The following is a 72,089-nucleotide window of genomic DNA, read 5'->3' on the forward strand; positions in this document are numbered from 1 at the left end:
CCTCTGGCCCAGATCATGCCTCAGAGGAGGAGTCAGTCTGTCTGTCTACCTGGAGATCTTGAGGGTTGACTCAACTTGAAGGGTAATACGGAGAAATGGGACTGAAAGCCGGGGATGGCCGATAGGTCTGTATGGGGGACAGTTGTACACCTACTCCTACCCTTTCCCCCAGAGCACAGGTGGTAGACCATTCTAAGGTACCCATTGCCTCACTTGGCCCAGGACTGTCCTGGTTTTCCCACTGAAAGAGTCACATCCTGGGAAATCCCTCCCAGATGTGACAAGTCCTGGTGTTCCACCATGAGTGCAGGAGATTGGGGGGAAAAGACAAATCCTATAGAAGTCCCCCAAAATAGGGGCTAAAAGCAACACTATCTTTAGTGTCAAATAGATACGGCATAGATTATTTGCCTTCCACAGATGCTCTCATTGTCATTTCTCCTGATTGCTGCTGTTGGTAACCACGGTTTGTGGTTCACAGTAATGGATCATCATTGTATCAACATTGTGAGTGATGAGACTTAGGTGTGCAAATTCAGTGCATGTAACCTTGACTTTGCCTGCGGAGTAAGTGCTGTGCTTTGTATTGAACAGTGCTATTTTAGTTTTTCACGTTGTGAATATTGTGATCATGTTTTCTAAGAGTTGATGTAATCAAAATGAGAACAACTACAACGCTCACACCGCATGACCCAGACATCGCTGAACAACAGGCTAAATGGCTGTGTTATTTTAATGACAGACAGGAGGACACATCCAACTGGATCAGGGAGGGAAGAAACCAAAACAGGGCATATTGCACAATATGCCAGAAAGAATTTGGAAACGGTGGAGAAATCGATGCGAAAGCACATATGGAGACTGAATCTGAAATGTCTGGGACGAGACAGGCAAGTACTTCTAAATGAATCAAAAGTTTTTTATTTTCCAAAAAGACACCAGTGCTCAGTCAAAAGCAGTGGCTGCTGAATTATCTTGAGTATACCATGCAAACAAACACGCATTATTTTATCCTTCCCTTGATTGCTTGATGAAATAGAGTAAAGTAGTAAAACTCCGTATTCTCATTTAGAAGATGCAATTGAAATGCTCTTGTGGGCGAACAAAAGGGAAAATTTTGGTAAATTTTGCCTTGGTCCCTTACACAGTGGCACTCATACTGTAAGATCCTACCGGAGATGATGGTTTCTACTGTGTATCAAATGAAGCCTTGAATCGCAGCAACTAAAAAATTCTTCCCCTAGCTCTTAGATACTTTGATTTTTAAAATGGAATTTCAAGTCATCTTAACCAACAATCTTGTCCAAATAAAACTAGGCTTTGCTTATCTACCTGCATATTTGGCACACTGCACAAATATAAATTTTGGCATATTCTATTCGGTTTGTAAACTTCTTACCAGAGAAAATGAAAAGATCTTACCTGTTAAACGTCCACCACACCCTGCATGGAACACTGCCAAAAAAGGGATGTGATTTGCTTACCTATGATATTGAGGCTTTCATAATGAATGTTTTTGATTACTTTTCATTTTCTTCAAACTGTACAGAGGAGATTTTTGACATTATAAAAGTAGAAGGAGGTCTCTTCTTGCCTACAAGATGGCTGTCCTGTTGCCAGCCGTAGAAAGTAAGTTAAAAGGTTGGCCTGCCATAAAATCATATTTTCTGAATGTAGGACAAGATGAATCTCCTTCTTTATTTGTAAATACGCAGAGGATGAGAATGAAGAAAAGGATTATAGTAAAACAGAGATTTATGTGCTGTTTCTCCAAAACGGTTTGATGATTTGTGAGGAGGCCATAAGGATCCCGGAAAAGGATAAACTGAATGCACCTGAGTTGTTTCATGTTATATGTAGGTTGCAATAAAATGTCAAACAGCCAAAAAATAATTCATTTTTTGGAAATAAGACTACTTGGGAACCAAAAAAATTGTTACCAGAAATGACCAGCCAAGTTAAACAGGACTTTCTCAATTGGTTTACTAAAACTGTAACTTATTTGGAATCCAGCTTTGATTTCACAAGTTCAAATTACTTCTGTGTTTTAAAAACCATTTCCCCCAAGAAAGAGTGAATGAATTTACGAGAGCACCCAATGTGCTTCAGAGTGTTTAAAAATGATGGATATTTCCAGTATGGATAGCCCAGATGAGGAATGTATAGATGCACAGGACCTGATTGACAAAGAGCTGGTCGTCCGGAACAAGCCTGTAGATACAAAGCAAATGAACATTTTTGGAGAACTGGGAACTAATTCCTACAGGTCTAAATTCCTGCTATGGCTAGTAAATAGAATCCTAACTATCCTACAGTCAAATGCCTTGTTGAGAGCATATTTAGCTTGATGCCATCACATTGGCCTGATACCAGAAACCAGTATAATGCAGACTAGATAAGAGCAGAGCTGTATTCAGTTTCACTACTACATAAAAGAAATGAAAGCTGTCCTGAAAGCTGCAAGCAGTCCTAGGAGGCATTATTGGAAAAGGAAGCAGCAAGAGTAAAAACATCCAATTATATCATGGGACAGAAAAAAATATGGCATTGTTATTTTTTATTAAATAAAAGTAATAACTATTTACTTATTCTGATTATATTTCCCTTTTAAAAAATCTTACATTTATATATCTTAGGAATACACAGTAATGTAACCTAAAAAATTAAAATATACAATAAATAGTTCCAAAAGAGGTTAAGATAAATTGTTGTATCAAAGGATAGAAAGAAACATTATAAAAATATTATTATATTTTCTCACATACAATATTTGTTTCATTACTATCAATTAGTTTTCTTTTTTTTTTTTGGTGAGGAAGATTCACCCTGAGCTAACATTTGTTGCCAATCTTCCTCTTTTTTTTTTATGAGCCACCACCACAGCATGGCCACTGACAAACAAGTGGTGTGGTTCTGTGCCCAGGAACTGAACCCAGGCCACTGAAGCAGAGCACTGCAAACTTTAACCACTAGGCCATCAGGGCTGGCCTACTATTACTTTTAATTTTTACTATTAATTATTTTACTATTAATTACTACTAATTGCCACTGTTAACTAGTCCTACTGTTATTTTGTTTAAATAATAGCATGTATGCAACAGAAACGTGAATATTACAGAATAACATATAGTTGCAATTAAATAACATACAGAGTGTTACATACAAATATTACAGAACAACAATAGTTTCCACTAAAAAATATGGAATCAGAGCCAGCCCTGACGGCCTAGTGGTTAAACTTGGGTGTTCTCCCCTCTGGCGCCTGGGTTCAGTTCCTGGGTGTGGAAGCGCACCGCTCATCTGTCGGTAGCCGTGCTGTGGTGGCTGCTCACATAAGGAGAACTAGAAGGACTCACAACTAGAATATACAACTATGTTCTGGAGCTTTGGGGATGAAAAAAGGAAAAGAGGAAGATTGGCAACAGATGTTAGCTCAGGGAGAATGTTTCCCAGAAAAAATAAATAAATAAATACAGAATCAGAGAATAAGACTTTATAGCTGGAAATAACAGATAGTTGCAAGTAAACACCTGTTATTCATATTTTGTTGTTAAATATAATACTTATAGGTATAATTATTTATTTTATATTATACTATTATGGGTTTTTCGGTTTTAATTTTTGTTCTTTGGTTTTGTTTTTTGTCTAGTACGACTGTGGTCCAAGTTGGGTCTCTAAAAAAATTGATCACCCTACCTTTACCACCAATACTGCACTATCTAGATCTCCTCTAAATAAATCAGATACATTTGGGGGGAAAGTCAGTTTTCTAGTGTGATTATTGGTGACCAGGATTAAGGCCTTCTTTCAAGCATGGAGGTTGAGGAGGCCTTCAAGCTGACAGCTGCTCCTCTCTCACTCGGCTAAAGTAACATCTGCTGGTTAACAGGTCCTGCTTTGCCTCATACAAAGCTCCTGGTAAGAATCCCTCCTGGAGGGAGGGGCCTCACCAAGACCCGGGCTACTCACACGGTACCAGAGGACGCCCACTGGGCTACACAGTCCTGTTAGAGTAAATGTGAACAGAAAGCCAGAGATCACCAGGAACGTGAAGAGAATCAAATATCTTCATTCTGAACAAAATGTAAACAGAGATTTAAATAAAGAACCAGAAGAAACAGAAACAACTCAGGGAACAGAGAAGCTTTAAAAACATCCTATTCAAAAAGATATTTTATATCCCAAAACAATAGAAACATGCAATTAAAAAATACATCATTGGGGCCAGCCCAGTGGCATAGTGGTTAAGTTTGCACTCTCTGCTTCGGCAGCCCGGGGCTCACAGTTTCGGACCCCGGGTGTGGACCTATGCACTGCTCATCAAGCCATGTTGTGGCGGCATCCCACATACAAAATAGAGGAAGATGGGCACAGATGTTAGCTCAGGGCTAATCTTCCTCAGCAAAAAGAGGAGGATTGCAACAGATGTTAGCTCAGTGCTGATCTTCCTCACCAAAAAAAAAAAAAATAATACATCATCAGAGAATAAGAGACTAAATTTAAAGTATGACTGATGAAAGTTGGGAAAATTCAATAGAAGTGCCAGAGAGCAAAGCAGAAGAGACCTCTCAAAAATCTCAAAATGTGGTGGGAAAAATATAAAATATGAATGAAGAGACATCAGGATTAATCCAGAAAGTTTATATAATAAATGTCCCAGAAAGAGAGCAAGAATCTAAGAAATGATCAAAGAAATAATAAGAAATAGAATTTTCTCCAGATGAAGCGACTCTTCAGGTTAAAGGGGCCTACTGAAGGTACAATTCAATAAATGAAAAAGACCTAGACCTATTCATATAAAATCGTAGAACACCAAGGATAAAGAGAACATCCTAAGAACTTCCACTGAGGAAAAGGAAATTATCTACAAAGAAACAAATATCAGACTAGCTTTAGTCTCTTCAGCATCACTAGTGGCTAGAAAATAATTGAGCAATGCCTTTCAATTTCTAATGGAAATAATTTTAATTCTAAAATTCTACCAACTAGGAAATAAGTGACCAACCATGACGAGACTAAAAGTAATGTAATGCGTGCCAGGGTCAGAAGGTTTATACCCTAGGCATCCTTTCTTAGGAAGTTCTAGGAGGTCTCCAGGAAATAAAGGGGGAAAGGGAGGATGGAGATTCAATAAAATAAAAAATAATATTGAGAACTTAGAAAAAACTTAAGAAATAGCCAAAAAAAAAAAAAAAAATGAAAGAAAGACAAAGTACAAAGGACAGATCTTCCTTGACTTATGTTGGGGTTACATCCCAATAAACCCAACGTAAGCTGAAAATATCAGAAGTTGAAAATACATTTACTACACCTAACCTACTGAACAACCTAGCTTAGCCAGCCTACCTTAAATGTGCTCAGAACACTTTCCTTAACCTGTGATTGGATAAAATCATCTAAAACAAAGCCTATTTTATAATAAAGTGTTGAATAGCTCATGTAATTGGTTGAACACCGTACTGAAAGTGACAAACAGAATGCCTGTCTGGGTGCAGAATGGTTGTCAGTGTATCGGTTGTTCACCCTCGTGATCTCGGGGCTGACAGGAGCTGCGCTCTCCACCCTGCCCAGGACCACGAGAGAGGATCAAACCACATATCAGTAGCCCAGGAAAAGATCAAAATTCAAAGTACAGTTTCTACTAAATGTGTATCACTCTCACACCATTGCAGAGTCAAAAAATCATAAGTCAAACCATTATAAGTCAGGGAACATCTGTAATGAGAAATATAAAAAAAGAAAATCTAAATGCAAACATGGCCCAAATGAGAGGCAAAATGAATTATGGCATAATTTGGAGCAACAATAAAGTATGAGAAAAAAACCTTTATTTTGCTTTAGGAACGTTCTTCTTTGAATGATGATGGATCTACAGGTAGGAACACATCTCCTCCCTAGAGGTCACTTGGCCCAAATTTAGTAGCATTTCCTTAGAACTGTTTATTGGTTCTGAACTTTTAGAATCAACTTTGATTGTGATTACAGGAGAGAAAGTAAGTGTGAACAATCTGAAGATGGTAAACTTAAGTGTAACTGATAGAAGGTGGGAGTGGAAATGGAGAAAGGAAAGGGCAGGATCCCTGCTATCTTAATCATAAAAAGTGGATAGAGTTTAAAGTTGCTGAAACAAGAATTAATGATTAAATACATTATTCAAAGTTGTAAGACTAATCAGTAAAAGAACCAAAAATAATCACACAGATATTGAACAATAGAAGGTAGCAGGAAAGAGAAGCGTGGAGTGTACCTTAGCTAAAACCTTCTAGTGTATTTGGATGAAGGGATTAACAGCCCACCAAAGTGCTAAGAAAATTAAACTGAAAACATCTGCCTGATCAGCAGCCACAGAAAGAAACATTATCTAAACTTAAGCAGATCTTCCCAAAAATACAGCTGCCATTGACCCTCCCCAAGTTCAAGTTCAGTTTCCCATCAACATCAAAAAGATCAATTGAATCTTCTATATTTTCACGTTAAAGCCCTAAACCACCCCCATTGTTTAAGTTGTTATATAAACATTTACCTCTGACTATTCAGTGAGTTACTCACTACAGAGTACATTCACATGAGTAATAAACTTTTCTCCTGTTCATCTGTCTATTGCCAGTTAATTTGCAGGTCCCCAACTAGTTGGACCTAAGTGAGTAGAGAAAAAATTTTCCTCCCAATAGTTTTGGAAACAAAGACGGAATGGTTGGGACTCCCCCAGACACCAGCTCAGCTGTTGGGGGCTCTGACCAAGCCAGCAAAGTCAGCTTTCTCACCAATCAGACTCCCTGATCCCTGCCCAGGGTCTGGTTGAGTGAGGGCAGAGCCTCTTCTTGTCTTTTTTTTTTTTTTTAAAGGGAGATTGTCTAAAATTATATTTACAGAATAAGATTTTTGGTTAGAACTAGTTTTTCAGGCATTATGACTCTTAGATTTGGAGCAGTCCCTCCCAGACATAGCCATTGTCTCTGTCACTGCCTTTTGTGTTACTGTTTTATATTGTGCTGTCTAAAGTTGTTATTATTTTGTGTTCTGAGAGCTTGGCTTTGGAAGCCAGTGTCAGGGAAGGGGAAATTTCCCCCAGACCCCCTCTTGAGTTCTTTTGGCTGGTCTAATAATTAAATTTACACAAGACGAATTAAGAGGAGAAACAAGCATTTAATTTTTATGTATGGAGGTCTCATAAAAATGAGCCTGAAAAAATAACCAAAGCAGGCAGCTTTTATACTTTTTGAAGAAAGAAACAATAAATTTGTTTGAAATCAACATGACAAAGAAACTTAGGTTTGGGTGCTTAATTAGGAAAGAATCTGAGCAGACTTTGTTTACACAGCCTTCTTGGTCCTGGGTTTTCTCTCTCTAGCAATAAGGGTGTCTCTCTACCTTCTGGTGCAGGGAGGGTACCTTTCACGTGGAGATTTATTTCCTGCTTTCATGGGGACAGAGAAGGGAGGGTCAGAGTGTTCTTGCACCAGCTGTTTCTTAAGTAACTTTAATTCAAAATAATCGATATACCACTGTGGCATATCTTGGGATGGCCTCCTCTGAGCCCCAACGACAGAAAGAGTGTTCTCTCTGGCTTTTCCCTGCTAAGGGACACAAATTGTTGAGTCTATGTCCAGAAGTAGCCAATTGTCAGGTTGGGGACCTGAGCATTCTTATTGACTGTCACTGGCTCTCCTATGATTGTCTAAATTCAAACCCATTCCTATCTCATTGCTTTATAGTGATGAGTTGCCATCTCAGTATCACTCATCTGGTATCATGGATAGTGAGTCCGTGATTGAAGGCAGTTGACAGGGTCAGCCAATTCTTAGTCACACCCCAGAACTTATCATTAAAAATAAAATAGAAGGGCCGGCCCCGTGGCTTAGTGGTTAAGTGTGCGCACTCCGCTACTGGTGGCCCGGGTTTGGATCCTGGGCGTGCACTGACGCACTGCTTCTCCGACCATGCTGAGGCCACGTCCCACATACAGCAACTAGAAGGATGTGCAACTATGATGTACAACTATCTACTGGGGCAAAAAAAAAAAAAAGGAGGAGGATTGGCAATAGATGTTAGCTCAGAGCTGGTCTTCCTCAGCAAAAAGAGGAGGATTGGCATGGATGTTAGCTCAGGGCTGATCTTCCTCACAAAAAATAAATAAATAAATAAATAAAATAAAATAGAACACCAGGAACGGGAGTTTTCTCAATTCAACTTTCTCTAGCATCTACTCAAAAGAAGCTTGCAATATAATCTCTTTCTCTTCCTCTATGAGATGTAATCTTCTACCACCCAAAACTGTCTTCTCAAGGTCTCCTCTCAGTAAGTGTCAATTAATGCCTCCTGCCTTCTCCCACTCCTGCTAACTGACTATATGCTCTGCCACTCCAGCAGAGTGGAAACTCTGTTTCCTTTCTTATTGGCATGACTTACTAAGGATAATTCAGAACTTCAATAGCTTCTTCGAGAAAACTTAAGATCTGTCAAACTGGCTCCTCTAATACCTTTTGTTTTCCCTAACCTCCCTATGGTCACTTAAGCTTTAGGCCCCCTGCTCCATCAGGGGCCCTCAAGGGACTCAGGGACCCCCAAAAGCAGCCATCCAAAACTAAAGAGGCTAATTGCAAACAGCCTGAGTATTTTATCCACTAGGATGAGCTGTGGAGACACCTAGACAGCTGTGTGATTCCTCCTCAGCTCCTTGCCCAAAATTTAGTCCACAGCCTTTATACGATTACATATTAGAGCAAATGAAAATCTTAAAAACTCATCACAATTATTGGTTAAAAAGCTTTAGCCCTCATATTGAGCAGATAACCTTAACTTGTTCCATCTGCCAGAAACACAATTTGAATAAAAATACAAAGAGGAGCAAAGATGAGAACCAACTCTTATACAAACTAGTGAATTTTGTATGACAGCACTTACGCCTAACTCATGGTTAAAATTTTAGAATGAAAGCCACAAGATCTCTATTTGCATCTGCCTGTATGTTTATGTAATTATGTATATATGATATTCTCCTACCTTCAGATGGTATGACAAATTAATCCACAAAATCCCTTAAAAGAACTCTATTCTAATTGGCTTGGAGAAAAATGAATGAGCACCTATATAAATAAAATATTCCTAAAATTCTCAGAAATATAGAAATTAGCCCAAATGCTTTTCAAGTTCACTGGTAAATCTTGGTTAAATAAGACTAATTGGATAGCATTGGTTTAATAAAAACAGGTATGTCTTTAGAGTTATCAGCGTTAAATATAATTCAGGCGTACATTCTTATTCTACCTAGGTTTACTAGTCAAATAAAGCTAGTAATATATCTACTAGACGTTTAAGATTATAAAATTTATAAACTTAAATTGTCATTGTTCTGACAAAATTTTTTTGAAAAATAATTATGTTTTGTTATATCTGCCTAAAAAATAGTTTCCAAAATCTTTTTTGGTGACTTGAAACATTAGAGTTACACTAAGTTAAGTAATAGATATTTATTAAAAATCTAAGTCATTTCTAAGTAAGAAACTGCTAAAACACTCATTATGAACATAAGTTTATCTACTTTTGACTTCTTATTTTTAAAAATAAACTAGAGATATTTGGATTTTTTAATAAACATGTTCTTTTTGCACAATGAAAAAAAATTTACTTTAAAGAAGTATATACCTGTAGAAATTGTGAGATAGTATATATATTCACAAAATTTGATAACTGCTACAAAATGCTGATATATGACAGACAATTCACAATTGTCTACTTCCTAGTTTTGTCTATGTCGGGAGAGAGGGAGAATATCCCTCTGCCCTTTTCCTTAAGGTTCTTATGGCTGGCCAAATAATTAACAAGACAGGTTAGCAGGAGAAAATAATACCAAGTTTAATAACATGTATACATGGGAGAAAGCAGGGACACTGCATTTTTCAACACAGTGGCAGAAATTCTCGTCTTAAATACCATGTTCAGCCAATGACAAAGGAGGATGTTGGGGGTGGGGGCAGTCAGTTACAGGAGATTACCACTAAAGCACAGTAAACAAGAGTAAGGTTATTATGCAGATTTAAGGCCTCACCTTTCACATTGATAAGCCTCTAGAAATGGGGCCATCCCCCCCTCTTCCCAAAACAGAAAGGGAGATACCTTTACAAATGGAGATTTCCCTTATAATTGTAAATGTCTGGCAACTCCTTGCAGGGCCATCCAGAGAATGTGGCCAGAGAGACATAAGATGGGCTTGTTGATGCCTTTTCTATTGTAACATCTATTTTACATTATATTACAGCCATCAGATAGAAGATCTGTTCCAGGAAGGAGTTACTATGTCAAATTCTTTAGGCAGGTAGTGGGGGAGGTCAAATGTCCCTCAGAGAAAACAATCAAGGTAAAGAGATATATTTCAGGGTGGCCAAATCTTGATCTCCCACATCTACATAATAAAGGTTACTAATGGTTAACAGTTACAATCTGTATATGTAAATGAAACTACTAGAAATAATAAGAGTGGAGGAAAACAACTTTGTATGCAAGGAATGTAAGATGTGTTTTTGTTAAGGGAAAAAGAAAGTAATTTTGTCCTAATGCAATTGTTTAAAGGTTATTTAAAGGTTGTTCTAGAAAGAGGAAAATGTAGGACAAAAACCTGAATGGATATATAAAGTTGTAAAAGATCTGCAGAAAAAAAGAGTGATCGAGCTGGCTAAGATTAAACAGATTTATTTGTAAGGTTTTAAAATGAGCTTTAATATCAATAATGTACTGATGCAAAACTAGAGTTTCTTCTCTCTCTTTTATTAAAATGACTGAATTTCTTGGGTTGTTGGTCTGCTCTTAATAAGAGATTGTAAAAGATTTTTCTTTATCTTTTAAGTAATCCACTAGAAAACAGATTCTGTGTCTTATCACGATAATTTCTTGTGTTGTCTTTATCATGTCATCTATTATTTAAGAGAAGCAAATTTTCTCATTGTTTAAAGAGCTAAGGTATTTTTTTAATTAAACATGTTACCTCCTATATTTACCTTTAAAACCTTTTATTGTCACTTTGGTTAAATAGATAACTAAGTATTTTTCCACAGTGCCCTGTGATCCTATTTAATCAAATCTTCAAAACTTGTGATATTTTTTACAATGTTTGATATTTTGCCTTCTTGACATCAAATCCTAGATGGAATCTTGACCTCGAGCTGACTTTGAGATTTCCCAGAGGCTCCCCAGAAAATCTCAAAGGATTTTTTCTTTCGCCTTATAAAAACAGAAATGTTAGAACATAATTAGGTTTATTTGATATGTTTAATTGTATGAAAAGCATTGTCAAATAAGAAGAAATACTTAATCTTCTCTGGGTTATATTTGTATGGTTAAATGTTATTTATATAAATATTTCAGGAATTATATGAAGTTCCTAGAAATTTGTCAATGACCTTGCTGTCCACGATATGTTCTCATGCTGCTTTGCAGATAGTAGACAACAAGGGTATAGTGCTATCGGTCATAGTTCCAGTTATTATTTAAAATGTCGTATATCACAGAAACAACCAAATTTCGTAGTCAATTGCATTATTTTTATAATGAACTCTCATCAGATCTTTAACCATGGCCATTTTAAGTATTTTGTCATTTATGGTAGTTATTGTTTTAGTCTAGTTATTCTCTGAAAATATTTGCAATTGGGTACAAACCAAAGTGCTTCACCTTCAACAATAAGGAAGTGTTTCAGAAACCCACAAAAAGGACTATGCCAGGTACTCTAGGGTACAGATTTCTAAAGCATTGTTTAAATAACCTTGAGATCACACCACTGGACTAAGTCACGATTTCCAAAAACTCTAGTGGAGAAGCCAGTGAGTTCATGAAATTGCTAACCTAAGATCAAGCAGAATAAAAATTAATTACATGGGAGTAAATGAACTGATGAAGAATGATTAGGATTTTTATGGCTTTTGTTTGGAACACTGCTAGTTCTTTAATGTTCTATTCTCTGGATATAAGGAGCCCCTTCCTCTTTTCTCTTAAGCTATCTATAAATCATAACAATTTAGTAGAATATACTTTGGAAGCAGAAATGAAACATTTATCTTGTGTCTCTGCTCGATTCCTCCAGAATTCAGAAACTCTTATTGAGTATTCTTATTTTCATGGCAATATAATTATTTACATAGGTTCGATAAGAATCTATCCTCCTGGTGTTAGGACATGATTAGAAACATTAGTTACATAATGAAAGCTTTGACTAGAATGTCATATTTGAGAATGATGTGCATAGAATCAGGTATGACCAGAGAGTTTTATGGAACTAAGGTTGACTTTATGGAGCCAATGCTTACAAAGTCCTCCTGGAAATATCAGCCTGGTACCTGAGTTACAGGTGACTACGGAAGGTCACTTCTTGGCAGACCCAAGAACTTGAAGATATTTTGGGGACCTCAAGAAGAGAGGAATTCCTCCAAATCTATAGGTACCACAGGTGAAGTTTGATGGCAAGTTCTTGGTTTGGCTTCCTAGCTTCAAGAAGCTTTTACAAGTACAATCTGAGATTCCTTATAAAAGTTCCAGCAAAGCAAACTTAAAATAGCCTATCTGGTCATTTACTATTATTGCTGCACTTATGTGAATAATCAAGCCAAACTTAATGAGACCAGACTTATTTTGTAAATAAGAATAATCTGACTTTGATTATCTTTTATCAAAGAAGAAGGTGACTGTAGAGAGAACTTATGTCTTAACAGAAAACTATAATACTCTTGTGAGTTAATCAGATTCTAGTCCTGTTTATTTTCTTTGAGGTTTTATTATCTACCTATAAACTGGACTGGATCATGCCATCTTACACATTTTGTTGGTCCTTACCAAATTCTGTATTTTCCTAGCTTCCTTCAATATCTGGTTACAAACCTGAAAATTAACATCTTCAATTTTTCTCCCACCCTGCTGACTTGGTATCACCAAAAACTAAACCTTGACTGCCAAGATCCTTACTGGAATTTGAGATTGTCTTATAACTGCCCTTTTACCCAAGGATCTGAAAAAGCCCTGCAAGCTGAACCCGGTTGACTTGATAGAAACTTCAAAGGACTGAGCACCACAACAGATCGTGTATGGGATGCCATCATCAAAGACATTCAAACTAAAACCCACAAAGTCCATCAAACTGCCACTGCTGTCCTCACTCCACCATCTAAAAATGCTTGGAACACAATGTTTAACACTCTGGATTCAGAAACTGGGTTTATAGTCTGTTCCAATCATTAATATTTGTTTTTCCGCATTCTAATCTACGTTCTTCTTTCCCTTTGAGGATTGCTCATCTCCCATTTTCTAACCTGAGTCTTTTCTTTATAGCAATCAACCCAGCTCCTGGTTTGTGAAACTTCTTGGGAAGTTTCAAATGGGGGGAATGAAGGAATTGACAGTCCACCAAAGTGGTATGAAAATTACTTTAAACTGAAGTTATATGAACAATCAGCAGCCACAGAAAGAAATATTACCTAAACTTAAGCAGAGCCCCCCAAAAATAGAGCTGACACTGACCCCCTTTGAAGGAGTCTCCCACTTGAGAGAAGGCTGGCCTTTTGTATTGAGAAATGAGAATTCAGCTACCCATTATCATCAAAACACCAACAGACCTTCTATACTTTCTCATTCAAGTCCTAAGCTACACCTTCTTTTATTGAGTTGGTATATAAACCAGCCTCTGACTATTCAGCAAGTTACTCACTGCTAATTAGTCCCACATGCATAATAAACTTTTCTCCTGTTAATCTGGCTATTGTCAGTTAATTCACAGGCCCCAGCCATACAGACATAAGTGGGTAGAGGAAGTTTTCCTCCTAACATAGACATCAATAAATATTGTCTAAAATTGATAAGTCAAGGAACGGGGAAGTACACTATAAGCACATTGTCGATAGTTATGAAAGTAACCAGTAGACACCCTCAAAAAATAGATATAAGAGATTTTCTTGGGGGAATTGAAATGAGATTTGGGAGGGGAGGAGCATGTCACCTGTTTCTTTAATATAAACTTTTCCATTGGTAACTGATTACTTGACGGGCACATATTATTTTGATAAATAGGAAATGAAAGAAGTGAATACAGAGGAAAGTCACTGTCGTGCCTGAGGACAAGGTGTTCACACCTTCATACATTTCACAGGGCAGTTCTCTCCTCACTATCTGTTCCCTTCAGAGGATGTAGCACAAAACTGAGCATAACACATTTACATCCCAAGGGACTCACATCTGGGCAAGAGTCCCACTGGAGTAGGCAGGGGATGTGAAAATTGATTGAGACTTCAAACTCCAGACCAAATGTTAAGTGGATATTCAATTGCAAATGTGTCTGCTTTGCATTCCCTCAGGCCCGTAGTCGGGTATTCATGTGCTAATCAGAATTCACCAAAACAATGTTGCTCATCAGGAGCTAAAATCAGTACAAATTGTTAATGCAGAGAAAATTTCAAGAAGCCAAAGGGAACAAACTTCAAAGTAAAGAAGCTGCTTCTAGTTTATTATGGAAAATGTGATTTCCCCACCTCCTCCAAATATGTTATGCCTTCCCTTGGACTATCAAAGCACGTGTACACAAGATAAATCTGAGTTTGCAGAGCTTCGGCTCCACAAACAAATTTCTCAGGCCTTCATTAGCCTCCAGGGCCTTGTTCAACTGTAGGCACCGCCCTATTTCATGCACGTGTGATTTTTTCAAAGAAAATCCTGAAACTGAAGGATCTATCCCAGAGGTTCCCAAATTTACTAGGTTCATGGTGCCCTCAGTGTCTCAGCAATGTTTTTCCAGCATTCCAGGCGAAAAGAAGTAACTAACAATTAGTGTATTAAATAGCTCCCAAACAACCTAATACGTATATATATTTTACGAACTTACTAGCCAATTGAAAAAATAATACACATAAATTGAAGAAAAATAATACTTCATTCTTAGCCACAACTGCTTACTAGTGGATGTATGCTCACTGTGCACATGTTCTTGGGCACCCCCACCCTCATTCCCTGTTCCCCATTCATTTTTCACATCATACTTCATTTTTATCAGCATACGAAAGAAAAAATAATTTTCCTTCTACTTTCTGAATTCTTAGCAAAGACTCCTGTAATAAAAGGCAGAATAACAAGAGGAAAACAAACAGAAGTTTATTAACATGTATACCTCATATATACATGGGAGATATCTAGGGAAAAATGAGTAACTCTCTGAAGTGGTTAAAATTCAGGCTTAAATACGATCTTGATAGGGAAAGGGAGGGAGGACATAAAACTATTAGAGGAAGTAAATGATTTTTAGGGAAGATGAATGGGCCTTTAGGAAAATAAAAGGGAGATATGGCAGTTTGTGATAAAGTTTGTCTGGGTGAAGTGTTGACTTCTAGTCTCCTCTCCTATGGTAAGAGTCCATCTTCTCTGGTTGATAAAACTCCCAGGGAGGGGATTTATAACAATTGACTTCTTTTGGGTTGATTTGTCTTTAGGTAGAAAGGGGAATTCAGAGAAAGCATTTCCCTGCATTCACTGTTGTTCAAGTTCCTACAGCTCAGTAATCAATATGCCCAAGTGGCATATTCTGGGGTGACATGTCCTGAACTCCTACAGTCATATTTTGGGGTGGAACATACCGTTAGCCTTCAGCAGCTACCTCAGAAAACACAGCTTCGCAAAGACACAATATCATCAAAAGGAGTTAGTGCAATCACATTGAAACTGTGGACTGTCTCAAGTCAGTATCTCATGAGGTGAGTAAATCATAAAGTATTTGACAGATGTCAAGTTTCCCCCAAATTTCACAATAGCCCACAGTGCTCCTGTGGGAATTCATTGTGATGCCTAGGTGCCTTGGCACACAGTTGGGGAGTCATAGACCTACCACAAGACAAAGTTGAGGCCAGACATAAGTTCCTGGAAAGTTAGGTAGATGGTATTAAATGGCAGAAGATGGGAATTTGGGGACTTCACCCCAATACTAAGTAATCAGGAATTTCCAAAAATCTATTTTTCTGAACTTTAATGCTATTGGGGGAATACCATTGCTACAAAAACTACTGGAACATTCAAAATGCTTCTTGTTCTAGAAAGTAAGATATAAGTAAACCTCAAAGAATGTTTAAACTAGAAGGCGTGATAGAGATAAGGTAGCCCTACTTTTCCATTTTAAAATAGAGAATATAATAATATTTATCTCATACATATATCAGTCACTATTCTAAGGGCTTTGCTGTGTTAACTCATTTATCTGCACCACAATCCCATGAGATGTTATTATCCTCATTTTACAGATGAGTAAACTGAGCCACAGAAAGGTTCAAAAATTTGCCCAGGATCATACAACCAGCAAGTGGAGAAACTGACATCCCACTCCAGACAACCTGGCCCCAAAGCCCGAGCTCTTTTTTCTGTGGAGAATAGATCCTCAGAAGATTCTTCACTAGATGTTTGGTTCAGTACCTAACAATTGACAAAATGCTTTCGAATCAATTATCTCCTCCGAGAGCCACAAAACTGCAAAGTGGGCACAACAAATATCGTATCCAAATTCCAAGTGGGGAAAGTGAGGCTGATTGGAGTCCAGTCCAAGGTCAAGTTGCTAATAAGTGTTTGAATAGGATAAGCCGAGCTTTCTGTCTTCAAGTGCAGTGATCTGGCCAGTGCACCACATTTAGGTGATTTTTTTTTTCTCATACATTCTCTAAAACAGTACAAGTGATTTCTCAGAGGAAAATTAAAAGACTACTACTGTTCGCTAATCTTCAGATAAAATAATAATAAATTCAAATCATTGCACCATGTGCCGAGCACTTTAGCTCATTAAGGCCCCTCGACAACCTTATGAAACACACATTTTACCCCATTTTACAGATAAGGAAACTGGACTCAGAGGAGTCACTTAGCCAGGGTCCTTCAGCTAATGAAGACCTGGTGAGCAGATTATCTGGACTCTAAAAACTAGTGTATGCTTAACCTTTGTGCAAGTTTCACAAAACCTGATTTGTAAAAGAATATGCTTCAATTCCAGGAACCAAAGACCATTTTCACTGGCAATCCTGTTTCCTGAAAAAAAAATTTATCTTATTTGCTATAAAATACAATCATGGCTTTGTAATCATTATTTTCTGTATTCAAAAATTAGTGGAAACAACTGGAATAATAATATGAAGAGGTAAAGAGACAGGGTCTTTATTTAATTTGGCTTCTTGTGTAAGTGGAGCAGTAGAATTTAAGGAGAAAAAAGTCACCAAGAACTATATTTGCAGAAGGAATAACTTAGGAAAGCAAAAGGAAATGAACATGTGTTAAATCCCTATGGTGCATCACAAGCTTGACCCCATTTCCTCCTCACAGCCCCCAGCCAGGTGAGCATGTTGCTGGTTTATAGATGAGAAAACTGAAGCTAAAGTGGTTAAGAACTAGTAACCTACCCACAGTGACATGGGTTGGGGTTGGGGTTTAGCTCCCAAACCTGAGCTCTTTCTCCTGACAAACTTCTGGACCAAAGAAACTCACAATGCGAACGTTGAAAGGTGATTATTTGTGCAAATATACAAATCAACAAACAAAAGCAATATCCATAATAATTTCTAAATAGTAAGTGAAGGATCAATAACAAACAATTAATTTGAGGATATTGTTTCACAAAAAAAGAGAATGTACATCCAGGGTATTCAGAGGCAAGTCAGCTGTGGTTAGAGAAGGCTGTGATCCTTGCATTTCCCAAGAAACCAACACTTTGTTTTTCACATCACCATGATCAAAGAACAAAATTAGGCTTTTTCTTGTCTGTGAATGGTTCCCAAATTCAGTGCTTAGATTAAAAGACAAAAACAAAAAAACATTCTATTAAATATGAACATCTACGTCATAAACAGAGAGTTTAAAATACTTGCAAAGAATTATTGCAAAGTATTGCTTTGCAAAAAGGTTTGCAAAAAAAGTTCTAGAGCCAGCCCTGATGTCCTAGGGGTTAAAGTTCAGCATACTCTGCTTTGGTGGCGTGAGTTCTTCTGGGCGCAGAACCATACCACTCATCTGTCAGTAGCCATGCTGTGTCTGCAGCTCACATACAAGAACTAGAAGGACTTACAACTAGAATATACAACTATGCACTGGGGCTTTGGGGAGGGAAAGAAAAAGGAGGAAAATTGGCAACAGATGTTAGCTCAGGGCGAATCTTTCCCAGCAAAGAAAAAAAGTTCTAGAAGAGTATTATCAAGAAAGAAAGAAAGAAAGATTGCATTCTACAACTTGTCAAAGGCACATATAGTGCCTTTCTCGGTATTTGCCAGTACAGCCTATCAACCCTTTTATTTTCTCTGCCAGTAGTTGACATATGTGTGTTCAAATAAATTTAAGCCCGACAATGCTACAGAAAGAACAGGCAAGTTCCCGTGCATGTGGACTGACTCAGGATCAACAGAAGAAAAATATGAAATGTTTTCAAATAATGTAAAATGACTTTTACATTAACAAAAAAAAGAAAACAGTGTTTTTTATTTGCTTTTCTTTCTGTATTTTCAAATTAGTGTCCACTTCATATGGTTGTTGTCAGGATACATGAGTTAATTTGTGTCAAGTTCTTAGAACAGTGTAAGCATATAGTAAGCACTCCAAATTAATGTTTCCTATTATTATTACTCTTATCATTATCACTTTTACACCCATTGACCAATATCGGCGTTCTGTGTAAGGCTTGAAAGCCAGAGGTTGCAATGACAGAAAAGTCACAGGCTATGACCTTAGCTCAACATTGGTTGCCTGTCACTCCAACACAGGGAGTCTGTCTGGCTAGGGACAAGGTAAGGGGGGAAAAATTTTTCTCTCCCCTTCTAGGTTCTTCTGGCTGGTCTAAGGATTAAATTGACATGAGACAGAATAACAGGGGAAAATCAAAGTTTAATAACATGTATACATGGGAGAAACCCAGGAAAACTGAGTAACTAACCAAAATGGCTGAAGCCACCAGCTTAAATAGCATCTTCAGCTAAAGACAAAGGAGGATGTCAGGGGTAGTGGTTTGGGAGTTCCCAGGGGAGGAAGGCAATTCAAATGGAGGTAGAGAAGCAGGTGTTTGGTAAACAAATGTTTGCCCTGCCTTGCACAGACAATGGGACATGGAGAGGAGTTTGATCAAAGGGGCCTTGCTAGGTTCCTCCCTGTCTAGAACACCTAGTTCATATTATACTATAGTTATCTGTGGTGATGGCTCCTTCCTGGAACAGGCCGTGTATTTTAAATTCTTTTAGGGAGTTAGGGGGAAGGTCAAAGTTTCTTGCTGAGTCTTTTGTTTTTAAAAATAATCAAGCCAAAGAGACACAGTTTGGAGTGGCACATTCTGCTCCACTACAACATCTACTAGAGTAGACTTGTTTTCCGTTTTTAGAATGCTGTTGCATAGAAGACACACACAAGTGTAGGAGTATTGAATCTGAAGTCAGCTTTTGGCTTGTTAGGAATAAGTTACTGCCACATCGAACTTGAAAAATTTTTGTTTTTGTTCTAATCTTTAATTTGAAAAAATTTACACCAAGGAGTAACATAAAAAAAATTAAATTGATGGTGTCTGTTTCTATTTCTGTTTATTCTGATGTTAAAAAGTAAATTTAAATTATATGTGATGGAGGCCCAGGAAGAAGGGGGAGGAGGGAAAACAGATGTTACCATTTAACAAGAAGAGGTACCAGGCATTTTTAAGTGTTCCCTCCCCCAAAAGTCACCTGTCTATTATATAAAATAGAATACTGAATATACCTCTAACAGAGACCAGAAGCTTGAACATGTATGTGTCACTTTATGCAATCAATTAACACATATAACCCTCTCTCTGTATTATTCTTTTGGTTCTTAGCACTTCCTCCTCTGCAGTAATTGAGTTATACCAATTCATCTCCTCTACCTGACTAAAATCTCCTTAGAAATAAAGGTTATTTTATCTTTGCATCTCCAGAATATTCCCTTTTGCGCTTTAGGACGTAATAGCTTCTCAATTACTATTTAAATAAATAGTAAGTTAATCAAACAATCAATGAGTATTCAATGAATATCCACTTATTTATATAGTCCTCTCTTCACACTTGATCTTAGCCAAAAGGCCGAGAAGCGATTATATATAGTCCTCTCTTGACCTTGTGGAGAATACAGAGAAATATGAGAAATAGTTTCCGTATTAAAAGATGTTTAATAGCAGAGATAAGACTCAATAGACTGACCGAAAGACAGATAGATAGATGAAAAGTTACAGTAAATTCTTCGTATTTAAGGATGATGAATGATGAAAATGGAAATGGTGATTCCAGGAGGGCAGCCACCTTGCCATGTTCCCGTCTCAGAATCCCCACGGTGTGCAGCATTACTGACTGCACATGGCAGGTGTCCAAACACTGCTTGTGGATTGAATCAATGGATGTAACATAGGTTGTCAGACTTGAATAAGAACTCAGAGCTGATGGATACCAACCTCCTCGTATTACAGACAAGAGTTGTTCTTTAATAGGGTGCCTCCCACACAGATCATCCTCCTTCTTCATTTTTCAAGACCCAGGTCATTCTTCACCTTCTTGGCAAAGTCTTTCCTGACTATCTCTCCATGCAAAGTGACCTTGTGGTCCCATAGATTCTCAGAAATATTATTTTCCTTTTCTTCTTTCTTTCTTCTCTTTTTTTCCCTTTCTTTCTTTTTTCTTCCTTCCTTTCTTTCTTTCCTTCTTTTTTCTCTTTCTTTTCTTTCTTTGCGTCTCCATTTTATTAGATACACATTGTACATACTCTTCACTTAACAATCTTTGTCAGTCTTTTTTTTGTGTGTGTGAGGAAGATCAGCCCTGAGCTAACATCCCTGCCAATCCTCCTCTTTTTGCTGAGGCAACATCTGTGGTTACATCTGTGCTAACCTGGGCTAACATCTGTGCATATCTTCCTCCACTTTATATGGGATGCTGCCACAGCATGGCCTGACAAGCAGTGCATCCCTGCACGCCTGGGATCTGAACGTGGGCTGCCAGCAGCGGAGCGTGCGCACTTAACTGCTATGCCACTGGGCTGGCCCCACTTACAATCTTTTAAATTATGAAACATTTCAAGGATACAGTAAAGTACAGAAAAATGATAAAACAGAACCAAATACCCACTATCCAGATTTATTAAATGTTCACATTTTGCCACATTTATTTCCGCTCTTTATTTAAGCATATGTCATAAAAATCCACCTGGGAAGATATACTCCAGTTATAGCATGGTGGTGAACTCTGAGAAGGGAGGAAGTGGGAAAGCAATGGGAAGGGGGGCAGAAGTTGGGAATTTAGCTATTAACTGTCTTAGAAAAATTAATAACAACCAAAACATCCTGGAAACTGGTGTCTGTTCCCCCTGCACACTCCATCCCCCTTCCCATTTAACAGTCAGACTGCTTCTTTATCTCTGACTGAGTCTGTCCGGCGATGTGAGCAGCTTCTCCACGTTTTAGTTTTGTCTCAACAACCAATTGGACGGCAAGCTCCCGGAGGGTAGGGGCCGTGTCTTACCCACATTTGTCTTCCACTCAACACAGAGCATATGGAACACATTGGCGGCTTATTTCCTTTTATTAAACCATGCAGTTCCTGTGAATATGGCATATGCAGCTCATTTTTTTTATTTTAATAAGGGTTTTTCTCTCAAATTATTAACTTTGCAATGTCTTCATTTATCATCTCATTCCTAGTCTTCCCAAGAAAGTTGTAAGTGTACTAAGTCAAATTTACATATGATCTCTAACTTGTTTCCAGGGGATTCCCATTACAACAAGGATGAAAAATTGCCGAAGGCAGTTTTCAAACCCATCTGTACATACCATGCTTTAGGGATTCATTAGACACACTTTCTTTGCTTGTTTTGAAGATAAACTATTGCAGCGTCTCCGTGGTGGGGCAGACGTAATCCTCCCAGGCCGGATCCCTGCAGATGCTTAGCTCTGTGGTGGAACTGAATGTCTCCATATTGAAAGGTCAATAACTCTTTCTATCATTTTTCATTAAAGTGCTTGGAGTGGGTAGTTCCTAAAGGAATAATTAGTTTGAATCTGGCATATGATTCTTATTCACCCCAGTGAGTTAACCTTGAGAATTCCACTCTGAAGCCAGCCCTTGACAGGTTTTTGTGGGAGTTTCACCTCACACCTTGGAACAACTGAAATGTCTTAGGAAAACCACATTTCCAAAGCCAGAGTTTCCAGCTGGGTGCAGAGACATGAAATGCCCCAATTACCACGCAGGGAGGTGGGCAGATTTGCCAGATGGGGAGCAGAGAGGGAAGTGGGGGCGGGGAGCAATCATTGTGCGTGCTTCAAGACATTGTTCTTGTTTCAAACCTTGATTGCCTAAAGGTTCAGGGAGAGTCCAATAAAGCTGTTATTATTCTAACCTGCAGGCTCTGTTGACATAATCCAGCTCCAAGCACAGCCTCAGCTTGAAGTGACACCTTGGGGAACTCAGCTGTCCTTCCTGACCAGTAGAACCTCCTAGCACAAATCCAGTTCCTGTGGCCAGAGCTAAAGGTCCCACAAGACAGAGGCAGGGGGAGGGTCTGGGGATGCAGGAATGATGCAGTCCAGGTGATCTCATCATTTCAGATTGTGCTCGAACATGACCCATTGGGAGCATTGGAAGTGTTCTCTGGCAGAGCCTCAGAATCATCTGTACAATACCCCATGGAGACATTGGTTCAGTGGATCTATTAGTTAAAGTCTCTTTGGTTACAAATAATTCAAACTACTCTGGCTAGGGTAAACCAAAAAGAGAACAGGAGGGAAGAAAGCTGGGCTGGCTCAAGGAAGAAAAGACAGCTGAATAACCCAGGCCTGCGGAGGCTGGGAGCCACCCCGCCCCAGGGGCCTTATGGATCTTTCTAGAGCAGTGTTGTCCAGAGGAAATAAATAAATTCAACCACATAGGCAATTTCAAATTTTCTAGTAGCCACATTTTGAAAAGTAAAAAGAGACAGGAAGAATTCATTTCAATAATATATTTTATTTAACTTGATAAATCCAAAATATTATCATTTCAACATATAATCAAAGAATTTTTGAGATATTTTAAATCCTTTTTTTCATATCAAGTCTTTGAAATCCAGGGAGTATTTACACTCAAAGCCCATCTCAATTGCACTGGCCACATTTCAAGTGCTCAATAGCCACATATGGCTACCGCCTTGGGCAACACAGCTCTAGGGTGCTGCCAGTGATCCAAATTGTTACCAGTAGTGTCTGATATCAGTGAATTTTAGTGCAAAATTTCAAATTTGTGGGAGACAGAGTCCCCAGGACGGGCTAGTGTCCTGGCCACAGCTGGACCAATTAGCTGTGACAGGGCAGGGCCACTTAGACAGACAGACATGGCTGCTGAGGGTCCAGATGCCAAGAAGGGGGGCCATGAGCCAGGTGGCTATCTCAAGAAGTGGCAGCCAGCACAGATTTGAGGTGAGCACAGGGAGTTTTTAAAGTCCCACGGGTAATTTATGATGGGGCAGACTTGGGAATCATTGACTGTTACCCCTCTTGTTTTACAGATTAAGAACTGAGGCCCAGAGTGTTCCGTTAACTAGTTCAGACATTGGCCCTTTTTCCCCGGTCATGTGGCTGTAGTTTGGGGGTGACGGACAGGCAGCTTTGACAACTTTATTTCTCCACTCACTGAGGAGGTCCTCAGTGGATGCTCCCAACCTCCCAGGAGGGTCTGGCCCCTCCTAAGCTAAATAGCATTGGTGGCTTTGGGTATGTATGATGTCATCCTTAGCTGCCCCAATACTTCAGAACTGCCAGGACCACACCAGCCCTTCATAGCCAACCTCAGGCTGAGGGCCTCAGCGGTGCCTTCTCTTAGCTTTCCCTCTCTCACTCTAGTCTTGTTCCAGTAAACCCGACGGTGAGGGATGTTAAAGCTCTGATTTGTAAAACTTGCCAATTTCTGCGGTGTAAATACTCCCACGGTGACCAGTTTCAAGCTACCAAAATGACATCAACCTGCCTGCAAAAATCCTGAAAATTTAACAATCTGGTCTTATGACCAGGATAAGCTGGATACTGCACACATCAGTGGCAGAGCCACCACGTTTCCTCCTCTGTGCCATGCACATTCTCTCCCCTCTCTATTCCCCAAAGCAGCAGCTTGGTGTGGACCCTGGCTTGAGAGTCAGTCAGAACATCGGCTGCCCCCTGGGTTGGTCCCTCTCTCCCCTGTGGATTTCTTTGACGTTTGAATTCATGTTAACTAACTTACAGGATGGTGGTGAGGGTGAGAGAAAATCCTTGTAAAGCCTGCACACAGGAATTTTTCTATAAATGCCACTATTCATATTTTCCCATTTCTGATATTTAATAAGCAAACTCACAAAGAGCCAGCATTTGAACACAAAGAAGTCCCTTCAAGGATTTCAAACTAAATTACCAAAACTATCCAGGTCAGGATGGTGTGAACAGATAAGGCACTTCTTCTGACCTTTGTGCACATCCTTGGGGCAGATGGGGGGAGGATCACAGGGAGTGAGATGTGAAATTATCATCAGGAATTGTGATGACACGGAAATGAGAAATAATATTAGGTCCTGTATTAGTTTCCTAGGACTGCTGTAAAGAAGTACCACAAATTCAGTGGTTTACAACAACAGAAATGTATTCTCTCACAGTTCTGGAGGCTAGAAGTCTGAAGTCAAGGTGTCAGCAAGGACATGCTCTCCCCAAAGTCTCTAGGGGTGGATCCTTCTTGCCTCTCCCAGCTTCCCAAAGGACCCCAGGCATTCCTTGGCTTGTGGCAGCATAATTCCACTCTCTGCTTCCGTCTTCGCATGGCAGTCTTCCCTCTCCTTGTGTCCCCATCCTCATCCTACAAGGACACCAGTCACATTGGATCAGGGCCCACCTTAACGACTTCACCTTAACTTGACTACATCTGCAAATACCTCTATTTCCAAATAAAATCGCACAGCTAGCCAGGTCAGGACTTCAGCGTATCTTTTGGGGGACACAATTCAACCCATAACGGGTCTAGGTACTACAATACAAAATCCCTAGAGGATATTTTCAGCCCCCCAGCCTCTTTTCCCCAACAAAGAGAAAAGCATTTTGTATATTTCTAAATTAAACTAATATAGTGTCAATCTCTGTTGACAACATTGGAGAATCTGGACCTCCTCTCCAGGTTCTCTCGGCCAAACTTAATCTGGCAAATGTTGTCAGCAAGTCTGTGTCTCAGCAGGAGGACTCTGCGCACACAGACACTAGAATTCCCCTGTCACACAGCGTGAGGCTGAGTCCTAACTTTCAGATGTGTGGAGTATCCTTCTGGCTTCCTTACAAATTCCTTCCCTCCCTCCTCCACCTTGGCTCTCCTACAAAATGTTCCTTGTTCATTCATTCATTCATTTCATCCATTCAACAAGTAAGGATTCAGTGCCTACACTAAGGGGTAGTACTGTATAATACTTAAGTCCATACCTGCATTTGCATCCTGGCTCTACTTACAAGTTACTTCATCTCTCTCTGCTGTCTGTAAAGAGATAATAATAACAATACCCACTTCAGCGAGTTGGTGGGGGAACTAGAGGGTGCAGTACAATATGTAAGTACTTACCACAGTGCCTGGCACCTGGTTAAACACTGAATACGTGCTGGTCATCACTGTTACTATGAGCCTGACCCCCATTCAGATCCTGGAGATACAGTGACAAAAAGACCCACAATGCCTGGCTCAAGGAGTCACAATCCAGTGTAAACAGCCGTGAACAAGTAAACATAACAATTGCAGATTTACATCACTGTATTTTGTAAAATCTCCTTTCTACAGCAATTCCCTTGGGTTCATCTGAGTTTCTGATTTTATAGCCAGATATGTTGAGAGCAACTCATTAGCCAGTCAAGATTTTCCAGCCCTTCCAATGCAGTCCAATGGTTTGATGCCATTACCCACACATGGGGGATTTATTTCTAGGCATGGGCTTGGGGAAAGGAGTAGGAGTAGGGACACTCATTTATTCTCCCCATAAAACTTTCAAATTTGGATGTTCTTGAAATAAAGAAGAAAGAGTAAGGGGGAAAGAGGTTGAGACCATTGTTCATGTTGGAGCTTCACCAGTACAAGCCTGAAAGCAATTTTGCTATCTCGCACACATTCTCTAGCAACATAAAGAAAAAAATATGCAATCCGATCAGGGCTCAGGTCCAGTGAGAAATAGCCCAGCTTCAGTTTTATCAGCAACAGCTCCGGGAAACGGGAAGTATGAGGCAACAAGACATGGGTCAGTGTGACCCACTCCACGATGGCCTGGGTTCCTTGTAGGGGGTGGGGGGTGGTTCACCAGAGTCAAGAGACCTCACTTAGCTCTTATAAGAAACTCCCTCTGTTCCTGTGTATTGAACTATCTATACAGTTGTCTTCTACCTGCAATGAATCTATAGGCCAGTTCTGATTTCAAATATTCAAATACTAAATTAAGAACTAACTATAACTTGTACTTTTTACTTCTGTTTTTAAACTTTTTTAAAAAAAGATATTTTATATCTATCTTTTAATTTATATCTTGGCAGGACTTTTCATGCAAATTGTTTCATAAATCAGAAAAAAAGTTTTTCAGTCTCCGTACACTGACATTCTGTTGGTGGAATATGGTTACTGCTGCAAATCTGTCAGCTGCTTGAGAGCAAAAACACAGGGAAAAGGGGGCTTAGAGGCCATCCCGTCCAGAGACCACCCAAGTGGATTGCATCAGAATCGCCTGGGAACCTTGTTAAACACACAGCTTCTGCTTGTTCCCTTCACCTGGGGCTGATCCGATGGTCTGCAGCGAGGTGTGGGAATGTGTGTCTGTGCGTGTGTGTGAATCATCCCTCCCCGTTCCAATGCCCAGCTGGGTCTGGGAACCACTGAGCCAGCCCAACCCTCTTATTTTACAGGTGAGAAGCTGAGGGCCCAGAGGGCAGACGTGATTTGCCCCCACCATGGAGGGAGTATGTGAAACTTGCATTCTCCTCTGCTCCAGGGACTCATCCACGGTAACAGTTGGATTAAAGTGCAGCCAGCCCCCTTCGTGGGGACAGGTCAGCAGTAAACGAGGCTGATGGTTCAGCATAGAGATGACGAGCACCAGCTTTGGAGCTGACAAACCGCAGCCCAACCCCCTCCTTGGCCGCTGACAGGTATGTGCGAAGACACACAGGAGGCAGAAGCATAGCGTAGATCAACTTGGCCTTGTCTTTGCCACCCAGCCTCCCCTGGCGATTTCAGTCAGTGTCCCTGCAAAATGACAAATGTCATAGGGTCACTCTCCAACATTTGGAACCACAACTGTTGACATCATCAATGCCAAATATTACAGAAATCAACAAATGAAACCCCTCATCCACCCGCCAGCCTCCAAACAGGCAGAGTCCAAGGGGCCTTGGCTAAGCATTTAACTGGCCCTTGCCAGACTTGAGCGGCCATCTCAAAGTGGTATTTGGGGCCAATTAATCACCCATCCCCACACCCACTGGTGAAGTTTCTGAAAGGGGAGTGGAAATTTGCTCGGGGAAGGACAGAGAAGGAAGTGTTAGTGGGGAAGAACTAACAAGAGGTTGGGGAGCAGGTTAGGAATCAAGAATGTTGTTGGGAGGGACCCTCCTTGTGAAGAGTTCAACGTGTGAGTTAGTTCCAAAAAAGAAAAGGCTGTTTCCTGTGCTCTTTACATCTTCTTTCTACCTTCTTGACACCATTAGTCACCTCCCGCTTCAGGATGGGTTGTTTACACACCCGAACCACCTTGCTGGCTGGTGGCAGCTTCAAAGAGGAAGGAGGAGGCCCCGAGCCCACGGGGAAGAGGGAGCCCCTGTCCTGAAGTTCCAGGGGATGAAAAAATGAGTGGCAGCTCACAGGTGATCTGGGGGTGACAAAGGGTCACCTAAGGGAGAGGGACACTTCCAAGGGGCCACTCTGGAGGGACATGAGACCAGACCCAGGCTTTTCCAGAGTGCACCAGGGAGGCAGGTGGTGGACTCAGTTGATCCACCTAGTGGTTGGAGAGGTGGAAATTGCAATGCTTTTAGAGCACAGATTTGCAACACTCAAAGCAGGCTAGGGTGATCACGGCCGAGTGGGCAGAAGTGGAGCTGTGGCAGAGTGGTCCACCAAAGAAGGGAGAAGAGGCTGTTCTGCCACTGTTGGAGCTTGTACAGCCACACCACCTCTCTGGGCCTCGCTGTCCTCTCCTCTTCCCACCCTCTTATTCCCCAGACTATTCTAAGATCTCTTCCAGCTCCAGGGAGCTATGGTATGCCTCTGCCCACACTGGAGCCACTGTCCTGGCTGTCAGAGGAGCTGACAGACTTCCTAACACTCTCACTGGCCTCCACAAAGGGAGGCTACAAGCACAGCAGAAAGCAGAGGCCCTCGTGATGTATTTGTATTTGAAAGTTGGACGCATGTCCCTAAAAGGGCTTCAGAAACGTGATGGTCGCCCAGGCCTGTTCCTCTCCTCCACCCATCCCTCCCCCAACATCCTGCTGGGCCTTTTCCAAGAGCCTCCAGATTCAAAAGCTAAAGAAAGATAAAGGCGGGGAGAGGCTGCTCTCTCTGCCTCTGCTCTCAGCCTGCACTCCCCTCAGCCCCTGGAGCAGTGCCAGGCAGTGACTAATTACCCCCTTTCCCCACTCTTCATTCTCTTCTCCCTGAGGCAGGCAGAACACTTCAGGCTTTCAAAGATCTTAGAGAAAGCACTCTTTAGGGCTTTTTCTGTGCAGGGATCAGGAAAAGAAAAGGAAAAACATTCTGCTGCCTAAACAATGAAAGCCTTTGTTGCTGGCCAAACTGGAGGCAGTGGCTCCCTCGCAGAGCCGAGGCTGGGTGAGGTTTGCAGGTGTTTTGAACTGAGCCCGCCTCCTCCTTAGCAGCCTCACTGACCTGGGAAGGAGTCTGCTGGGTTGTTTCATATGGATTCTAGCAAGCAAGAACTGATTGTCCCTCTTTCCTAGCCGACTGTGCTGGGATGAAAGGACAACCACTAGTTAGGAAATTTCTAGTATTTTACTTTTTTAAATAATCTTTTTCTTCCCTTGCTCTTTCTTCAACTCAACATTTATTGAGCACGTACTATTGGCAGTTAGACCCCTAGGGAGAGACAACTACAGTGCCTACTCACGAGGGACTCAGGAGATTAACCCTGAGTTATCCGAGGGAACTGTAATGGCCTCCCCAAGGCAGCTGCCTCGCAAGACACTGCTGGTTCTCCTCAGGGCCCACCTCCACCACCCGTCTTTGCTTCTAGACCTATAACTAAACTCAGTTACAAGGGCCTGGAAACCCAGGGAAGAGCCAATGTTGTAGTTCAAGTCCAAATGCCGTCTGCTGGCAGAATTCCTGCTCAGGGGAGGTCAGTCTTTTGTTCCCTTTAGGCCTTCAACTGACTGAATGAGGCCCAGCCACATTAAGGAGAGCAATCTGCTTTACTCAAAGTCCACCAATTTAAATGGCAATCTTATCTAAAAACACCCTCACAGAAACATCCAGAATAATGGTTGACCAAATATCTGAGCACCACGGCCCAGCCAAGGCGACATATAAAATTAGCCGTCACAAGTCCACCCCTTGTCAGCCTGGCACCCATGTACATCTCCTGAAACGATACTTAATCTCCAAATGAAGACAATAACAAGGTTATACTTCCACCTAACACGAGATAACTATCCTGCATACAACCAAAAACACACTCACCTCTTCCCCAGAAGAGGATGCAAAGTCCTTGATTGATGTTTATGCTTCTTGATATCCTGTAACTTAAACACTATAATGTAAAATTAACAATACTTAAATACTATGATATAAAGTTGAAACATCCTATGTTACATGATAAGGGGATAAGAGAGGAAGAAAACAAAGATATTTGCATAAACGCACACACCTGCACACACACACACAAATATATTCATAACAAAATAAGGAGGAAATACTCATGCTAACTACAGCCCTCATTTCTGTAACTGGTCACACAACTGGTGATGACTGGTATTTATAATTACTTTCTTCCATTATCCGTTCTGTATTCCCTTTGCCCTCAGCAGCAGCTCAGCTGATCATAGCTCTTTACCTGGTGGGGTGATCCAAACCTTCATTCCTGTAGGCTCGGGGCCATTAGGAGTCCTGCCTGGATTGGATTGTTATAGTTTTCCACTCATCTTAATCTCAGGGTGTGGTAGTACTAAGAAATGCCCTAAGGGATCTCCTGTATTCCAGACATACTCCTCCTTACCTCCATGTGGACGAGCAGACCAATTTCTCCTTGTAGTCAACCCATTTAAAAAGTACACATGCCTGGTGCCACCACAGGCAATTGGGGCATTGTCTTTGGTGGTGGGGCCTGGGTAACTGAAGCTTGAAAGATCTTTCCATTTGGCTTTGATATGAGTCCATGGCTGAGATCTATTAACCTGGTGGGAGAAGCAAAAAGGGAAGCAGGGGAAGGGAGCACAATGCAGTTAAGGCGGGCAGGAAAGACACCATCCCTGCTGTCGATGTCATCATATGTATTTATATGTGCCAGGGTGCATTTGAGGAAGTCCTCGGTGGGAAGAGGGGCAGCATCACAAAATCTAACAAATGGAATGTCCCCATCAAAAATCTATTCCAAGCCATAATGTCCCAAGAAATTAAAAATATGGGATAATTCATAAAAGAAGAAAACTAGCCCTGAACTTGTGGAGTGGGAAGGGAGAAGGGACAGTTACCAGGATCATAATTCAGAGGATAGTCCCACATCAGCCAAAGAATTTTTAAGCAGGGTCTTTGGAAGCTGCATTTCCTTCAGATACAAGAAGAAGCAGATAACTGTCCTGAGTATTGAATTTTCTCCTCATAGCTGATAAGCCCTCAATTCTATTGGCTAATAAGTACAGTCATGTACCACATAACAATGTTTCGGTCAATAATGAACTGCATATACAATGGTGGTCCTACAAGATTAGTACCATAAAGCCTAGGTGTGTGGTAGGCTATACCATCTAGGTTTGTGTAAATATACTCTATAGTGTTCACACAATGACAAAATTGGCTAATGATGCATTTCTGGGAATGGAGCCCCATCGTTAAGCAAGGCATGACTGTATATGAAATGTTCAATTTTCCTGTTAGTCAAAGAAATGCAAATTAAAACAAGACATCACCTTACACTCATCAGAGTAGGAGTAAGTGGGAGGTCAGACAATGCTCTCACATGCTGGTAGAGGTGTGAACTAGGATGGCCATTCTGAGACACCATCTGGCAGTCTTCATGATATCAGGAATGCATTTGGCTGCAAGTTGGAAAACACCCTTTGGTGGGTATGCTCCTGAGAAAGCTCGTGTAGGTCCACCAGGGGATCGCACAGGCACGTCCAAACGTGTGTACTAAACTCCTCAGACTAGTTGCATATGGGGAGAGGGCATGGGGATGGGATAAGGAATGAGAAGAAAAAAATTAATAAAACTTAAAATAAAGTAAGAGAGGAGTCCTGAAAGATCAGTTAGGATATCATGCCACGATCTAATTAATTAGATGCTCTACCTCTGAAGTGCAATTTAATTAATTACTTCATTAATTAATTACCTTGACTCAGCCTCTCAGGGCCAGCTCATCCCTTGGCACTGACAAAAGGCAAGTCTGAGCCTTCCAGGCAGGGGCCAGTTTCGGCCAGGCCTGCCTCGGATGATGTCACTGTGCACCATGAATGCAAATCATTTCTACAAGTAATAATATTCTTTTAAATCTTTGTCATTCTGATGAGTGGGATAATGTACAACTGAATTTGGAAGATATACAAGGATTTAAAAATTAGATCTTTCTTTAAAAGTCAAATGTATTTCATTTTATAAAGCGAAGATTTAGTGCCCCCTGTTGATGCCCAAGAAAACCCGAACTGTCAGAAGGTAGGGCTTGGTAAATGTGGTAGGCAGAATCGTGGCCCCCCAAATTCCCGTGGCACAAACCTTGGAACCTGTGAATATGGAAAATGGGACTCTGCAGGTGTGAATAAGGTCCAAGACCTTGGGATGGGGGAGACTATCCAGGACTATCTTGGTGGGCTGCACGTAATCATACGAGTCCTTGGAAGCAGAGAGCCTTTCCTGGCCATCATCAGAGAGGGAGGTGTGACAGCAGAAGAAGGTCAGAGGGACATGACATTGCTGACTTTGAAGGTGGAGGAAAGGACCATAACCTAAGCACTGTGTGGCCTCCAGAAGCTGGAAAGGCAAGGAAATGACTTCTTCCCTAGAGCCTTCAGAAAAGAACGCAGCCCTGCTGACACCTTGATTTTAGCCCAGTGAGACTCGTCGGACTTCTGATCCACAGAACACACGACAATACATTTTCGTTGTTCCAGGCCACTACATTTGGCATAATTCGTTACAGCAGCAATAGAAAACTAATACAGTAAATACAACCTGACTTGACTCCATCCAGACAATCTAGAGGTAGCTTTTCTTTCTTTCTTGTTTCTTAGCTTTTCCTGCTAAAACCCTACAGAGGCTTCAGGAGTATTATTCAGATGAGGCAGGACTGTGGGAAGCCCACAGAATGTTAGAACTGGAAGCCATCACAGAAGTAACCCAGTCTACCTGCCCACCCAAAGCCAGACTCTCCGCTACAGTATCCCTGACCATTGGACACTCAGCCTCTGCTTGAACCCCAGGAGAAAGCTGAAGCTTCAGGTCTACCCCCGTCTACATATTGAATTTTCTCCCTATGCCTGGCTTAGTTCTGCCATCAGAGAACATTCCTTATGAGGAAGTCTGTTGCATCGCTTGAGGGCTCTGTTAAAATGTTTTTCTTGCTCTAAAATGTCCATGTTTTGGCATTGGTTCTGCCCCTAAGGTGACATAGAGTAGAAGATATGGGGTGTTCATCGGGCCTGAGGTAAGAAGATTGGGTTCAGGAGACAGCCTAGCAGATTATTGAGCTTCCATTCAATTCAAGCCTATTCAGTTCTGTATGTTCATGGAGCACTTATCAACTGCCAGGTGTTCTCTTCACTACTGTGAATGTACCTGTTGAGCACACAGACACAGCCCTGCCCTATTGGAGCTTACAGTTTAAGTGAAACAGACAGTGAATAGATACTCATAAAATAAAAATATAGTTACAGGTTGTAATACATGCAATGAAAGAAAGGTATTATAAGCAGGTGTAACAGGTGCTTGACCACTTGTTAAAAGGGTCCCTGTCATGAGGCCTAGATCTCAGTTTGAAATGAAACTTCCTCCATCACTAGACAACCCTTTGAGTTCTCAAGGTTTAGATGGATATGAGCTTCCCAGTGTAACCTGACTGTAATGCGGTAGCTTGAATTCAGGTGTCTACAATATGTTTAATATAAGGGCATGGCTGCCTTAGCTATGTGTTTTTGATGGATTTGTCAGCATTGTTTTGCCTAGGGATCCAGCCCCCGAGGGTCTGACCATCTTTTCTGTACTTGGGCACCCTATCACTTAACCACATGGTCACCCTGGCCTGGCTTGCCTGGCTACTCCAGAGAAGAGTCAGAACTCCACCCAGCAGATCCTATAAAAAGGGCTCTGAGGACTCCCTGGGTCATCCTGAGACCACAGGACATCCAACCAACTCTGCTGACCTGCTGGGATATACAATAGGAGTCTGTCCTTCCTCTGGCCGACTTGAGAACCCGTTGCTATCAGGGCCAGAGAGCAGGTATGTGTATATTAATCTACATTAATCTATACAGCTATAATACTATCTATAGTAATATAGCTAACATTGTTGGTAAGGGAGAGGATCACTAGCTAATGGTGATAGGTTCCATTTGCTAAGATGTTGCTCTAAACTGAATGTTTGTGTCCCCTCAAAATTCATGTTGAAACCTAATCTCCAATGTGATGGTATCTGCAGATGGGGCCTTTGGGAGGTGATTAGGTCATGAGGGTGGAGCCCTCATGAATGGGATTAGTGCCCTTATAAACGATACCCCAGAGAGCTTCCTCACCTCTTCTACCATGTGAGGACACAGCAAGAAGACAGTCATCTATGAACCAGGAAATAGGCCTCACCAGACACCGAATCTGCCTGTGCCTGTTGTTTATAAGGCACCCAGTCAATGGTGATTTTTTCATAGCAGCCCAAACAGACTAGACAGATGTTATTTTTAAAATTATGTACCTAAAGAAAATAGTCTCAAAATACACAAAGCAATAAAAAAGACCAATCTTCAGGGAGAAACAATAAATTTACCATCATAGTGAAATATTTCAATACACCTTTTTTGTTTTTGACTATTAGGTTAGAAACTAATATTAAATATTGTCAACTAAAACAACCAAAATCTCATCAATGAAGAAGTGGAAGAATACACAGTGGAATATTATATAGCATTTGACATGATAGATTAGGGGTCTGCAAGCTTTTTCTATAAAGGGCCAAATAGCAAATATTTCAGGCTTTTTGGGCCATACTGTCTCTGTCATCACTGCTCCACATTCCCTTTGTAATGAGAAAGCAGCCATAGATAATATGTAATGAATGGGCATGACTATGTTCCAATAAAACTTTATTTATGGACACTGAAAAGCGAATTTCATATGTCACAGAAAGCTTTTGATTTTTTTCAACTATTTAAAAATTCAAAAACCATTTGTAGCTCATGGTCCATATAAAAATAGGCAGCAGGCTGGATTTGGCCCACAAGCCATGATTTGCTGACCAGTGAGATAGATGAATCTTAGCCACATAATATTAGGCTAAGGGAAATCCCCAAAAATTACATGCAGAATGAGACTCTTTTGGTAAATTATAGTTTAAAAAATTCAAATAAAACACTATACACACATATTTATATGTCTACATATGTTTCTCTGATGACTCTCCATGCCCGTGTTCAGTCCACTGATCACAGAGAGAGGACTATTTGATTATCAGCCACAAGGATCTCAGGTTACAAATTACACAAAATTAATGAAGTGTCTATATATATGTATACTATTTAGGAATGTATACCACATTAACCGGAAAAGGACACAATGAACCCGGGATTTGGGATACTGGTCACTCAAGTGAAGGGAAGCAGGGAGACAGAATGGGAGGACCATGGGTGTGGGTTATTGTCAAAGCCCTGGCTCCTATGTAGGATGGTGGGCTTGTGGGTGCTTATTACATCAAAAATGACTAACTATATAAAAGTGTGCCATGCATAGACTAATGGTGAGACTGTGTGATGGAACCAAGATTATGATTAATCTAATTCTGTGTCCCTGAGACCCACCAAAAGAAAAACAGTAAGAATTAGGAAGACTTGGGCAAAAGGATATGTGGGAAGAAGTAGGAAAAATGGTCTACGTAGAGAGAATCAGGTGTGCAAGAGCCCTGAGGAAGGAATCAGGAACCAAAAGGAGGCCTATGTGGTTGCCTCTGAGAAAGCAGAGGAGAGAGGGTGTGTAAAGAGGATGGTGAGTTAGGCAGGGGCAGATCACACAGGGCCTTGGAGGTGGTTGGGTGTATATCCTAACCCAACTAGAGTGATGGGAAACCACTGAAGGGTTATACATAGAGGAGTAACATGAGCAGATCTGCACTTGCTCAGCATCACCAGGGCTGCAATGGGGGAGCCAATCTTAAGAGCCAGGAGTGGGCACCGGTGACTAGGAGGTCAATGATGTGGTCACAGGCAGTGGTCTTCCTTATTTCTGACAATCTCTGTAGCCTACTAGATGTTAATGGGGTTTTCCTCTGCTCAGGCCTCTCCCAACTTCAAGGGCATAAGAAGTGACCTTCACTAGACCCAGGGGTTGGAAATGGTGGGCACTGGGAACAAATGGTGCATGGTACTTCACATCTAGTTTCTTCTTTCTCCTTTGGCAATGGTGATCAGTGACCAGCTCTCTCCTCCATTACTTAGGAGAAGTCCATCAAACTAATGTGCAAGCTAATTTTCTTTCAAAGGCCACATGGTCTCATAGTCTAGCCTCCCAGGAATCAAGAGGAATACGTGTCCTTTCCATTCACATGACGTGAACTTCTTGCCAAATCTACCACTGTTGACGTGAAGGCACCTGGCCCTCCTTCCTGTCCTGTTTACTTTACTCAGAGCCCCTACAGGACTTAAGAATGAAAGCCTTTGTCATGTCAGAGCTACCCTCAAATAATTTCTCTCTGACCCCCAAATTTCTCTATTATAAATGGGAAGTTGAGGGGAGCCATTTTTGTTCATTCCACTTTAGGAGCAAGTTCTTTTTAGGAGAACTTCAGTCTCAGCAGAGGATAAGGAGGGACCAGTAAGGATGCTGAGCTGGCCTGGATACACAGAATACTGATGTATTTAAACAGATACTACCTGAAACGAGGAAAACAAAAGCTTGCCACATCTTAATGGCAATTGGCATGGAAACCCAGTGGCACACTTTGTCTTTTTGGGGGAGTTGTCATCTTATAACAGGTAAAATTGTTTCTAACAAACCGATCAGTTAAGATGGGAGCTAACTGATCAGCAGTAGGTGTTGATGGTCAAAATTCATCAACATCGATGTCTGGGGACCTGGTGAATACTGCTGTGGACCCTCCCCTAAGGGAGACTGTGTTGTGGGAAAGAGGCTATTGTGATGGCTAGCAAGTGGGTGTAGGGGGAATTTCACAACTAAATGCCTGAGTGGCATTTGATATGTGCCCTGGAAGGTTAAGAAAGTGATAAGAATTGATTTAAAGACTTAGAGAAAAGACAGTTCTCTGCCACACTCCCTCTTCCAGCAACAAATAGAATAACTTGCAGGGCACACAGAGGCTCTGGTCTTCGAGGCACAGTGGGATGGGTTGGTCTGGGCAGCATGTCCTCAGCTCCTCTCCCCTCACAGGAGAGAATCAAGGACCTTACCTCCTACAGAAGCCTGTGCTAGTGTACCCCAGTCTCTCTGTCCTGGTACCAGCAGTATGGATGAGACAATCTCACTGAGAAGGATTGGGCCTGGTTGAGGAAGGGCGTGTCTTCCCCGTACATAGGGCACTACACCATGCTGCCTTCCAATCCAGGTAGGACCCTGACCACAGAAGTGGTCAACAATACAGGTGGTCAGGTCTGAGGCCAGGGAGTTTCTATTTGCCTGACATTAAATTGTAACCCTCTCCATTATCTTGTCTGATGACTCTGCTTGCTCACATTCAATCCACTGATTGCAGTGAGAGAAGCATTTTATTACCAGTCATAAGGATCTCAGGTTACAATTCATACAAAGGTAATGAAAGTCAACTGATCCAGTCTTGTTGCCTTCACTAGCTTCTTACCCCTATCAAACTGGTCTCGTTCATGATAGCTCTCCCTTGGCCCCCAGGAAGCTCCAGTAATGCGGCCCTGGCTCTCAGGGACACCTGGCACCCCTTGCTGGGCCCAGGTCCACCTTTAAGTCCAGATCTGAGCTGTCTCTCTACAGTCCCCCAAACCTTGGCCTAGCTGTCATCTCCTTCCCTAGAACCCACCGAAACCCTCTTTCTTAAGTGTTGCATCTCCAGGCCCTTTTTCTACGTCTAGACAAATTACTCTGAATCTGCTCCCTTCTTTCAAGTCTTTTGTATTAAAATGTATTAAAAGCTACTCTAGCAGAAGTCCGGTTAGCTTCAACTCATCTTCCTGTCTGATTTTGTTTCTTCTACAGAGTTCTTTATTTCTTCATTCACACTCCCACGGGTTCACAAATGTAGACCTCCACTGACTGACTGGGCATTTGGGCCCCGGGACAACGTGAGTGTGCTGAAGAGGAGCATCATCCACTTTGGGTCCCTGCCTGGCCCCCATCCCCATTTTGAAGGAAACTCCCCATTCCCTAGCTCAGGCCTCTGCCAGAGAAGCAGCCCTGGGTGGTTCTTTTGCTTGCTCACCACTTTGGTTCCATGTAACTCGTCCCTCCTCCAAGTGGCCACTTGACCTCAGAGTGGACGACCTGAGAAAACACTGACCAAAAATGCCAAGAGGGAGCAACACAATTAATCAGGGCCTCTCTCATAAACAGTTTGGTTGAGATGTACAGTCAATTCTTGTTATTCGTGGTAGTATGTTCTATGAAGTCACCATGAACACTGAATTAGACAAAACTGAACCATTGCTCCGAAGGGAAATACAGGGTTAGGTTCTGGTGAGACTCTGGTCAAATTTTCATCAACCAATCAATACATAACCTCATTTTATGTTGTTTCTGTTTAAAGACATCTTATTTAATATGCATTGTTGATTCACTAACATTGAATTCATAGCCAACAGCACTGTAACTCATGCCTGACCGAAGCTTTTCTATCACATGTATTTTCTCTGTAAGGCACATCAAGACACATCATAGCCTTCTTGCTCTTAGGACACTGGACAGCACTTCAGCAAGACCCTTGGAGGCCATTTAAAACAGTGAAATCACCAACAAAAGCATAAAAATGCAAAAAATGTGACACTAAATATACTGCAAAAAGGACACGTTTACAGTGTGAGAGCTTAGCCGGGAATGCGCACATCAGGCTACTCAAATGTTTCATTGCTCTGTGCATGCCCACAGATGACTGTGAAAGCTCCACACGTGTTGATTTGGGGGTTACAAATAAATTTTAGCAAGTAGGAGAATTTGCAGATATAGAATCCACAAATTATGTTTCAACTGTAGTTGGTTGCTTGCTTAGTTGGTTTGTTAACAGCAAGAGCAAATCCTGGGAGACCCACAGAGGGACAGCAGTTTGAACATTCTAGGAGGCTGTGGGAGCTACAGGGCTATGTAAGTCACAAGGCAGTAGAAACCTTGTGGTGGCACTCTGCCACATGACGTCACCTGAAGAGTCTCTGTTCCTTGCAGCCAAAAAATGAATCTACATTTACATCTGCCCATATATTACTCAGCATGTATCTACCCCTATATTACTCTTGCTTTGTCCTGGCAAGGAGATAATGAGAGTTTTGATAAGTGATGGTCTAGTTTAAAAGGTTCTGTTAGAATAGAATTTGCACTTGGAGTCACTAGGCCTGGTTAGGCTGCTTCCAGGTCATGTGACATTGAGTTCTCTAACTCGGTTCTTTCATCTGAACAATGGGACAGATACCTGCCCCCTTACTTCAGAGGGTTATTATGAGGGCCATGTGAGATCACATTATGGACTTATCATCCTTGTTGCCATCTTCTGATCCAGCCTGTCATTTTCTAGAGGAGAACTCCAAGGCTCAGCAGGGGAAGTGATTTGCAAAGATGGCCAACAAAGGAAACTCAGGATGCTGACACTCCCCTAGGGCAACTCTAAACCTGCCAGTGTTACCCTTCCCTAAAGAGAGACCCCATTTCGCCAGCAGTTTGAGCAAAGCTGTCCTGTTGTGCTTATGGGATAGCAAGTCTGCAGGCAACTCAGTAAGAAAATCAAGTGATTTGGTTTCTTTGCCCATAGAAACAATATCCTTATTTTCCTGCACAAGTATAAACGGTGAGGACAGGGGATTACTGGCATCATTGTCTACAGGAATGGAGAATCCTCAGATTTTTTTCTTTCCCCACACAGCTGCAATTCCCCTGAATAAGTCAGAGCAAGTTTAAGATTAAAATAAGCAAACTGGATTTGGAAGGAGCCATGAGGACGGCAGAAAGAAGCAACACCATTTACAGCACTTCTCCAAGCAAGAACTCCAGGGCAATCCAGGCCCCCTGTTTTGACTTCTTTTCTCTGGCATGAGAAATCAATGTTTTCTCACATTACATCCTGAAATTCATTCTCTGCAAAACAGTTTATCTCAAACTGCTCTCATCTCTGCCTCCTTCTACTCACTCCAGGGTGGACTGCTTGGGACATAAATATAAAAGTAAAAGAAGATATTTCAGGGAAAGAGGAGAGGGGCAGACCTGTAATGGGCACCCATTCTGTTATTTCATTTGATCATCACAAAAACTCAATGTCCCAAGTGTTATCATCACCATTTTATAGATGAGGCTCATAACAGGTACTTGTCTATGGCCACACTGCTTGGAAGTGATGGGATTAGGAGAACAGCCCATTTGTCAAAGCCTGGGTTATCCCCCAGAGCTTCTTAAACTTTCTCAGGACTAAAATACTCCTAACGAACATCCAGAAAAAAAGTAACAAAATGGCAACAAGTACATACTTACCAATAGTTACTTTAAATGCAAATAGAGTAAATGCTCCAATCAAACGAGATAGGGTGGCTGAATTGATTTAAAAAACCAAGACCCATATATATGCTGCCTACAAGAGACACACTTCAGACCTAAAGACACTCACAGACTGAAAGTGAAGGGATGGAAAAAGATACTCCATGCAAATGGAAAAGAAAAGAAAGCTGGGGTAGCACTACTTATATCAGACAAAATAGACTTTAAAACAAAGATAGTAACAAGAGACAAAGAAAGGCATTACATAATGATAACAGGAACAATCCAATAAGAGAATATAACACTTATAAATATCTATGAGCCCAGCACAGGAGCACCTAAAGATATAAAGCAATTATTAACAGACATAAAGGGAAAAATTGACAGTAACATAATAATAGTAGGGGACTTTAACACTTCACTTATATCAATGGATAGTCATCCAGACAGGAGATCAGTAAGGAAACATTGGCATTAAATGATGCATTAGACCAGATGGACTTAATAGATATATATAGAACGTTCCAACCCCAAACTGCAGAATACACCTTCTTTTCAAATGCATATGGCACATTCTCCAGGATACATCACATACTAGGCCACAAAATAAGTCTCAATCAATTTAAGAAGATTGACATAAAATCAATCATCTTTTCTAATCGCAATGGTATGAAACTAGAAACAAGTACAAGAAGAAAACCAAAAAAGTCACAAATATGTGAAGATTAAACAAAATGCTACTGAATAACTATTGGGTCAAAGGAGAAATAAAAAAAATACCTAGAGACAAATGAAAATGAAAATACGACATACCAAAATCTATGGGACACAACAAAAGTGGTACTAAGAGAGAGGTTTATCACAATACAAGCCTACCTCAAAAAACAAGAAAAATGTCAAATAAACAATTTAACAGGACACCTAAAGGAACCAGAAAAAGAAGAAAAAACTAAGCCAAAACAGAAGAAGAAAGGAAATAATGAAAATCAGAGTGGAAATAAATGAAATAGAAACTAAAAAGGACAATAGAAAAGATCAATGAAACTAAGAGCTGATTCTTTGAAAAACAAAATTGACAAATCTTTAGCTAGATTCACTAAGAAAAAAAAAGAAGGCTCAAATAAATAAAATCAGAAACAAAAGAGAAATTACAATAGAGATCACAGAAATATAAAGGATTATAAGAGAATACTATGAAAAGCTATACACCAAAAAATTGGATAATCTAGAAGAAATGGATAAATTTCTAGAATTACACAACTTTCCAAAACTGAATCAAGAAGCAATAGAGAATCTGAATAGACCAATCACTAGTAAGGAGATAGAAACAGTAATGAAAAACCTCCCAAACAACAGAAGCCCAGGACCAGACCACTAATGTAAATTCTTCCAAACATTCAAAGAAGATTTAATATCTACCCTTCTCAAACTCTTCCAAAAATTTGAAGAGGAGACAACGCTTCCCAACTCATTCTACGAGGCCAACATTACCCAGATAACAAAACCAGACAAAAACAACACAAAAAAAAGAAAATTACAGGCCAGTATTGCTGATGAACATAGATGTAAAAATCCTCAACAAAATATTAGCAAATTGAATACAACAATACATTAAAAGGATCATAGACCACAATCAAGTGGGATTTATTCCGGGGATGCAAGGATGTTTCCACATCCACATATCAATCAACATGATACACCATATTAACAAAATGAAAAATAAAAATCACATGATCATCTCAAAAGATGCAGAGAAAGCATTCGACAAGATTTAGCATCCATTTATGATAAAAACCCTGAATAAAATAGGTATAGAAGGAAAATATCTCAAAATAATAAAGGCTATATATGACAAACCCACAGCTAACATCATACTCAATGGTGAGAAACAAAAAGCTGTCCCTCTAAGATCAGGAACAAGACAAGGATGCCCATTCTCGACACTCTTATTCAACATAGTATTGGAAATCTTAGCCAGAGCAATCAGGCAAGAAAAAGAAATAAAAGGGATCCACATTGGAAAGCAAGAATTAAAACTGCCACTATTTGCAGATAACATGATTTTATGTATAGAAACTCGTAAAGATTCCACCAAAAACCTATTAGAAATAATAAACAAATACAGTAAAGTTGCAGGGTACAGAATCAACATACAAAAATCAGTTGTGTTTCTATACACTAACAATGAAATAGCAGAAAGAGAAATCAAGAATACAATCCCATTTACAATCACAACAAAGGAATAAAATACCTAGCAAAAAATTCAACCAAGAAGGTGAAAGACCTGTTCACTGAAAACTATAAAGCATTTTTGAAAGAAATCAAAGAAGACACAAAGAAATGGAAAGATATTCTGTGCTCATGGATTGGAAAAATTAACATAGTTAAAATGTCCATACTACCTAAAGCAATCTACAGATCCAGTGCAATCCCTACCAAAGTCCCAACAACATTTTTCATGGAAATAGAAGAAAGAATCCTAAAGTTTATATGGAAAAACAAAAGACCCCGAATAGCCAAAGCAATCCTGAGAAAAAGGAACACAGCTGGAGGCATCACACTCCCTGATTTCAAAGTGTACTACAAAGCTATAGTAATCAAAACAGCACGGTACTGGCAGAAAAACAGACACACAGACCAATGGAATAGAATTGAGATCCCAAAAATAAATCCATACATTTATGGACAGCTAATTTTTTTAAATTTATTTTATTTATTTATTTTTTTGCAGAGGAAGATTTGCCCTGAGCTAACATCTGTTACCAATCTTCCTCTACTTTGTATGTGGGTTTCTGCCACAGCATGGCTGACAAGTGGTGTAGGTCCGTACCTGGGATCTGAACCCGCAATCCTGGGCCACCAAAGCAGAGTGTGCCGAACTCAATGACTACACCACCAGGTCAGCCCCTGGACAGCTAATTTTTGACAAAAGCCAAAACATACAATGGAGAAAGGAAAGTCTCTTAAATCAATGTTATTGGGAAAACTGGACAGCCCTATGCAAAAGAATGAAAGTAGACTATTGTCTTACACCATACACAAAATTAACTCAAAATGGATTAAAGACTTGAATGTAAGACCTGAAACCATAAAACTCCTAGAAGAAAACACAGGCAGTACGCTCTTTGACATCAGCCTTAGCGGTATCTCTTTGAATATGTCTCCTCAGGCAAGGGAAACCAAAGAAAAAATAAAGAAATGGGACTACATCAAACTAAAAAGCTTCTGCATGGCAAAAGAAACTATCAACAAAATGAAAAGACAACCTAACAGTTGGGAGAAGATATTTGCAAATCATATATCTGATAAGGGGGTAATGTCCAAAATATATAAAGGGCTCATACAACTCAACAACAAAAAACAAACAGCCCAATTAAAAAATGGGCAGAGGATCTGAAGAGACATTTTTCCAAAGAAGATAAACAGATAGTCAACAGGCACATGAAAAGATGTTCAGCATCACTAATTATTAGGGAAATGCAAATCAAAACCACAATCACATATCAATTTACACCCATCAGAATGGCTATTATTAAAAAGACAAGAAATAACAAGTGTTGGAGAGGATGTGGATAAAAGGGAACCTTCATACACTGCTGGTGGGAATGTAAACAGGTGCAGCCACTATGGAAAACAGTACAGTGATTCCTCAAAAAATTAAAAATAGAATTACCATATGATCCAGCCAGTCCACTTCTGGGTATTTATCCAAAGAACACAAAAACACTAATTCAAAAAGATATATGCACCTCTATGTTCATTGCAGCATTATTCACAATAGCCAAGACTGGGAAGTAACCTAAGTGCCCATCAACAGATGAATAGATAAAGAAGATGTGGTATATATACACAATGGAATACTACTCAGCCATAAAGAAAGATGAAATCTTGCCATTTGCAACACGGATGGACCTTGAGGGAATTATGCTAAGCAAAATAAGTCAGAAGAAGAAAGCCAAATACTGTATGATTTCACTCATATTTGGAAGATAAACAACAACAACAACAACAAACACATAGATACAGAGATTAGATTAGTGGTTACCAGAGGAGAAGGTGGGTGGCGGGAGGGCAAAAGGGCACATTTGTACTGTGACGGATGGCAACTAGATTTTTGGTGGTGAACATGATGTAATCTATACAAAAGTAGAAATATAATGATGGACACTTGAAATTTATATAATGTTATAAATCAATGTAACTTCAATAAAAAATTAATTAAAAACATTTTTTTAAGTTACCAAAAAATAAAATAAAATATCCCTAATGAGAGAGATGAGTGAATGCACACTCCCAGTGATCTGGGGCTCAGTACAGAGCCCATGGTATTCAGTCTGTATGGAATATTCTTCCTGACCATTCACTGAGCAAACTCCCTCTCATGCATCCAGTCTCAGCCAACCATCACTTCCTCCAGGAAGCCATTGCTGCGCTCCCAGGTCCGGACGCAGCTGCCCTCCTCTGTGCTCCAGTATGGCGCTACTCCATGAGGGCACTCCAGCTGTGCTGTCCTGCTTCCTTATTTGTCTGTGTGGCCCCAGGAGGTCAGCGGCCATGTCTGCCCTGTGTATCTCCAGCATCCAGCACACTGCACAACCTAGTAGAACTGCTGAATTAGTACTTGTTGAGCAAACATTGACTCTAGCTAAACTTTCTATCTCATGTGTGAATTGCCTCTGGAACAGGTCTATTAGTGATGATCCAGCATCTGCAAGCACAGCACCAATAACAGAAAATGAAGAGACAAATCTTTCCATGTTCATCTCACACCACGTTCACTGTAGCCCATGTTCTTTGCACTCCAGCCACACTGGCCCTCTGTGAGTTCCTTCAGCAGGCTCTGTTCCCAGTACCACGGGCCTTTACACATGCTATTTCCTCTAAATGCCCCACATATTCTTTCCCCAGATCTCTGCTCATAGTTCATGTTCTTATAGTACTATATGCCTCTCCCTCATGTCACTTAGCACATGATTCGTGTCTGATTCTCTGTCTCCCACACTGTGAAGGCAGACATGGGCCTTTTGTTTGTTTGTTTACCCTTGTATCTCCAGCATCTAGCACAGCAGCTGGATGTGATAGAAGCTCAACACATTGTGCATGAACAACAAAGTGAAGTTTAAATTGAGACCTGTGTGGGGCAAAGAGTATTCTAGGCAGGGGAAACTGTTTGAGTAAAGCCCTGAGAAGAGAGAACATGCTGTATTTAAAACTGGATGAAGAAGCCCAGTATCGCTGGACCATGGAGGATGAGGGGAGAGTGATGCATGGTGAGGCTGCAGAGAGGTACACAGTGCCAGATGCTGCAGGGTCTCACGAACCACGTTAAGGCCTTGGACTTGATCCTAGGGGTGATGGGAAGCCATCGCGGGGTTTTAAGTAGGGGGGTTATTCTCCTGTTCCCCGCAGGAACCCTGTTAATCCGTATCATCACATGTCACTACACTAGTGAAGTTGATCCTTGGGCAAAGGCCAGCACTTCACATGCACACACACTAAGTGCCACCATGTTTAACAGACTCCATTGATCTCTCCTTGTGAGGTTTGTTGTATCTTGTCTTCCAACTTGGTATCATTAGCAATTTGGGTAAGAGAAGAAGGCCCTGCTGTCAAGAAATATTAGAAAAAACAGAGGCAGTAAAGTTCTTACTGGTCCTCCCTCCATGACACAAATCCTAGCTCCTGTGGTATCATGAATTCCATCCCTGGGTCTCTTGGAATGAGAGCCTTGTTGTTGTAGACACACATTAGCCAGCCTCCCCCTCTGTACACTACAACTTTAGGTGTTTGTCCTTTAATTTGTTTCTTTCCCTTTCTGCTTCTGTAGTCCTCCCTAATTCCAGTTTTACGGAACAATATTTTAGGGTAAGTGTGTGTGATAAAGGAGATGAGGAAGAATAATTTCCTTGCTTACTTCAAGTATATAAACTAGATTTCTTTTCCCCCAAAGGAATGTGTTGTGTTTTTTTCCTGCTCTCTATGTTTCAATAAATGAAAAAAGTTTGGTTTTTGTTTACATGTATTCCAAAAACTATCAGAAACCCAGGATTTGACAAGCACTTTGAAAGTAAGAAAAACTCCAGTTGCCAATTCTTTGACAGTCATAAGGTCCTTCCGGTTTGAAGCAATTATCACTGGGAGGTGAGAGCTCTGCTTCTCTTGGCATGGTTACAACAGGATGAACTGCATTGATAGCTTTTTGTTATGTGTGGGTTTTTTGGGGGTTTTGAGTGTTTTCTTTTTCTCTTGATATATGATCACATGTACAGAAATAATTCCAAAATCACCTTTTTTACCATTTTCCATATGAACTATGAGATACATTTCAAATAACTAGAATTCAACTTTTGAAATGATTTCTCTAAATTCGTGGATTTTAAAAAATCAAAGTAAAAAGTTGTTGGATTTTTTCATATTTAGTTTATATCTGTAATAAAACCAACACAAAGAGGGGAAGGAGAAGGAGGAGGAGAAAAGCACAGTGGAGAAAAATTATTGTGCCTTCTCTGAAGCTCTCATTCCAATCTTGAAGAACTAGTTTAAAAAGAAAAACAAAGTTACAGATTGGCTTTATCAAGGTGAGACCAAAAGAAAAATGATTCCTGCTCCAAAATAGTTAATACAACAGTGGAAGAGGACAGCGCTGAGGACAAAGACGTGAGGTGCGCTGCTGATAATGCTCAAGCCATCTCTCCAAGGTCGCACTGGCCCATTGGGTGCTTCAACTTATTGTCTCCTCTTGATGGGCCCCCATTTCTCCATCTTCCCTACAAAGAGAAGGAGAGAGAGCACTGCTGAAAGATTCTGCTGAAACCCAGAGATGCCATGCCAGGCACTTGACGACCCACAAGTTATTCTATAACACCAGGTTCAGAACAGGAAGAAGCCAAGTCTGTGCCAACTCAATAAATCCATCAGCTTCTAGTCATCCCCACTTCTCTCTCCAGATGCTTGTACAAACTATTTGTTTTAGAGTCTTATCAAAAGTAGACACTAAGCCCACTGTTGTGTCACTGGTGGAATTGACCCCCCTCTTCTAAAATCTGTGACGACTTGCCCATCTGCAGCAGTCACACTCACAAGCAGAGCCGGGCACGTGCTGCCCGGGGTGGCAGGACTTCTATTAGATCAGACCCTGTGACCTCACTTCAGGCCTTTAACGAAGGAGCAGGCATCCAAAAGCAAAAAATCTTCATTTGGAAGAAAACAAATTCTTCTGAAACATTTTTTTAAACCCAAAGAAAGTGCCAGAATGTTTTTAGATTGCAGATCAAACCGTTCATGAAGCATACTCCACTGACCAATGGAAACTTTAAGCTAGTGTTTTGCATGCCAAGTGCTACAGGCCCCAACTCAACAGCCCCCCAGCCCTAAGGTCATGCCAGTTTCTCGAGAACAGCCCATGAATACCACCAAGAGACCCCTGGGCCAAGTCGGCTCCAAGCTTCTCATTCATAACGAGCCCACCAGGAACCGAATTGTCCAGGACTCTCGGAGCAGGCTCTGCTCCGGCCCCACGGCCCTCACCTGGGGGTGGGGACTCTCAGGGAGACTGGGAGCCCGATCCTGTTACCGGCTGACTGATTAAATCCAGGTGCTCCGTTTATTTCGGAGTGCAAAAAAAACACGCCAAGAGCTTACAACTTGCATTACAGACAGGAAACGGCACTCCGGAGACACGGACGCCTGAAACTTGAAGACCACGCCGGACGTCTCTCACACAGGGGCTGTTTCTTCCTGGCTGGGGCCCAGGCCCGTGCTTCCCGACCGCGTGGTACTTCGGCCTCCTCACCCCGGGCAGCGCAGGCTCGCTGGCTGTAAATTACGTATGCTAACTGTGCTTGGTCGTCCTTTCTCCTTACATTAACAGCAGATGGTTTAAACCTGATCCCAGCGATGCTGTCTCAAAAGAGATAGTCCTTATAAAGCGGCTATTAAAATCTCCCAAAAAATGTATTCTTAATGCACGGCAAGAACAAGGGTGGTACCCGGCCAGCCAAAGAGAGGAGCTGGGGAAGGACGGGAGAGTTTTGAGGGTGATAACAGCCTCATTAAATCCAATTACTTTCCAGTGCTGATTGAGACACAGGGATTGCAAGGAGAATTTGTGAAGGGGATTTCTGAGTCCTCAGTATTAAAGCGACCCCCTCTAGAGTGCCTGCTCCCTCGCTCATACACGCGCATTACGCATTACCTACGTACCTGCCTCCTCACTTTCTGCCTCTCGCGTCAATAGCACTGAGATTTAAAAAACAGCAGCAGCCCTTCTCTGTCTTTCCCTACATGTTAGGAGCCCGGCCTCTTCTGTGTTGACACTGGTGAGGTGGGCCAGCAATATAACATATGAAATCCCACCGTCTCCCCGGAAAGGCTCAGTGCCCGTGCTGCACCCCGTCGCTTGCCGACGAGTTCCCGCAGCTGCGCGCACTGGAGAGCGCCGGGTATTAGCAACAGGGGTCCCACTGTGAAACAAGCTGGTTGTGCGGTGCCCCACGAAGGAAGGCCCTCTGGTGGGCCTCGGTCGCCTCAGCTGTCAAAGATGGGGAGAGGACAGGACGGCCTCGCAGGTTTATTCCAGCTCCGGAGCCACGGCCGCCGTGTGCTCCCCTGCTCAGGGAGGCCCCGTGCCTCGGGAGCCTTTGCTTTCAGCTCTCTGATATCCCACCAAAAAATGCAAACAATGGAGAAAACACTAGAAGGAAACTGGCTAAAATCTGAGCACGATGTATCTATGGTTAGTTGTAAGCCTTAAAAGTCTACTTTAACAATTTAAGCAAGGGCAGTTGGTTGGACTGAATGGAAAACCATGCTGACCAACAAGGAGATGAGTAGGACAGAAGCAAGGGCAGATTTGGAAACTTTCCAGAGATGGAGCTGGGAACAGTCCCATTATGTTGCTGATGTCAGAATGAGTCATCTCCAGCTGACTTTTAGTCCTGATATCTTCACTAAAGTTTTCAATTCCTGGCAGAAAAAAGTCTTTTGGGTCCATCTGAATCACATGGCTACTCCTGTGGGTGTGGGCCGGGTCCAGTGACTGACGACCCAACCAGGACCACAGGAGGCAGGAGGGGCTGGGCTCCCTAAGGAAGGAATGCTGCATAGGCAGAATCTATAGATGCCCGCTGTAAGTGGTCTGTCTGGATCATCATGATCTTCCCCTGATTTTGATGCTTCTCCGTGATATCTAATCATTTAGACGTTAAACTCCTACTGTTCTTCAATTGTGTGTGTGTGTGTGTACATATCTATGTGTCTATATATACGCATTCATAATATATATACATATACATGATACATATACACATACATACATATATCCTTGAAATGATCAACACTGCACTCTCTAACCCCTCAGTATGAGTGTATTTTCATCAGAGGCTGTTTGCTAGCCAAGAGGTGTTCTGTTCAGCACTAAGACACTAAGAGCCCTGGCACGGGGAAGAGCCTTACAGGTACTAGGTGCTCCCTCAGTTTTGCTCAATAAAAATGGAAAGGGGGAAGCTACAGAGAGGGGAGCTGAGAGGCACCTACTTCACATGCTGACCAGTCCTCCCCACCCACAGTTACCTGGGGATTTGACGACACCCCCCCAACTCTGTTGCTCTACCCCTTCTCTTCAGAGGAACAGCTGAGAGATCCCCTCTGAGAAGAACTGCCCATCTTTAACTTGTGGTTGCAAATACAGCAGCTACTACGTCTCCTCCTCACTCCACATCACTGCCTGCCCCTGAGAACACGTACAGCCTCTTATTTGCAGGACTGGTGTGTTGAACAAGCTGAACTAGAGGAATGTGATAAAGTGCACCTCTCTGTTTTTTGACTCCCGCTAGCCCACTAACGTTTATTTAGCAGGAGAGGCTTTCCCTCTGCCTCCAGATGACAACTCAGCAATTTAATGACTTGTGTTTGTTCACTTTTAGCTTGGAGATCATCCTCTGTTCACTCTAAGTCACAGAGAGTGCTCTCAGTTCAGAAACTAAAGTTTCTACCCAAGATATTAACCCGCACTTCATTCTCCGTTCTCTCCCCTTGATAAGCCTGTAGTGGGTGGGCAGCCAGCCTTTGGAGAGGGGCGAAGCCACTTCTGTTCTCCTTCTCTGCTCGTCTCCTCCACCATTCACTAGCTGCTGTTTTGAATCCTGCCTGGGTTTGAAGGGGATGGGGTGGGGATTAGGGAGGGGAGGTAAGAATTAGGACAGTTTCCCTGTGTGAATGCACTCACGCTCTCCAGCCCAGCAGATGGTGAAAGCTGACTTTCTGATGGGCATCTCTGTGAGTTCTTCAGAGATTCCCAAGCTGGGGCCCTAAAATGTAACTACTCAGATGTAGACTGACTAGGCTCTTCTTCAGCAGGCTGCTCTGCCCACCAAGCTCGCCCTTCTCCAGCATGCCACACTACACCCAGGAGGTCCTTGTGGACAGCACTTAGAACAGGTCCTCATGACCACATGTCATCCGTAGGAAAAAGTTACACATCCCTTGAGTCATCTTTGGAATAGATCATGGTTTGTCAGCTCAGCCCCTGCTCCTCTGTCCTGCCACAGATCACCCAGTGTTCCTAGGGGCAAGTCAAGTCCTAACGCATGGACCTCCCCAACCGCAGGGAGCACATTTCAAGCTCTGCACATTGTCCCGTTGAAGAAGTTCTCTCTCTCCCTCTCTTCTGTCTCTCTCATTTTGAGTAAAAGAGGAAGCACCAACAACCCTGACTTTTCAGGGTGTAGGGGGGGACTCGAGCAGCCTCGTAGGGGTGGGGCGGGGCTCACACAAATGCAGCAGCACCAGTCCCCTCACCAATGCCTCTCTCCATTCTCCTGCTCTTGACCTTCTTGTATTCCCATCGGGGGAGGAGCTCAAAAATCAGAGAGTGGGTTCTTGAGTAGCTGCTTTAAGCACTCCTCCAGGTGGATGCGTTCTCACACTCCTTTGGGCATCTAAGATGTACATGTGGGTCTAAACTTCAATATTAACATTGTTACATTCCTGTCCTTACCGCTTGTACACATATTACCCATCACTCTGAATCTGTACAACACACCTAATGAGGTTTTCACCCTGTGTTATAGATGAGGAAAGTGAGGCTCGGGAGCTGATAACCTTGCCTGAGGTCACTCAGCAGGCGCCTGGGGAAGCCAGACTTGAACTCTTGCTGGCTCCTTCCCCCCTACATTACACCAAGCTGGCCTTCAGAGGGGAGGAAAAGTCTGACCTGCTCTGTGATGTGGAATCCAATCAATTCCTGGTAGACAACTCCGGTCTTGCACTATCACTCAATCTGGGTAGATCAAAAATGCCTAAGCATGTATTAGGCACTCACATAGAGAGGGGGTGACAGGTGCCCAGGGGACAAAAATGAGTCACACCTGAGGCCAGTCTGCAAGTCCCTCACACACTCCTTCTAGAATTTAGACTATACAGGTGTGTCCAGCTTTAGGGAAACTCAGAATCCACATTTGCACAACGGCCTAAGGAGGGGATAATACTATTTATGCTGTAAAAAGAGTCACCTGAAGTTTCCTTTAAACAGCGAAGTTTTCCCAGCAAATTAAATATGACTCGACCTACCAAGGTCTAATTGCCCCAAGGCCCTCTGCATGAAGCAAGGGCTGCCTGTGGGGCGGTGCCCCCGCCCCCCGCCACCTCCCCACCCTCACCATGGATTCCACCACCTCAGGCCTGATGGATCCAAAGACGAGAGTCACTTTGGAGGGAAATGGCTTGCCTCGGTGGAAGCGAGCTGTTTCAGGCCACCCACCTGATCACCTGCTATGTGGAAAATTTGCACGATGCAGCCTGAAATTCCCTTCTAGATAACTGGAGACAGTATTTTTTCCTGAAGGGAGTAACCATTACCAAAAAACAGTTGGAAGTCTGGCTAGTTTTGAAGGAATTTGAACTTGATTTTTGTCCCTAGTCAAGGACTTGGCCAAGACAGGGATTTTATAGAGATAGCAGAAAGAAGTGAAGAAGGAGATTCAAAAGAGAGAGGAAGAGAGAAAGGAGGATTGGAGAAAGGAGAATGAGGCTTCAGATAACAGAAGGAAATCCTCCACCTGCCACTCTGTTCCCACACCACCACCCACCTGTCCCCCACCTGTGGCCACTGAGGCCCCATCATCACTCACTCATGAGGACCAGATCTCTGCTGTCTCAAAGCTGCCCCTCAGGTGCTCAGGCCTAGAAGACCTTCTGCCCTAGCCCGCACTTCCCTCCCCTCTACGCAAACCTCATCTGCACTCCCAGGCTACCCAGTAACCCTGGACATCGAAAGAGGCCCCAGGGAGCAGTTGCTTCCCCCAGCACATCCTTCAAAGTCATCTCTTTCAAGATGACATGACAGTCTTGAAGGCTAGAAAGAAAACACATTTGAAAAAGCAAGAACATGAGGCAAATGGTTGGCATTTTTAGGGTACCACTTCACCCCCTGAATGGTGCAGGTCCCGGCTCCTCTCCCCCATGCAGCCTAGCCCTCTCCAGGAGCGACCACCGGGCTTCCCAGCTGCAGCAGGCATGCACCCATGTGTGGTTACGTCGTCTTGATGTCATTTTCCGTGAGTTAATCTTGTCTCCTCAAGTAGAGTGTAGACTCACTGAGGTCAAGGGTTGTATCCTGTTCCTTGATTACGCCCCCACACACAGTCCTTGACCCTAGAGCACCACTGAACTGAGCATATAGTGGGTCCCCCAAATATTTTCTGGAGGATTCGATTTCAGTCTTTCCACGCACAGCAGCCCGTGGACCCCAGCCCTGCAGCCGGCCTTTCAGCGCTGCCTCATTCAGAGCTGTGGGGCTGAGAAGTTAAACCTGCCAAGTCACAAACCCCAACCAGAGCTGGGGCCACGCGGACTGTCCACGTCTGTCCCTCCATGCGTCCCCAGTTCACTCCCTGCCTTGGCCATCAGATGGCACCACGGTTCCACAGGTCACTGAGGACTGCGGTGTCTGGGAGGGAGCTTTATCCCCCTGCCGCTGCCCCTCCCACCAGTGCACCATCCTGCAGGAATGGGATCTCCAGCCCCCAGCTGCTCCCTGGAGGGAGTCTTGGGGTGTCTGGGGCAGTGCTCCCTGTTTCAGGCTGTGCCCCCCTGAAGGCAGGAGCTGGGGCTGCCCCTCCACACCTGCCTGGTGCAGGTTAAATGCCTGGCACATGAGGACATCACCTCTGTGTGCTGAGGGCCATGGAGCAGGGGCTTAGTAGAGCCTCCATGGCTCTCAACTAGGAGGTTCAGGAAAGCACGAGAAGTCTGGCTTTTTCATTGAAACACTGCTGTTAAAGCATGCTCCTGATTGTCCCCAATCCAGTCTTCCCTCATCTCCTTCTGCCCCCACCCCACTCCCCCTTTTCTGATTTGAGCAGGAGAGCCATTAGTATCCCTGATGAAGTAGTGGACCAAGGGGAGAATGTGCTCAGAGGACCCTCTGCCCTAGAAGCCACATTTGCTCACATCCTATAGCATTTTCTTCCTAAAACCACTTTGATTAACAAGGCTTTCTATCAAACTCTCAGCAAATAGATCAGAAAAAAAGTATTTACCCAGTATATTCATTTTTGCCAGTTGGCCTTTCTTCCCTGAAGGCATACAAATTGGATGATATTGAGTATCTTGATTTCAAATCAGCACAACCAGTACCACGGCCACAACACCAGCCCAGAGACTCGTCATCTGGCAAGAGTGTCTGCTGCATCTGGCCTTGGCCATGGGGCTGTGTGTGCACCCCGTGTTATATACTTCTTGGGGTGTAAAGAACCTGGGGAGCCTCTAATGGTGAGACAGAGGGAGCATGAAGGAACACAACTTTAAACAATTTACTAACAACTTAAAAGAAACTAACATTTTAACTTAAAAACCACATGATCCATCTAGCATATGTGAACCACAGGCCAGCAATCAGGTGAGAATACACAGAACGCACAGGGGTTCGTCTATAAGTTGAGCAGTATTTTGAGTTCACATAGTCCCCGAGACAGATTCTAAATTGTAGAGTTCTCCTTCTCTCTCTCTCTAACACACACACACACACACACACACACACACGCCCCTCCCTGTCCTTTAGGTCAGATGTCCATTGGTCACTTACACCAGAAACCCTTCCCTGACCCATCAAAATTGAGTTCTGCGTGCTCCAGGGCATGCTAAACTTAGTCTGAATGATAACTGTGTGTGGCCCGCACTGCACTGTAGCTCCTTGAGAAAGGCGGCTGGGGTCCATTCTTTGGTGCTGGCGCTGTGATCTACAGCTATTTGTTAAGCCAGTGAGCTCATGTGCATGGGGGTGTGCACGTGGACACCCGCACACTCACAGACTGTGACAAGCACCACCTCTAAACTAGGACCTAGGGGACTCTTCAGGAGCCACAGGGTCAGATACTCTCTCCCGAAGCTCATAGGATGCTTTTCCAAAAGCCAAGTTGTAGAGAAAGGAGCTCCTGTAGACACAGGCGGCCCAAACTGCCTAGCCTTAAAGTTGATATCTGTAGAAGGCAGGCTGGGGTCGGGGCAGGGACGCGGATGCCGTAAGGTAATATCAAGTCAGTGGAAACTTGACTTGAAAAGGCAGTGTGAAACCTCTCTTCCCTCTGGTGCCAGGAACTTTCCACTTCTGACAGCTCCTGAGGCCGACACCCCTTTCTAGTTGCCTCTAGCCCTAGGAACCACTGCAGGGAAATCGCCAAGATTGTTAGGCGCACCGGCCACAGCCACTTCACCTCCCAGTTCATTGTCTGCTCAGCCCCGCCTTTGAGAGAGAGCGCTGACATCCGCCTCTCCCTGCCAGCCACGCCTTCTCACTCCTTTCTCTCTCTCTTTAAAATCTGTAACCATAACCTGCTCCATGGGGTTTTCCCTCTCACCAAGGTCCCACATTTCCTAGGACTAAAAATAAACACACTGAGTTTGTTAAATCAGAAGACTTACAACCGTGCTCTTCCCCGATAATTGCTGTTGGCCAGATTCAGAGAGGGATTCTTGCTCTCTGCTCCTCTCGGCTTAATGAGGAGACAGGGAGGCCAGCACTGCTCCCAGGATGTGTCCAGATCTTTCATAGAGTCAGAAAGGCCCCACAGAAGTCAGGTCTTCTCTGTGGCCTCCACTCAATGGCCCCAACCACGCTCTGAAACAGTCTGCCCACCCCACCCCCCACCCCAGGCTCCAGCTGACCCTTCCTCGGCTTTCTCTTCCTTCATGGCACACAACTCCGTCTGAATTATATTCTATATTTATTCATTTGCTGGCTTATGGTCTGTCTTCTCCGCTAGGATGTAACCTGCTCAAGGGCGAGAACTTCGTCTCGCTTACCATCGTAGCTGCAGAGCACGGAAGAGTGCCCAGACACAGTAGAAATCTGACAAATGTTTCCTGAATAAATGAACGGTTGCTCCTGCGCCTCCACGTCTACACTCCTCGCCTCAGCCCCCAGGCCAGGCCCACCCTGGTCTTCAGTTCCCCTGCTCGCCTTCCTCTCCTCAGGCTCCGGGCACACCTAACTCTCCCTTGGCCACCACCTGATTAATGGCCACCCCCTTCCAGATCTCAGCCCCAATGGCATCTCCTCAGCGAAGCCCCTCCCCACCACCCGCCTGCCCCATGCAGTGTCAGGCTCCCCTCAGACATTTCATCCCTGCCTGTACTTTTCCTTCACCACTTATTATGGTTTGTGATGTTATATTTCTTTGAGAGGCTGTTTACTCAATGACTGTCCCCTCTGCCCAATAACTACCTTTTCTCCCCATCGTATTCCCAGTCCTTAGCACAGTGCCTGGCATATAGCAGGTGCTTAATAAGTATTTGCATTTGATATGTCTTATGACTAAATGAACAAAAGTTTCCTTCCAGCTCTTGAGTTTTGGGGTAAAAGGTAAAACTTATAAAGATATAAGTCATATCCCAGGTTACCAGATTTTTAAGTCTTTCTAAGCAGACTTCCCTAAATTTTCCTAATTTCAGAAGCTAAACCACGTAGGATTGGAGCCATTATTTTCAGCTATATGCTAACCATGATTGTCTAAAATGGGTACCCAGAAGGACGAGAGGTGAGGTCCGGAGAGGGGAGGGGAATGGTGATGATGGGGGAACAGGAGGGTTTGCCCAAGAAAGAGGTAAAGCTAACTAGTTAATTCTGAGTTGGGGTCTTTCCTCACTGTTGACTACCTTCCCACTCCCCACCATCATATTAGGAAAAGACAAAAAAGAACCCATTATCACAAAACACTTCAGCACTTAAGATTGTGAATATGTCTGCTTTTACTTACTGCCATAAGATTAACAAGACAACCTTAGATCCAATTTCATAGCATTTTGGAACTGTAAGATATCGAGGGGAATTGTGCAATCTGATCCTCTAATTTTACAGATAAGGGAACTGGGTCTACAAGATATCTGAGTTCACAGAATTCAGCCTCGTCTCCTAGAACCATATGACACTATCTTGGTTGCAAGTTTCTGCCTTTTTTAATTAGCTGAAAGTTCCAGCGACATCGTTTATTGTAGCAGAATATGCTGAGTAACACAAGGTGCGTGATCACTGACAAGAACAACATGTGTGTATTAATGACTACCTAGCACGTCTTCATTTGAGTTTCCCCCAAAGCAGCCTCAGAAACAAGGATTTCAGTGCAAGCAGCTGGTTCTGGAAGGGATGTCAGAAGTGGGAGGGAGTGCGGAGGTAAGACAGTGAAAGGAGGAAAGCCCATAAAGGTGGAGCTAATGACACCTCAGGTGGGGCCCTCTGGGGGTGACGCAGCTGGGTTAGTTGCTCCCCGGCTCCCATCCCTCCTCAATTGAGCTTGCTCAGGAGGCTGACAAGCGAGCACCACTTCCAACCTGCTCTCCAGCTGTTTCCTGAGCTATAGCCTCCTGAAGCAGAAGCTGGGGGCCATGGAAACTGGCTGCAGGCAGCCTCTATGGCAGGCCAAGGGTCTTCCACAGACTCTCCCCACCACTTGTGTAGGCCATGTGAAATGCAAAGCCATATAAGGCATAATGCCTGATCTCAGATCCCTACAACCCAGAGGGACCTTGGAAATCATCTAACCAGAAGTCAGCAAACATTTTCTATAAAGGGCCAAATAGTAAATGTTTTGGTTTTGTGGGCAGTATGGTCTCTGTTGGGACTACTCAATTTTGCCCTTGTAGTGCAAAAGCAGTTGTAAAAATTGAGCGTGGCTGTGTTCCAATCTAACTTTATTTACAAAAACAGGGTAGGGGGTTGGATCTGGCCCTATGCCATGATTTGCTAACCCCTGATCTAAACAAATCTCTTTATTTTAGCATTGAGGAAACTGAGGCCCACAAAACTAATATCTGCTCAGGGTCACAGTTAGCGACTTGCTTCAGAGCCAGTTCACGTTTCACAGCAACAGGCTTTCAGTCTGAAGTGACCCAGGACATTTCCTGGCCTCAAATTGCACATTTCAACCAACAGAGCCAATCAGAACTTAGATCCTGCTAACTAAACCCTCGGGGAGCAAAGAGCTGCTCGGGGCAAGGGTCCCTGCCCTAGAGAGTGTCATTTCCAGGGAGAAGGTGAGCTAAATGCACACAACAAGAACTTGACAATGTGGGGCGGTACAGAGACGCCAATCACATTCAGGAGAAAAGATCTGTGAAAATCTCCGAGGTCTCCTACAAAAGGCAGTGTCCACAGTTGCACACACACATTGTGTTGGATATGTTCTGTTTCTGCCTCCAGATCCACTTTCTATCCTTCTCCACCCTGCTGTAAGCCCAGCTCTTATCCTCCGGCTTCCTGTTGGGTTCACCAATGGGAGGAAGTGGGGAGGAAAGTAAGATCAGGAAATTTACTCTCCTATGTCCCTCCCCTAGGGGTCATGGCAAACCGGCCACTTCCCTCTCTCAAAGGTCCTGCCAGGCTCGTTCTGAGACACTCCCCTGTCCATGTTCCTTCAAGCTTAGCGGTGGTTAAGGCACCCCTCCTGCCAGCCCTGGGGTTCTACACCATCTTTCACACCTTTCCCACGTTCTTTGTAAGAGTTCTTTCATTAAATATCCTTCAAATTACCCAATTTCAGTGTGCCATCTGCTTATACTGGGCTCCTGACTGCCAAGATATGATATGTGTCAAATGACTGTCAAAGGCTATATGTGCTGGGGGACTCTGGAGGGGAAGAAGGATCTTCTCCTGGTGGGTTGAACAGGGAATGCTGAATCGGGCCTTGAGGATGGGTTGTAAAGAGGCTGAAAGAAGTGGATAGAGAGGCCATGTCTGGAGGGAGAAAGAGGGTGGTGGTACGTTTGCGGCAGTGGTCAGCTTCAAATCCTTCACCCCAGCCTTAGCGAGAGGAGTAAGCCCAGGAAATGTAGTCCAGATTCTGTAAATAGGCCAGGAAAATCTACATTCCAAATGGGGAAAGAGTCTGCCCTGAACCAGACAGCTGTTGTCGCAGAGCCAAATGAGGAAATTAATCAGGATTGCATCAGAGGGTGGGAAAGGGCGAGTGGGCTCCCAAAGGGACCCTAGTGTGCACACAGACTCTCGGTCAATCCAAACATCAATAGAGCAGTCAATGAGAGGTTGCAGTTCTTCCCAAGAGGGTGCGGGGTCAGATTCAGGGCCTGGCATCGCTGACAGGTCCTGCCCTGCCTTTGGGGCCAGACCCAAGGCCCTAGGCAAGGAGCCAGAGACTGAAGAAGCCTGCAAGAAACAGTGGTTGCCAGGCCTCAGAAAGAAGGTCCTTCTCTCTTGGTGGATTGTACCGGGAAGAAAGCTAATGTGTTCACAGATGAGCAAGGCACCGAAATCGTGCCCCTCATCCCTTCCCCCCAGTACAAACACACAAACACTGAAAAGGGCAGCACACACAGACACATCGACACTCTCAAAAGCCGGGACCCGTCATTTCCAAGTGAATTACATGGCCCATTTAGCATCCTTCACCGTGGATTATTTAGGCACTATTAGAGTCAGAGCTCTATAAATCGCATGTAAAACTCATGCAGGTTTCCTGTAGTTTATCAAGCTGGTGACTCCCTAAAACCAGAAAACAGAGCAAGAATGTGCCAAAGAGCTAAAGAGGGAGGAGATGGGGACTTTCTATAGTTAACACTGGATTTAGAAGCAAGATTTAGCACGCTGCTCGCTCAGCCCAAGGGTATTTTGGGGAGGGTCTGGTTCTTCTACTTGACCTTGGCCTCCAAGGCAGGAGACGCTGCCTCTGGTTATTTTTTACGGATTCATCTTGTGCAAATTTATTTTTGTCTGCAGAGATTTATGTTTTTAATCCGTGCTGACTCTTGAGCTCTCTAAATTTACTACCTTTGAAACAGCAGTACTTCCCTTTGTTTATCCTGATTTGTACTTCTTCCAGGAGTGTCCCTAAATTGAGTATTCTGGAAAGTCTCTCTTCTCTCTATTCCTGCTCATCAGTTCATTAGACTTTGTCCGTATTTGCTTCAGAGTCTCACTCATCCACTTGACGTATGTTTAGGGGAACCTACTATGTGCCCGGAAGTAGACTCTCTGGCTCCTCCTTACTCATTCCTTGGGTGGTTAGGTTGTCCTTCCCTGTTTTTTTCCTCGACTTAACCATCCGAATAGCTTCATTGCACTGCAAAGGTGGAATGGGCATATCCTCATGCTCTCTTCACAAACGAGGGAACCATGTGCAGAGATATTTTATTCTTCGGGAGCTGCTGCGGGGCACAGTCTCATAGGAAAGAGATGAGCACTGCAGTTCACAGACTTGGGCTCAAATTCTGGTTCTACTGCCTGCAGCCTGGTGACCCTGGCATGCTGATGAACTGCTCTGAGCCTTAGTCTCCTAATCTGTAGAATGGGGATAATATCCCTCTTCTCAAAAACTTGTTGGGGAATTAAATGTAAAACCATTTGCATGTGACATGGGGACAGTTCTCCATATGCACTCAGACCACTTGATTGCAGAAATATGGCCTTTCCACTACAAGATGGCACAAAGCTGCAGAGGAGGCAGGACGGAGTTAGGAAGGCAAGAGTTAGGGATTCCTTGATCTCCAACATAATGCAGACCACGAGGAGGAGAAAACATGAACCTAATGCCTAGCACAGCTTGCCCCTCATCGTTGGAACATCAGTATCCTCTCTCCACGGCCAAAGTCTTCCTTCAGAGAAACTTCACGCAGATGTGCAGAGAACGGAGCTATTTCCAGAGCCATGGAAGGACTGAGTCCTCGCATTAAAATATTAGGTTAATGCCACCTATGGCTGGTTGCTATTTTATAAAATTGTGGGAAGATGTGTCAGTTTTTCAGCGTTTAAACTCCCTCTGGCCTAAGAAAGAACTCCTTCTAGACCTGGATGTGGACAGGGAGGCTTCGGGATGTATGTGGTGCCCGACTGAGAATAAAATTCTTGCTAAGCTAGAAACACTCAAAACCCTTGAGAAGGATCCTGGCTGGGGGCTGTGCAGAGGGGCCTGACTGTATAAGGTCATGTTCTAGATCTGAGTGGGTGCTAGGCCGAGGCCCCAAAGGGCAGACTCACGAGGTGGGCCGAGTGCCCCTTTGGTCCCCTCTGTGCTCCCGTGGTTGGAATCTGCAGTGACCAGCTTGACCCCCACCCTTGTGCTCCACAAGCTTGCTGGCGGATGGCTTATGCTGTGTGCTCCCCTTGAGGCTGTCCTCCTTTTCAAAGGAATCAAAGATTTGAAGCCTTCAAGAATCCCCGCATGGCAGGTGGTGGCATCTATTTGGCCAAGGTGATCCACTCTGGGACATGCACTGGCATTGAAACAAGGGGCAGGAGATAACCTTGGAGAGATTCTCCATCCTTGCTCCTCACCTCTCAAGTGTGAGACTAGATCAGTATTTTTCTCCAAGTCTGGTTCTTGGACCACCTGTTTCAAACTGCCAAGGTCTGTGGTGACAGTGTAGACTCCCGGGTCCCCCCAGCTGACCGGTGATTCTTACTTTGACAAGCCCAAGACAAAATAATCACTAAACTCCTTCCAGACCTAACAACATATGACCATGTGCCAAATAGAGACAGCAACAACTCCACCACCTCACCTTGCCACCTTCAAAAGTATCAGGCCCTGAGCATCAGCGTCAGATGGAGATACCACCCACGCTGCCTTCATTTCTTTCGTCTAAGGGCTGGCCCACATTCGGATCAAATCTCATGGAGAAACCATTATCAGTCATTTACACCTGAGTGAGGCCAAGCTTCAAATTCTTTGCTGAGGACAGATGTGAGCACAGAGAAAAGCCTAGAGGATGGGGAAGGGGAGAGGGGAGGGGAAGGAGAAGGGAGGAGGAGGGACAAAACTAGGGGCCTGGGCATTCCTGGGATGAACATTGCCACATCACCATTTCAACTATGGCTGGTGCCAAATAGGATTCAATCTTCCAAAATGTGCGTGTGCCTCCTGGGATACACACATCCTTCTTCAGGGGTTTGCTCTCGACTTTGCCACTTGTTTGAAGTTTAGTACATCCTAATTAAAGCCTTAAACCCTCCTTCCAACAGAGCTTGAACTGCAGACTGGTGCTTGCCAAAGGCTTTCCTGCTCAAAAATAATATTTGTGGAAGGACAGAGCCGTGGATCTGAGAAGCTCCGAGGGGTTCTGGAAGCTTCTCCCTCACAGGCTGGTTCTGTGTAACCGGCCACTCCCTGTCCACAACCCCATCCATCTCTCACGTTTTGGCACTTCTGGGGGACACACTGGCCCCTCAGACACTCCAACAGGAACCAGGAACCAGGACTTTTTGGCAGTGCTGTGAATACCCTCTCTCAGCAAGGACGGGGGCGGGCCCCATAGCTGTCTTATCCAGAATTTAGTGCTGTTTCCACTTGCTCTTTGAAGCGACTTGGACGTCTGTCTGCACTCCTGGGGCTCTTTAGAAGTTTTTCAAAGATCTAATTCCTTTTTCTTCATTTATTTCATGATGCCTTCAGAGCTCCCAAACCCCAGTGATCCCCTGTGCCTTCCTCCCCCTCCCGACTGCCCTTGATCTTCCGGGCACACTCAGCCCTTCCTCAAATCTGCTGGAGGCACCCTGCCCCTTTAAAGGGGACCCTGGCAGCAATTCTGCCTCTGGTTACAGGACAATTCTGACAGGAGCCGTGCGCTTACAGTTCTCAGAATTAGGTAAGAGATATTAGAGAAGACTGAGAGGGTATGTATCAATCAGTAAAGTTCATTGAACATGAACTTGCTCAGCACAGCGTGAGGTTCTGCAAAGAACAGAAAACATGAGCCCTGATTCATGATCTCAAGAACCTCAAGAAGCTCAGAGCCTGGCTGTGCTGATTCTCCTCCACTCTGCAGCCCCTGCTCCGTGTTTCGGGTAGAAGAGCCCTGCATGGACCAGGTGATTCAGGCATCACTGCCCTCCTTGCAGGTAAGGAGAGGGAGACACCCAGAGGTGACATGGCTTGCTGGGGTCCCGCGCAGGCACATGGGTGAGCCATGATTCTAAGTCAGTGCATCTGACCCAAAGCCTAGTACTCTCCTGCCTGATCAGGCCGGGACTCCAGTACCAGGATGGGATGTCTGGACCTGAGCTCACAGTGACTGGGAATTGCAAGTTGAGCAGTGATGTCATAAAAGTAGTCGTTCCTAGGAATCCACATATGAGATGAACTGGAAGGAAGAAGAGTAAAGCTTGGGCTCCCATCCAGGGGGCTGTAGAAGAATCAATATGATTAGGTGTGACTTAGTGGATATAAATCCTCTTCCAGGACTGTGATATTGTGATTTATAAGAAGAAATATATATTTATTCTTAGTCTTGGTTCTGGCACAGAGCTCCTAAAACCCTAGGAGTTTCCTGAGTGAAGAGAGCATAAAGGTCTTTTGTTATGGTAATGAGGTGACCTTTGGAATGCTCATAGGTCACTTAAGGATGGGGCTGGTTGCCAGGGGAACCAATCCTGTGATTGGAGAGTTGGAACTTTCAGTCCCATCCCTCAACCTCTGGGCAGGGGAGAGGGGCTGGATGTTGACTCAATCGCCAATGGCCGATGATTTAATCAATCAAGCCTATGTAATGAATCCCCCATAAAAACCCAAAGGACTGGGTTTGGAGAGCTTCTGGGTTGGTGAACACATGGAGATTTGGAGAGAGTGTTAAGCTTGGGGAGAGCAAGGAAACTCCAAGCACTTTCTGCATACCTTGCCCTATGCATCTCTTCCATCTGATTATTCCTGAGTTATATCCTTTTATAATAAACCAGTAATCTAGTAAGTAAAATGTTTCTCGAGTTCATCTCTGAGCCACTCTAGCAAATTAATCAAACCCAAAGAAGGAGTCCTTGGAACCTCCAATCTATAGCTGCTCAGTTCGAAGTACAGGACTTAGGACTGCGATTGGCGTCTGAAGTGGGGTGGGGGTGGGGGGCAGTCTTGTGGGACTGAACCCATAACCTGTGGGATCTGATGCTATCTCCAGGTAGATAACATCAGAATTGACTTGACTTGAGGGCACCCAGCTGGTGTCTGAGAATTGTTGATGTGGAGAAAGCCCCTCTCCCTGCATATTGGAATTGGTACCAGAACTTTTAAGGGCAAAGCTAAAAACAACGCTTTGGTGGGAAGATGATTAAGTTTTCCAAGTGAGCCCACTGACCACCTACTCTCACAGCCCCTAGGGTGAAAATAATTTAAAGGAGCTCCTTTTAATGCTATTCTGCCTGCAGACCCAGGTCAGCTGTCCTTACTTTAACAAGGCCGCTGAGTTGGAATTTAAAACCTGCTTCTCCCCACTAACCCAGTGTTCTGACTGAGCATCCTGGGATGGGGCTCCACGTCCAGCCCATGCTCTCCACCACCCTGCACGCCACTCTCTGGGCTCCTTTGGCAACAGCACATGATTCCTCTTGATGGCTCCTGCCTTCCCGTCCACAACCCAGCCAAGCACACGTCTTCACTGCTAGGAAGTGCTCATTAACTCACTTATCATTCAACCAACGTTTGTTGAGTACCCACTCTGTGCCAGGCACTGTTGTAGGCCCTGAAACACATTGGCGCGCCAAACGCCCTCTTCTCCTGCTTACGCTCTATTGGAGAGTGACAGGTAATACTTCTACAAGCAAGTAAAAGTGAAACAACCAGGTCATCCATCACAGGATACAGTGATAAGAGGACTTTGGCCAGGAGGTGGGGGAGCATTGTAGAGTGGAAGGCCAGTGAAGGCCTTTTAAACTGGGGGCTGAGGCCTGAATGACAGGGAGGTTTTAAGCCTTACGAGAAGCTGGAGGATAAGAGTGCCAGCAGAGGGGACAGCTAGTGCAAAAACTCAAAGGCAATAGCAACCTTCTCTGTTTGAGGCACTGAATGGAGGCAGACATGGCTGTAACTCAGAGGCATGAGCAGGCCTGATATTCAGCCGGTAGGCACTAGTACAACTGACATCTGTTCTGTTTGGTCAATTGTCCATTGTAATTGGACAGATGTACCAGAACCAGAGAGTAAATAGTTTCAGTACCATCATGTGATGTGAACTGAGGTCAGAGAGGTGAACAGGGGCTAGATCATGCAGGGCCCCATAGGCCATAGCAGGGAGTTTGGATTTTATTCTAACTTTGGTGGGAAAACCAATAGGGACTTCTAAGCAGATGAGTAAAATGGACTGTTTATATTTAAAAAGCATGACCTGCTATTGAGAATTGGATGGGGGCAGTGTCTGTAGTAGTTCAGAGAGATGAAAATGTTTGAGTCATGGCAGTGGGTATGGGGAAAATGGGGCATGTATTGGGGTATGTCTTGGAGGTAGACTTGACAGTTTTTTTTGGTGAGGAAGATTGACCCTGGGCTAACATCTGTTGCCAATCGTCCTCTTTTTGCTGAGGAAGTCTAGCCCTGAGCTAACATCTGTGCCCATTTTCCTCTATTTTTGTATATGGGACACTGCCACAGCATGGCTTGATGAGCAATGTGTAGGTCTGAGCCCAGGATCCGAACCTGCAAACACCGGGCCTCCGAAGAGGAGCATGTGAATTTAACCACTAAGCCACTGGGCCGGCCCCTAGACTTGGCAGTTCTTAATGATGGGTGGGATGTGGGGGCAAAGGAACAAGAAATTAAGGACTCCTATGTTTTTGGCCTCAGCAACTACATGGACAGTAATTTCATTTGCTAAAATCGGGCAGAATATGGCAAGAGTAGGTCAATGAGTGTTTTTAAATAAATAAAAATTATCATTGATTGGTTGGCCTGTTAAAAAAGAAATAAGAGGCACCAAATGGAGTCATTTGCCCCCATGAAGCAAACCAAGACTTAATGACAGTTTCAACCTATCCCAGGAATGTGATCTTTTTAACAGTCAACCTGAAATTCCTTATTACACTAGTGGGGTAATCTGTGTGATAAACCCCCTTCCATTCCCTTGCCCCCAAAGAAGACGTCCTCACCTGAACCAATCCTTTCTTTTCTATTCCTAATAATTTCCTTACCCCACCTTCCTTCTGTCTATAAAAACCTTCCATTTTGTACAGCTCCTCAGAGCATCCTTTATTTGCTAGATGTGATGCTTCTCACTTCATGAATCATTTAATAAAGCCAATTGGATCTTCAAATTTACTCCATTGAATTTTGTTTTTAGCAAAATTGGTGGTGGTGTCGGGATCTGAAGCAAACTTCTGACAACACTTGGGGACAATGAGAAACACAGGAGTGACAACCCACAAACTCTTTTGAGTTCACTATCTTTCTCGCCATTTCCAAGAGCTGTTGGTAAGTTCCTCTCAGTTTGAGCTTCACTGTCTTTGCATTGAAGCTCCCAAATTAATTGGTTTTCCTTTATGGGGCAGGTCAGCTTGAGATGGTAGAGGATTCACCAGGAAATAACTGAGCTGGTAGATGATTCTGCCCAGAGCCAAGCACCTAGCCTTTCAGACTATAATTCCCAGGCTTTGGAGTGGAAAATCCCAGCCCTAAATTCTGTCCCCAAATTCCACGTTGGGAACTGCTGGGAGTTTAGTCTGCAGCTCCCCATTTGTTTGGAATCCCTCCACAGTCCCCATTACTTGAGGTTTGCAGGTTCAATCCTTCCCTAATCCAAGGTTCCACGGGAATCGTCATTAGTGCACACAGGCGTTTCTCTTGGCCAGGACACAATAACATCCCTTGGTTATGGCTGATATATTAAGGTGTGCATGTTTTTTTGTCTCGTTTTGTGTAGATAAAGGCTAATTGCTAAAAAAGAATCTCAGAAGCCAAAGAGCTTACATATTAGTTTGGCTCTGGAAAATCCAAAGGTGTAGCTAAAAGAAATGGGATTCTTTATATGCCAAGGGTTGAATGCACCACCTTCTGGCACACCTGCTTATTTTATGTCTGAGAATTGTAATCCTGGAAGCTGGAGATATTTACAAAAAGGGCAAAATTTTGCTAAGCTTCTTTTGTGTCCTGAGAATTTGCTTGGTAGTCTTCAGGTTGGGGGCTCCAAAATATAGCCAAATAGAAATGTGAGTTGCACCCCATTTGTGGTGGAAATATGGGTTGAACTCCATTTATGGCCAGGGACCTACGAAACTGCTTCCAGCCCTCAGGGGAATTACAATGGCCATTATGGGGAACATTTCAAATAGATGAGATAATTTTATAGGTGCACCTAAAAGCAAGGGCTATGCAGAAGTCCTAAAGGTTTTAAAATTCCAAAATAGCTTCATTGAAAGATTCATTGCAAAAGGCTAGTGAAAAATTAAAGAGATAAAGGTACCTAAAACAAGCTACAACCTAATTCTTTGGGGAATTGGAAACAATTGTCTTTGTCTTGTAAATTTCCACAGGGCCAAAGGTATGGCTCTAGAAGTTCAAAGTTCACCTGTCCTTTTGCCAGTCCTCCAAGCCTCACGCATTCCTGTTAAAATGCTTGAAAAGATCAGGAAATTGGTAACAGAATTGGCCTGCACTTAATCTGTGCCTTTTTGATGGAAATTTTCTATCCCTATCTTCTCTAGGACTTAAGAGCCATTCTTTGAAATGCAAACTTTAGGGAGAAATTTTTCATCAGAAGGAAGAAAAAAGGGAGGTATTTGGAAATTGGGCTAATAAAAAAATCTTAAATGTCCTCTTCACAAATATTAGTAAAAACAAAAGCTACAAGATCTCTGTATCTGTCTGTGTGTTTGTGTGTCTGTCCACATACATATGTTGTACATGTGAGATATTTTTCTACCTCTAGATGGTATTACTAAAATTGATTTGTAAAAGAACTCTATTTAGTTCATTCAAAGTCAAGCACTTGTAAGGATTGCGTATTCTAAAATTTCAGAGATATAATAGAAACTAATGCAAATGCTTTTCAGGTTCATGTGATCTGGGAAAATATTAGGTATTAAAGCTAGTTTAGGGGCCGGCCCCGTGGCTTAGTGGTTAAGTGCACGCGCTCTGCTGCTGGCAGCCCGGGTTCGGATCCCGGGCGCACACCAACGCACTGCTTCTCTGGCCATGCTGAGGCCGCATCCCACATACAGCAACTAGAAGGATGTGCAGCTATGACATACAACTATCTTCTGGGGCTTTGGGGGAAAAATAAATAAATAAAAAATTAAAAAAAAAAAAGCTAGTTTAATTAAAACAGACATATCTTTGGAGTTATCAACATCGAATACAATGCAGATAAACAATTTTTATTCTACTGGGGTTTACTTGTCTAATAAACTCATGTTATCTCTATTGTGAAGTTTATGAGCAAAAAAAAATAACTTAGAATGATGGCTGATTTTGTCTAATGTCTCATGCAGTTTTCGTGACTAATCTAAACATAATTGTCAGGAGCAAATGATTTAAATAGATGTAAGTGAGATAAGAGTTATAGATAAACTTTTTAGCAACAATTACATTTTTTGGTCTGTGTACTGTGGGAGATCAAGATTTGGCCACTCTGAAATATATCTCTTTACCTTGATTGTTTTCTCTGAGGGACATTTGACCTCCCCCACTAACTGCCTAAAGAATTTGACACGGTGGCTCCTTCCTGGAACAGATCTTCTATCATGATGGCTGTAATGATAATGTAAAATAGATGTTACAATGGGAGGGGCACCAACCCCCTTTTATCAAAAAGACTCTATCTCTCCCTCACCACATTATCTATAGATGACCCTGAAAAGAATTGTCTTCTTGCCCTCTGAAGTCACAGACCACTACCCACCCCCAATACCTTCCTCGCCTTTAGCTACAATACTTAAGCAAGCAGCTTAGACAGAGGGACAAGTTGCTTATTTCTGTGTTTCTCCCATATATACATGTTATTAAACTTGGTATTATTTTCTCCTGCTAACCTGTCTTGTTGATTATTGGGCCAGCCATAAGAACCTTAAGGGAAAGGGCAGAGGGGGATTCTCCCTCTCTCCCCACAGTACTTAAAAATAGCTTCCAAGTCTTTTTGGTTATTTGAAACCTTAGAGTTTTGCTAAGTCAAGTTAAATGATGGAAATTTATTGAATATCTAGATCCTTTTCAAATAAGATAAAATACTGAAACATTAATTGTTAAGCAAGTCTCAGTTTACCTACTTTTGACCTCTTAGTGCAGGGGAACTAAAGATATTTGGGTCTGTAAGTAAACATGTTTTATGCCATGCTGAAAAGCATGTTTTTAAAAATTACAAAAGGTATTTATAAAATATGCCAAGCCACAGAATGCTAATATAAAAGATAGTTCACAATTGCTTACTTCTTAATTTTCACTAGAAATTAAGGTGTCTAAGAGTTAATAATTCTAATTAACATATGTAACTAAAGCTACTAGAGGTAATAAGGGAAACAACTCTGTATGCGAGGAAAGTAGGATGTGTTTTTGGCTAATAAAAGGTATGAGGTGTGGAGATGCATTCTTGTTAAGGGAAATGAGAGTAATTTTATCTAAACTAAAACTTTTGGTTATTTTGGACTGGGAACAAAGAAAATGAAGGAAAAACTATGGGCATAGAAAGTTGGGGAAAAGAGGGAATCTTGTGTAATCAAGCTGGCTAAAAATGAATTGTTATTTTGAGGGTTTTAAGAATGAGCTTTACTATCAATGTCATACTTGTGTAAAACTAGAACTTAATTTTCATTCATCTGTTAAAAGGACAAAGTTTTCTTAGACCGTGGGGTCAGCTCCTGATAAGATTATGACAGGAAAGCAAAGATTTTATATTTTATCAAAATAATTGTCTGTGCTTTATCAGGTCTTTGATTACTTAAGTAAACCTAGTCTTCTCAATATTAAAAAAGCTAAGTTTTGCTCAGAACCGTGTAATCTACAATTGCCTGTGAAGTCTTTAATTTTCACTTCGGTAAAATAGACAACTAAGTAATGTTTCACAGCAATCTGTGATCCTATTGGACCAAGTGTTTTAAAACCTTTTGGTATCTTCGACAAACTTGCCCAAATCAAATTCTAAATGAAGTCCTTTTGACAGCTAGCTAACTTTAGGGTTTTTCAGAGAGCCCCTGAAACATCTCAAAGAGGGACATTAAACTAATTAGGCTTACTTGGTATGTTAAATTACATAAAAAGCATTATCAGGTAAGTGATGATAAGCCTCCTTAGGTTATATGAATGGATGAATGTTATTAATATAAGTGCTCTAAAAATTATATAAAACTCCTAAAATTCTGGTATGTCCTAGTATAATGTTATCAGTCATAATTCCAGTTATTATCTTAAAATGTTGCATGTCACAGAAATAACCAAATTTCCTTATCAATTGCATTGTAGTGAACTCTCATCTTATCTTTAACCATTGCCATTTTTAAGTCTTTTGTCATTTACTGTTATTATTTTACTCTGATGCCTTTGCAACTGTGTCTCATCTTCAAAAAAATTCATGGAAAGGAATCTGACAAGTACTATAGAATACAGGTTTCTGATAACTTTCAGCTCATATCACTTAACTGGGTAAGAATTTACAGAGATCTAACGAAGAAACTGATGGCTTCATAAAACTGCTAACAAAAGATCAAGATCAACAAGAATTGATTACATGGGACTAAATGAACTGATGAGGTTGATTATAATTTTTAAATTATTTGTTTGAAACTTTGCTGATTTTTTTAATGTTTCATTTTTCCAGATTTAAGGAAACCTGTTTCTCTTTTCTCTTAAGCTACCTATGACTTACAGAAATTTGGTAAATTATACCTTTGTAAACAAAGATGAAAACGTTTACTTTTTCTCCCTACCTGATCCCTCCAGGATTCAGAAACTCTTAAGTATTATTTTCATGGCAATATAGCTAGTTATTTAAATAAGTTCAATAAGAGTTTGTTCTCCTCGTAACAGGACACAATTGGAAACAGGGGTTTTCTTATGTCCTCTGGGACCTCAATCAAAAATGGACAACAATAAATGATCTAACTGCTATTCTCTAACTTTCTGAAATTGCTCTCATGAAAACTGAGGTTCACACTAAAAGGACTGAATCTGGGTATCAGCCCTGGCTGACTTGCATGGAAAGGCAGCAGGAACAGAATCCAAAGACTGTGGCACATGTGGATGAAGTCCATTCTGCTTCTGCAAAAATAGCCCCTCACTGCCAGACTTTTGCCCTCCTGATGCCCTTGTAACATGGCAATAGTCTGCTGCTGAATCAGAGAAATTAAGATGGGTAAACAATGGCTGTAAGTTAAATGAACAGTCAGGGCTATGGGAAATCCAAGATGGTTGCTTGATTCTTCCCGGCTCCCTGTCAAACCCCATTTTTCAGTTTTTGCATTCCTTCACCCACCATAGTGTATTTAAGATAACTCACAGGGGCAAAGAAACTGCTAGAAAATGTGTTTCCCACTCAGGGTATACCTTCCACAATCTCCAGTGATCAAGGCACTTTACTGGGCAAATCATATAAGCCTTAACAAAAACCTTGGAAACTTATCGGAATTATCACTGTCCCTGTCTCCCTCAATCATCAGGTAAGGTTGAGAGAACTAATGCGATACTCAAACTGAAAATTTCTAAACTTGCTGCTGCTTGCCTCTTGCTGTCTCATGCTACTATGACTGGCTACTGTAAGTCTTTAATATTTTATGCCCAAGCCTATCATCAACAGGTTAAAGAAGCTTTCCCAGATTCTAGTTCAAAGGATCCTGTTGGTCACTGTCTAGAGCCTGGTGACTGGGCATTCTGGAAATGTCATCGGAGGAAGACAGCCCTCGAGCCCTGTTGGAAGGGACCTTACCAAATACTCCTGCCCACGGACACTGCTGCAAAACTAGAAGGCATTGACCCTTGGCTTCACATCTCACAGCTAAAAAAGGCTCCACCTGACATCCGGTCCTGTACAGATGCTGGAGGCCTTAGAATCAAATTGATGTGGGAGAGAAGTAGCTGACATCGAGGTAGACTGCTTCCGCCCAAGATGATGGATCGTGACTTCATACTTTAACTAACATAAAACCCTTTCTTCTTTCCTTTCTTTCTTTTATTCTGGCATTGGTCTGGAAAGATAATGCCGCCATCTGTATCTCCCAGGCCATTGCTAAGAAGGGGAGGGTAACTTCTGGAATTTAGAACAATGTTTTATTTCAGGCTAGAAGAAAACCTAACTGACCCCTGGCTTGAATGGGCAAGTGCAAAAATTCCTGCAAATGAATCCGTTAACAATGCCACATTACTGGAAGTGGTTTGTGTCCTGCTAGGATTTATCTCCATGGTGGTTATCATTCTCCTTGGGACTCTGAATGCCGAGATGGCTGGCACAGAGCTGGGCAATGCCTCTTAAGTTATCTAACTGACAAGAGATTATCACATATTGAGGTATATGGGGTAACTATTCGGGTTCAAAACTGATTTGGCTTGAAGTAAAAAGTCTGACTTATAGTGTATCAAACATACATTGTACATCTGCTTAACCATTAAAGTGAAGAATGCACTCTCTTAAAATAAGAATGCATGCTTCCCCTCCTGCGCCCTATTGGGAATGCCTGGATTAGTCACTTTTCCAACATCACAGTCATGTTGACCTGCTAATTGGCAACTGAATACCTCTTTGAAATTTTGATGAAAATGTATCCTGAGTGTGCTTCATGTATGTTCTTTGTTCTAAAAAGATATAAGACTGTACTGAAAGCCATGCTTCTCTGGAACACTTTCT

The 72,089-nt window shown here is 42.5% G+C and overlaps 1 long non-coding RNA gene and 1 pseudogene across 3 annotated transcripts; both read right to left on the reverse strand.

Annotated features, from left to right (window-relative positions):
- Positions 1-19,943: 19,943 nt before the first annotated feature.
- Positions 19,944-20,078, reverse strand: LOC147913363 (U2 spliceosomal RNA; annotated as a pseudogene).
- Positions 20,079-22,969: 2,891 nt separating this feature from the next.
- Positions 22,970-31,832, reverse strand: LOC147913364 (uncharacterized). 3 transcript variants are annotated; one of them, XR_015548853.1, is made up of 5 exons: positions 31,135-31,832; positions 30,220-30,397; positions 29,685-29,746; positions 25,439-27,233; positions 22,970-24,827 (listed from the first exon to the last, which is right to left on the reverse strand). It is a non-coding gene; the product is annotated as an uncharacterized LOC147913364 (long non-coding RNA). The 3 variants fall into 3 exon arrangements; XR_015548851.1 differs by having other exon boundaries at positions 29,685-30,397; XR_015548852.1 differs by having other exon boundaries at positions 29,685-30,397; positions 31,130-31,832.
- Between the last annotated feature and the right edge of the window lie 40,257 nt (positions 31,833-72,089).

Source organism: Ceratotherium simum, chromosome 28, assembly GCF_057802395.1.
Source record: "Ceratotherium simum simum isolate JZ-2026a chromosome 28, ASM5780239v1, whole genome shotgun sequence".
NCBI lineage: Eukaryota > Metazoa > Chordata > Mammalia > Perissodactyla > Rhinocerotidae > Ceratotherium > Ceratotherium simum.